Source organism: Octopus sinensis, linkage group LG17 (assembly GCF_006345805.1).
Source record: "Octopus sinensis linkage group LG17, ASM634580v1, whole genome shotgun sequence".
Classification (NCBI taxonomy): Eukaryota; Metazoa; Mollusca; class Cephalopoda; order Octopoda; family Octopodidae; genus Octopus; species Octopus sinensis.
The window spans coordinates 5,274,736-5,346,824 of record NC_043013.1 but is presented as its reverse complement, the minus strand read 5'-3'; the positions used below and the strand labels follow the sequence as shown (position 1 = coordinate 5,346,824).

The 72,089-nt window shown below is 39.2% G+C and overlaps 4 protein-coding genes and 1 pseudogene across 6 annotated transcripts in view; 3 read left to right on the top strand and 2 right to left on the bottom strand.

Moving 5' to 3' along the window:
- The window catches only part of LOC115220853, a 27,117-nt gene extending 19,338 nt beyond the window's left edge, over positions 1–7,779 (bottom strand). Inside the window, exon 1 of one of the 2 annotated variants that reach the window (XM_029791031.2) lies at positions 7,578–7,779. The gene's annotated coding sequence lies outside the window, so the exon portion shown is untranslated. Of the gene's footprint in view, positions 1–7,030; positions 7,348–7,577 lie in introns of those variants that run through there. The other variant, XM_036510276.1, reaches the window with a different exon arrangement.
- A 1,395-nt stretch (positions 7,780–9,174) lies between these two features.
- Positions 9,175–10,787, top strand: LOC115220852 (39S ribosomal protein L28, mitochondrial). The gene has a single exon (XM_029791030.2). The coding sequence runs from the start codon at positions 9,543–9,545 to the stop codon at positions 10,326–10,328; it is 786 nt and encodes a 261-aa protein (XP_029646890.1). The 5' UTR covers positions 9,175–9,542; the 3' UTR covers positions 10,329–10,787.
- Positions 10,788–26,568: 15,781 nt separating this feature from the next.
- On the top strand, positions 26,569–26,687 carry LOC115221150 (annotated as a pseudogene).
- Positions 26,688–26,848: 161 nt separating this feature from the next.
- On the top strand, positions 26,849–43,543 carry LOC115221094. Of its 2 annotated transcripts, XM_036510275.1 has the most exons (10): positions 26,849–27,976; positions 31,391–31,497; positions 32,311–32,541; positions 33,283–33,339; positions 33,370–34,095; positions 35,420–35,566; positions 36,590–36,954; positions 40,211–40,304; positions 42,284–42,363; positions 43,351–43,543. In XM_036510275.1, exons 2-10 carry the CDS (start codon positions 31,437–31,439, stop codon positions 43,375–43,377), a joined length of 1,788 nt encoding a protein of 595 aa, XP_036366168.1. In that variant the 5' UTR covers positions 26,849–27,976; positions 31,391–31,436; the 3' UTR covers positions 43,378–43,543. The 2 variants fall into 2 exon arrangements, with proteins under 2 accessions (XP_036366168.1, XP_029647169.1); XM_029791309.2 differs by having other exon boundaries at positions 26,850–27,976; positions 33,283–34,095.
- Positions 43,544–43,791: 248 nt separating this feature from the next.
- LOC115221095 (40S ribosomal protein S15) lies at positions 43,792–53,258 on the bottom strand. The gene is made up of 5 exons (XM_029791310.2): positions 53,106–53,258; positions 52,819–52,925; positions 49,463–49,595; positions 46,268–46,369; positions 43,792–43,924 (listed from the first exon to the last, which is right to left on the bottom strand). The coding sequence occupies exons 1-5, from the start codon at positions 53,106–53,108 to the stop codon at positions 43,811–43,813; spliced, it is 459 nt and encodes a 152-aa protein (XP_029647170.1). The 5' UTR covers positions 53,109–53,258; the 3' UTR covers positions 43,792–43,810.
- Between the last annotated feature and the right edge of the window lie 18,831 nt (positions 53,259–72,089).

Sequence of the window (72,089 nt, the reverse complement as noted above, 5' to 3'; positions counted from 1 at the left end):
TGGTCAAACAAACTAACTCCAGGACTTATTCTTTGCCAGCCTAGTACTTATCCTATTGGTCTCTTTTACCGAACTGCTAAGTTACGGGGACGTAAACACACCAACATCAGTTGTCAAGCAATGATGGGGGGACAAACACAGATGCACACACACACACATACATGATAGGCTTCTTTCAGTTTCCATCTACCAAATCCACTCACAAGGCTTTGGTCGGCCTGAGGCTATAGTAGAAGACACTTGCCCAAGGTGCCACACAGTGGGACTGAACCAGGAACCATGTGGTTGATAAGCAAGCTACTTACCACACAGCCATGCCTGCACCTATATATATATAACTCCTGCGCAGGTGGCAGGTAAAAAACACCATTTCGAGCGTGGCCATTTCCAGTATCGCCAGACTGGCCCTCATGCCGGTGGCACATAAAAGCACCCACTGCACTCTCGGAGTGGTTGGCGTTAGGAAGGGCATCCAGCTGTAGAAACTCTGCCAGATCAGATTGGAGCCTGGTGCAACCATCTGGTTCACCAGTCCCCAATCAAATCGTCCAACCCATGCCAGCATGGAAAGCGTACGTTAAAGGATAATGATGAATGATTTAGGTCAAAATAATAGTCTCTGTGATTTTTCAGGCAATTTCATTCACGAGAAAAATTTTGGCATGAATGGGTTAAATAGATGATGAATGATGATGCATACACACACGTGTGTATATATATATATATATATATATATATATATATATATATATAATATATATATATATATATATATACATACATTCCCATACAAACACACACAGATATATGAGTGAGTGAACAAATGAAAGTAGCACTCAATACATTTAGTTGGAGTTACTTGCATTTAATAACAATCTGACTCAGCTCCACATTACTTAAAGGTTTCAGGGGATTGTAGGACACGTCCACCTTGTCAGATATTCAAGGACACAATCACTATCATTGAACATCTGACAAAGTGGACACACCCATGAATCATCATCATCATCATTGTCATTTAATGTCTGCTTTCCATGCTGGCATGGGTTGAACGGTTTGACTGAGGACTGGTAGGCCAGAAGGCAGCACCAAGCTGATCTGGCGAAGTTTCTACAGCTGGATGCCCTTCCAAATGCCAACCACTCCGTGAGTGTAGTGGGTACTTTTTATGTGCCCTGCCACGAGAGCCAGTCAGGCGGCACTGGCATCGACCACACTTGAATGGTGCTTTTTACGTGCCACTGGCACGGGTGCCAGTCAGGCAGTCTTTGCATAATGTGGATATGATTCAAATTACACATGTATGAATGTGTTTGTGTGTGTGTGCGTGTAAGAATATATGTATAAAGGTACTGAAGCTGCAAATCCTCTAAGCTTACTCTGTGTATTCTTTTATATGTTTCAGCCCAAATGCTGTGGCCATGCTGGAGCACTGCCAGTGTAAATTGCCTTTTCAATGGCCATTCTTACACAATTGGCCTTTGGTGAAAGGAGTTTGATACTGCTGCCCTCTTGAATTGCTGTAGAAACACTGCCAGATCTGACTGGCCTGGTGCAGCCTCTGGCTTCCCAGACCCCAGTTGAATCGTCCAACCCATGCTAGCATGGAAAGTGGACGTTAAATGATGATGATGATGATGATGATATAGATCCATCTGGGATCATGGACAGCAGGGCCAAGATGTTCAAGATATCCACCACTAATCCAAGGAGATCTCTCAGATGTTTTGGCAAGTTCATTAATTAACTGTGAGCCTTTGAAAAATAAATTTTAATGAATTCCACTTAAATTGTGATTATTATATTTCTTTCTAATTCTGCATCACTGATGTTTGAAAAATATAAATCAGTAGATTTAAAAAAAAACATTGGAGGTGGTTATGATAAAATAAAAGTTAAACAGGAATAGAGCGGAGTGTAAAAAATATCCACGCTAAAACAAATATCTGCTGAAAAATGTCCGTGGAAATTTAAAAAGTATTCAATAGTGATAATAATTATATTTCTTTCCACTTTCTACATAGCAATTCTGAAGATTCACAGCCAAGTCTTCTTAAAAATCACAAACTACCAATTAAGAAAAAACAAAAAAAAATAAATAAAATAGGCGCAGGAGTGGCTGTGTGGTAAGTAGCTTGCCTGCCAACCACATGGTTCTGGGTTCAGTCCCACTGTGTGGCATCTTGGGCAAGTGTCTCTGCTATAGCCCCGGGCCGACCAATGCCTTGTGAGTGGATTTGGTAGACGGAAACTGAAAGAAGCCTGTCGTATATATGTATATATATGTATGTATGTGTATGTATATGTTTGTCCCTCTAGCATTGCTTGACAACCGATGCTGGTGTGTTTACGTCCCTGTCACTTAGCGGTTTGGCAAAAGAGACCGATAGAATAAGTACTGGGCTTACAAAGAATAAGTCCCGGGGTCGATTTGCTCAACTAAAGGCGGTGCTCCAGCATGGCTACATTCAATTGACTGAAACAAGTAAAAGAGTAAATGAAAACTTAGAAAAGTCATTGTATAAAGCTGTCCTAAAGGCGATATGGTCATGCTTGAACCATCTTTGACCCTAGGGGGTTTGCTACATGAGCTGAGCTGAGGCTAAAACAACAACACCACTACATGGATACAAATTAAGAATAGAGTCAATTTCTGTTATGTAATTCATTGCAAATAGCGTCAGATTGCTCCATGTATCATTCCACCTGTCGGCCTGAGAGTGACCCAGGGTTAAATGAAAACTATACACACATACACTTGTTTCAGTCATGTGACTGCGGCTATGCTGGAGCACCACCTTTTAGTTGAACAAATCGACCCCAGGGCTTATTTTTTAAAGCCTGGTGCTTATTCTATCGGTCTCTTTTGCAGAACCGCTAAGTTACGTAAACGTAAACACACCAACACAGGTTGTCAAGCGGTGATAGGTAGACAAACACAAACATATTTATGTGTGTGTCTTTGTGTCTGTCTCCGTGTCACTGCTTGACAACCGGTGTTGGTGCGTCTACGTCCCCATAATCTATCCGTTCGGCAAAACAGACCGATACAATAAGTACTAGGCTTACAAAGAATAAGTCCTGGGGTCGATTTGTTCGACAAAAGGCGGTGCTCTAGCATGGCTACAGTCAAATGACTGAAACAAGTAAAAGAGTGTGTGTGTGTGTGTATATATATATATAGTCCTTAAAGTGGGCCAAAAGTTACCAAAACATTTGACATTTTATGTATATTATATATACTCTTTTACCTGTTTCAGTCATTTTGACTGCGGCCATGCTGGAGCACCGCCTTTAGTCGAGCAAATCGACCCCGGAACTTATTCTTTGTAAGCCCAGTGCTTATTCTATCGGTCTCTTTTGCCGAACCGCTAAGTGACGGGGACGTAAACACACCAGCATCGGTTGTCAAGCAATGCTAGGGGGACAAACACAGACACACAAACATATACACACACACACTTATATATATATATACATATATACGACAGGCTTCTTTCAGTTTCCGTCTACCAAATCCACTCACAAGACTTTGGTCGGCCCGAGACTATAGTAGAAGACACTTGCCCAAGATGCCACGCAGTGGGACTGAACCCGGAACCATGTGGTTGGTTAGCAAGCTACTTACCACACAGCCACTCCTATATATATATAATTATTTTATTTTTATTATATATTATCATTATTAATCTTCATTTTTATTCATCGTGCACAAGAAAGTGTGTATTCATCATTATTTTATCTATTTTTTTTCAATCTTAGAAAAATTTCAGCATGTCTTTGACAATTCCGGAACGAACTTATTTTGGGCGTGACTTCTGGCCCACCCTCGACAGTCCGATGAAGGCGAAGAAGCCGAAACTTCAAAGTCACTATTAACTTCCTCTTTACAAAAGTTGGCGTTCGTTCGGTATTGGTCTAAAGAGTTTCGGTGTGAGGAGACGAATCCAGGTAAAAAAAAAAAAAAAAAAAGTCACAGGGGTTTTGTCCGGATCCCATAAATTAATTATGACTTTTTTTCCTAGCCAAAATTGCGACTTTATTACCGGTCACCTAGGAGAAGGCTTCGTTCAATCTCCTTTTCAGTTTTAGCCTTTATGTCATAAGGGAAGTTAGTGTGGCTCAATGACGTCGTACTAATATCGAAATTTTGCCCAAAAGTTTTAAAATGTTAAATTGCTTTGATATACAACTCTACACAAAAAAACATTTACATATGTACGGTATGTGTATATGAGTATATATATGGAGAATCGCTTAGTCCCAAATCATCGACTGATCGCCAAATGATGCAACCAAGGAAAGTGAAAGTGGATTTTTTATAGTTAAGAAAACCGCCCAATGTCGCAATTTTATAAATATAATTATACATATATATGTGAGAGAGACGTTATTATTATTAAAGCTACAAAAATATCACAAAAAACGTTCCTATTCGCCTGTATATATATATTATATAATATATATAAGCAAACAGGAACATCCTTTAATATATATGTATGTATCTATGTATGTATTTATTTATTACTAGTGACATAAAATCTTGAGTCAATTTGTAACTTCTGCCGATTAAATCAATATAAATTCATGTTTTTTAAAGTCTTATCTATCTATCTATCTATCCATATATCTCTCTATCTATCTACCTATCTATCTAGGATCTATCTCTCTATCTATCTATCTATCTAGGATCTATCTATCTATCTATCTATCTATCTATCTATCCTGTTTGTATTACCAAACCTCTCTCTCTCTTTCTTTCTTTCTCATAATGTGAGTTTTTAAAATAGTTTAGTCTCGTTATTCTGGGTTCTTGGATTCATATAAACTGGAAAGTGTTTGTGACTTCATAGTTTGTGAAGATCGCTTACTTTGTTATTGTTTGATCTTCTTCACAGGTAGCCTAATTAGGTTTGAACAATGCTTAGATATAATGGTGTCTAGTTTTGGGAGGTTCTGATGCAGCAAATACATACATACAGGCAGGCAAACAGACAGGTAGATATTCCTGGTATGTACCATCTACTTTTTCATTAGACAAGAGGCAGAACACAGAGAATAATTTAAACCGAAACGAACAACGCAAAACGAACCATTCATGTATTATATTGGAGTTCAATGTATTTCTTTTTTGCTATTATTCAATGCTTTGGGTTTCTTTCGCGAAAGTTTTTTTTGTTTTTATTTTTCGTATTGACGAGATGGAAGCAAAAATAAATAAACAAACAAACAAAATTCCTCGCATTGCTTTCTGGTTTCCAACCACATGGTTCCCGGCTCAGTCAGATATTCTTGGCGGCGGAGAGAGATGATGAAATTCTTTTTACTGAATCCCGAATTATAATTGAGGGACAAAGCCACACATTTTTTCATCGTGTAGGGGAGATATTTAATAAAATTGACATCTCAGTATTTAATTGGTACCCATTGGATCCAAATGAGTTGGTCTTTAATCGCTCTGAAATCACACCTCAGGTATTTCACAACATAGGTATTTCTCAATCAAATACGACTGACTGAAGTCTGTTACTGGAGCCAAAGAGGAAGAAAGCCTCTATATAGTTGCTCAAACGGTTAGAAAGAGCAGCTAAATCTCTCTGAAATCACAACTAGGCGCATTAAAAATAAGGACACGCTCTCTATGTATGTATTTATATATGTTATTAATCCAGGGGGATAGCAAAAATGAAGTTGAAAATGTACAGAATATATTATAATTAATTAGAATTTAATTACATTTTAAAATATAAGAATACACTTGACCGGTTTCACATCAAATTTCAAAAGTGTAGTTTCTGGAATTGTGTTTATTCTGGCCATTATATAATGGAATGACTTTTGGTCAGAAATGACAGAACGAACATCCGCAGAAACAATAACACAGAGGTGTGTGGGGGTGTAAGGGGCATATTTCAACTAGGGACCCCAACATGTGAGTTAAACCTAGAGCTGAGATGCTAATCAATAATAATTAACAAGAATTCTTAATTAAATTAAGATATTTCTATGTTAATTAGTGACGTGGGATATATATATATACAAATATAAACTTCTAGTGTAGTTACATAAACGTTAAAGACCATAAACAAATCTATTATATAATTTCATTCACATCACTGTTTAAATTCAAAGTTACTTGGTCTGTGTAGAAGGGATGCAGAAAGGAGGGGTTCTCAGGGGCCTCTTTAAGCCGTGCGCTTGTGCGCGCGCACAAAGAAAAAAAATGTGCGCGCACATGATTTTTCAAAATGAAATTGAAGTTTTTGAAATTGAAGATGGTTAGTTGCAATAGGTGTGCACAGAAAAACAAAATTTGCACACAAGCAAATTTCTGCGCACAAAGGGAAAAATTAGAAGGAACACTGGGGGGTGGGGTCGTATTTAATCGTAGACGATAGTTTCAAAGGCTAGGGAAAATAATATCGCTTTAGTTACACGCCACCAGTCATCAGACAGAATTATAAAAAAATAAAATTAATAATTAAAAAAATTCAAATTGCTTTTACTTTTGTTATGTGTGTATATAGGTGAGAAAGTTGGTGTTTAAAACAAGCCTTCTGTAGTTTTTTCACTTTTTACTATTTTCTATATATATATATATATATATATATATATATATATATATACACTCGGACACGCACATATATATATATTGCGTAATCATTGGAGAGTGAAGTTCCAACTCCCTTGTTTCCCTCTGATTGTGGTCTGGCGTCAGAGAACAGGACTAACCTGCTTATCTATTTATTTTATATATGACATACGTAATTTTCGTAATATCATAGTTAGAAAGTATGAAAAGATAAAATAAAATATATATTTGTTTCTTTTAATTAATGAAATAAGACGGTGCGACGTTCATGCCTTTTCCAATGACATTAGTGACGTCAGGATACCGAAGAGAAGTGAAACTAATTCAATAAAGAATCGAAACCGATTCGCCAGGAAATGATTGTTGGTTTAAAGTGAAAGGAAATGTCAAATAGATTGTTTTGAATTTTTGTATAACAATATTAAAAATGATACTGACACTTTTTGTATGTCTGTTTTCTCATTCTCATATTCGAGTCAATGTAGAAACTTTCACGTCTTTGAAATTTGTCCTTGTCATGTACCCTCGTAGCATTTTAGTTTCGTTTCTCGACGTCCCAAGTTCAACTCCTACCAAAGTCGACATTGATTGTCATCCTTCCGGGGCCGATGGAATGAGGTACCAGTCAAGTTTCGGTGCTGCTGATATAATACGACCATATGAATCCACCTCATAGAAACTCCATGGCCTTGTTCCGATGCTAGAAATCGTTATTCCAGGCTGACACGGGTGCTGGAGTTGAATGGTTTGAATATCATATAATTTCGCCTCTACGATTCTACGTGAAATCCGTCTGGGATCGATCAAATAGAAACCAGTAATATACAGCAAAATCCACTCGAAAATTTTAAAGAATCTGTTCTAACGACCAGGTTTCGTGTCTAAGCTAAATAAAGCCACAATTAATACAAAAGCCGATAATTGATTTTTAAAACATAATATAAAGTGGTTAATATAAACAGTTTAGATAAAGGAATGACCATACCTGTAATAATGGATTTTATGACAATGTCGATTTGTGTTAGCTGAATGTAGAGGGTAAGTTAAGCCGGTAGGGTACAAGGTTATGGAAATGATGGCAATTATTGTTGTTATTATTATAACAACCGAATAAATATTTTGCCAACACCGAGACACAGAAACAGCTGGATGGGGGCAGCCATGTTTAAAGAGTAAATTAAGCCGCGCGCACACACACACACACACACATACACAAATACATACACATACACACAAATACATACACACAAACAAACACACACACAAATACATACACATACACAGACACACAAATACATACACACACACACACAAATACATACACACATACAAATACACACAAATACATACACATACACACAGACACACAAACAACTACATACATAGCTACACAAATACACACACACACATACATACTCACAAATACTCAAATACAGATAAAAATATACGCATAGGCGTGTACGCGTATGTGTTTGTTATTAGGTTTATATAGCATTATATATTCGACGTGTGGATATTCCTGGATATTGACATGTAAAAGAATAAATGAGATTTAGAGAGAAAAAAATTCTGCTTTAAGAATGTCATATTTAATTCCTTAGTTGCATACATATATATATATATATATATATATACATATATATATATATATGTGTGTGTGTGTGTGTGTGTATTGTGAAATAATGGGTCTTTTAATATAGGAGAAACAAGGGATTCGAAACATTTCTTTAATGTAACAGAAGTTCCATAACACGAGTCACCCTAAAAGTAGCTACCTCGAACAAAAGAAAAATATATAAAGTATACTGTATAACCGAAGTCATGATTTATAAATTTAATACTTTATTATACAAATATTATTTAAAAATAATAATGATAATCGTATTTTTTTCTGGACATTTAATTTTATTCTGCGCAGTTGTCTTATTCATTCATTAGTATCAGAAAAAGTTACAAATAATAATAATTGTGGTTTTTAACCTAAACATTAGACCACATGCTTTTGGGTGAGTGTATTGCAGATAAACTCGACACCAGTACATGACTGGTATTTATTTTATCGACTCCCGAAGAATGAAAAATAATGTTAGTAAACCCGGCGTGATTCGAACTCGGAACATAATTAATATTAATAATAAAATTAAAGACGAAGAGGAGCTAACTCTCTTTGTTATCGAAGAGAAAACGGTAGAAAATCCCTCTGTAAATATTGCCCCGCTCTTACCGCTATAAATGGGTATTATACACACAAACACAAAAGAAATATTTAGTAGAATAAACGAAAGAACATTTATTATTTTATAGAAATAAGCCATCACATTTTCTAAAGGAAAATTTTATTTGAAAACAAAAAATATTGCTAAAAGTTTTTTTTTTCCTTTCGGTAACTTTCATCACGACTAATAATTGTATTTATATGAGACGGACTCAATTTCCTCTATTCAAGTTATTATTTTTATAATATGTCAATTATACTGTAAATTATATGTAAATTAATGAAATTTAAATATGAAAATTAGTGGAGGTTTAAATAAAATAATGATTTACACCGACGATTATATTCTCGTTCGGGAATAAGAGGTGAGAGAGGAGAGTGGATGAGTCAAGTACAGAAAGGAGAGAGGGGGGTTATTTTGACCTTCGTGAGAAAAATAAATTACTTGAACAAAAGCAAAGCGAAGCAAAATTTAAACCCTACTTCGGTTATTTCTATTATTTAAGTTTCAGGAAATTAGAGTAATACCTTTTATTTAAATAAGACAATGATTTACTAGGTTTATTCTGGAATAAGCGAATAGTTTGCTTATGTAAGTTCCGGTTTAAAGGGAAATAATTTCTATTGTATTATGATGCGGTGTAATTAAGTTCCGGAATAAGCGAATACATTCCTAAGAGAAGCAGAATATAATAATTGCTCTCTGAACCTGGAAACTCTGCTTTATGTTAAATCATGATTCGTTACCGCAAGTTTTTCCGATGGACTAAAGAAATTGACGCCCTTCTACCAGAATATTATAAACGTTGGTGTCAAGAATTTAATGCAAAAGAACCCACACCAGTCCACTGGAAGCCAGCAGAAGAATACATCAGTAACCCTAAAATTAATGGTAAAAAACTGAAGGTTGTTAATAATTTTCCTTTACCTGTGATATATCCCGAGCAAAGTGATGCTGGTTTGTGGGGCGGCGAAGGATTGGTGTATGGACTGAGGAAGAAGCGGCGGACTTCGACCAAAACCCCTTTTCTCTGGCGTCCACATCTGGAGAAGAGGGCACTGTACAGCGAAATCTTGGAGAAATGGTTCGAAATAACAGTCACCCAGAGAACTTTGATGTTGATAGATGAAGTTTATGGTTTCGATAATTACATATTGAAAACACACGCCGTTGACTTGAGTTCGAACCTGGGGCTGCGACTAAAGAGAAAGATGTTACTCGCCCTTGCCAGGAGGTCGTTTGCGAAGGACAACTTGCAGAAACAAGGGGAGATCTATGAGAGGTATAAAGAATTTGTCATCCCCGAAGAGGAAGCCGAATGGGTCGGTCTTTCAGTGAAGGAAGCTTTGAAAAAAGCGAACTTTTTACGCAAAGCTGAAAACCCCATCGTTCCCCTAAAGGAGTTATACACAAAAGAACTTATAGAGAAATTAAAAACTACCACACTCGAAGAGCCTAGCAGTAAACCGCCGGAATCATCTCTCCTCTCTAAATTGAACCCTTTTAAAACAGATACTTGAGGATTCTTTTACCATATTAATTCGTTACAAACACACACATAACATAACAAAAAACACAAGGGTGTCCTCGCTTTAATGTCCTAAATTCAACCAAAAAAGCCGACAGTTGCAATCTTGTAAATGTCTTCGAAATACAGAGAATCAGTCAACTGGACGTTGGTCACTCGGAGCTTCTACACCTTTCATATTCTTCATTCAACACCATTAACATCCTAAATTGAGAGCCACCCGCTTAATTAAAAACTATCCAAACTTCTCGGCATATAACAGCAAAGCCCAGCTGGGCCCCAGCATCTGTTTTGGTTATTTCCACACGTGGATGACCCACCACGAAACGAATTGTAGTTTAGGACAGTCGAAGCTCAATCAATGGACCAATTTGAATTAAGGACAGTAAAAGCGAGAAAACCCAAATCCAGTTTGTAAAGAAGATAAATCTGTTGTTTTTATAATAATTTCCATATGTTGTTTGTGGTTTATACTTGGTTCTCAATTCCTTCCGCAACAATTGTTGGTAGGTTTCTGCCACTTCAAGGTTCTTCGTTCTTTGAGTCTAAATTGTTTGTTGTCACCTTCTGATGTTTTTGTTAAATTAACCAACTCATGTTTTTTTTTTTTTGTTTTTTTGTATTCTTCCATTCTCTTGTTAAATCCTACATTAGTATTGTTTTTGTTTTCTTGGTTGAATTTTGGAATTGCAGTCCTCACTTCATATAAAACGAAAAGAGTATCTTTTTCTGGTACTACTTAAATACAGAGGTCCCGACGCATCTACGAAACCTTAAAACTAACCCTAACCCCCAAACGAGTGTGCGCTGTAAAAACACGGAAGTCTTTCCAAACATCGGGACCACTGTATTTAGGCAATTTCCATAATTTTCAAATTTTGGAAACTTCTTCCCTCAACTCCTACACCCTTTCCTTTCCCAGAAGGTGTGGAACTTCAAGGGACACTTATCACAAAATTCCGCCGTTTTTTTTTTTGTTGTTCCTTTGCAGAATTACACCAGTCTGTAACAAAGTGATAAAGTTCCTTTTATTTTAGTCGAGGTAGTCCCTGGAGTTTGTAGCTGTGAATTTCTCTCATACACACACACTCTATATATGGCGGAGGTAAAGAATACGCACACCCAGTTTTCGACACAATCTTAAACCTAACCCTAAACGCCGAAAACGGGTGGTGTGCGTATTCTTTACCTTCACCTATACGACTTTTGTGTGTATGTCATATGCAAATGGGATCACAAGCATGTTTTACCAAGGAAACTCAAATAGAGAATCCCTGGAATGTCTCACAAATTATCACTGTTCCACTAATCAAATGATTTTGGAGGATGTAAATCTGCTAATAATGTTCTTTTTTTTTTGTATGTGAACATCAACATTTCTAGGTTTTTATGCAAATCTGTTTTTATATAACCCAGTGCATTGTAACAACAGTTTGGCATCTCGTCCAATTTTGTTTCCTCATAACTTTCAGAAAATGCATAGTAGCTGTGTGGTAAGTAGCTTGCTTATGAACTGCATAGTTCTGGGTTCAGTCCTACTGTGTGTAACCTTGGACAAGTGTCTTCTACTATAGCCTCGGGCTGACCAAAGCCTTGCGAGTGGATTTGGTAGACAGAAACTGAAAGAAGCCTATCATATATATGTTTGTATGTCTGTGTTTGTTTCCCCAACATCGCTTGACAACCAATGCTGGTGTGTTCACGTCCCTGTAACTTAGCGGTTCGGCAGAAGACACTGATACAATAGGTACCAGGCTTACAAAGAATAAGTCCTGGGGTTGATTTGTTCGACTAAAGGCAGTGCTCCAGCATGGCTGCAGTCAAATGACTGAAACAAGTAAAAGAGAGAGTAAAATGTTAATGAAACTTTGCAGATATATCTCCAAGAGTGTACTTTATGATTATATTGGTGAATGCTGGAAGAAGAAATTTTTTTTCTCCCACATGATCATAATCTATGTCATTTAAAATGTATTTCTGGAAAATTTCTTTGAAAAATATGCATTTTTAAGAAAGGTATAGCAAACAGTGAACAAGGTGTACACTTCGATAAATGAAAGAAATTTTTTAAAAAACCCTGAAGCAGCAACAAAACTGGAAGAAAATGAATACGAAGGAAGGAAAATGTAAGTCTGACAATATGTTTATGCTCTCGCGTTTTCTCTCTTTCTATCCTGGGAAGTCATGTGTTTCCTCTTCAGCAAGATACTCTTTCCTATGGCTCTATCATATTTTAACCCCTCAACACTTGATATAAAGCCACATCCCCCAATACTACAATGCCAGTCAACCAATGGGTTTTTCTGGTTATTTGGTGACCTCACTAGTGCTGGTGCTATGCAAAATGTATCCCCTCTGTCAAGTGGTTGGTGTGAGGAAGGGCATCTAGCGGTATAAACCATTTCAAAGCCATATATTGGAGCTCTGTGCTGTCGTCTGGTTTATCAATTCAATAAGACCTTTACATCTTGATGTAAATCTGTGGTTCTCAACTTTTTTTTTTTTGCTTATGGACCTCTTTGATTCCTGTTTCTCTCAAATGGACTGTCATAACCATTTGCTGTTTAAAAAATCCTATTATATTTTTGCAATTAAATATTATTAGGGATAGTATAAAAAAAAATTCAGTTCTATATTTAAGAGATGAGGAATAATGTACATTATTTGCATTTGACGGATATTTGTCCTCGTCTTGTTTGTTGTTAACACAATGTTTCAGCTGATATACCCTCCAGCCTTCATCAGGTGTCTTGGGGAAATTTCGAACCTGGGTTCTCATTCGTAAGGTATTTTTAGATATTATTATTCAGGTCACTGCCTGGAATCAAACTTGGAATCTTGGGGTTAGTGCCTTGTGCTCTTAACCCACGGGCATATGGCATAGTGGCCAAGAGTGCGGGCTACTAACCCCAAGATTCCAAGTTCAATTCCAGGCAGTGACCTGAATAATAATATCTAAAAATACCTTACGAATGAAAACCCAGGTTCGAAATTTCCCCAAGACACCTGATGAAGGATGGAGGGTATATCAGCTGAAACATTGTGTTAACAACAAACAAGACGAGGACAAATATCCGTCAAATGCAAATAATGTACATTATTCCTCATCTCTTAAATATAGAACTGAATTTTTTTTTTATACTATCCCTAATAATATTTAATTGCAAAAATATAATAACAACAACAACATAGGAAAAATACCTTAGGAATGAGAACCCAGGTTTGAAATTTCCCCCAAGATACCTGAAGAAGGCTGTGGAGGGTATATCAGCCAACAAACAAGATGACAAATATCCGTCAAATGTAAGTAATCTAAAAAAAAAAAATTGTTTAAATATTTTGTTTATTGTAGAAGCATAACCAATTGCAGATAAATTTTAACAAATCTTATAAGGACCTCTAAGGGTCAAGTGGACCCCAGTTGAGGTGCACTGATTTCAATTAAAATATAAACTTCATTTATACCACAAATTAAATTTCCAAATATTCTCTCTGGATGAACTTCACCCTTCACGTGTTCATGGAAATGAATGGGAACAATATAAGGAAGGCTTCTTCCATGATCCAATCCCCCAAATTGTTCTGGTTGTGTTTCTGATTACTACTCGCATCTTGTAGAACCGTACACCTATCAACTACCCTATTCTTTTACCGCCATGCATTTTTAGAATCGCTCCTTGTTTTACCATCAAATATTCATTCTTCCTTACTTTCATGAATTTGATGGGATTTATTGAAACAGATTTTTTTATGGCTGGATGCCCTACCTGTCACCAACCCTTGCCTGTTTCCAAGTGAGAGTAATGTTTCCCCCCATGGTTGGACACTTTTTCATAAAACATTGGAAATGTACACCACTTGTATGACAGTGACACTCATTTACAACTATCACATGATATCAAGACAATGACATGCACACATACTGAGAGATAAAAATATTTAAACCAAATACATACTCTTTTACTTGTTTCAGTCATTTTACTGCGGCCATGCTGGAGCACCACCTTTGGTCGAGCAAATCGACCCCAGGACTTATTCTTTGTAAGCCTAGTACTTATTCTATCAGCCTCTTTTGCCGAACCGCTAAGTTATGGGGATGTAAACAAACCAGCATCGATTGTCAAGCGATGTTGGGGGGGGGACAAATACAGACTATGCACTGTAGGATGCATGTCCTGGGGCCAGCATTTGGTCATTTGTTTCCATCCATCACTAATGTCCAGCTATTATTTCCTCTGTTTCTGTCTGTCTCTCCTCTTTCTATCTGTTTGTTCATCTGTCTATCTAATATATATATCTGCTTCTATCTTTCTATCTATTTATTCCCCTCTCTATCTATCTGTCAATCGATCCTGCTTCCTGCTCTTTCTTCTCAACAAAGCAGTTTATTCACTAAATTCTCGTGTGTCTCTACGAACAGTAAACACAATACCAACCATTGTCGCAGTGATTTCTTTGTTTTCCTCATTCATGACTTTATCAAAATGTAGAACTTCCATGCTGATTTCTGTCTGCAATTCTGACTAGACAGATTTCCTAGATTTTGTCTTGACAAAAGAAAGCTGAATACATATTCACACAGGTATATCATTGCAAAAAGAATGAAGAAAGAGTCCTTGTCAAAATCTCTGAGACGTTAAATCTTCATGCATAAAACAATAAACTATTTAGTATACTTGATGTAAGCATTAGAAAGCATTTTACTTGTTTCCAACACACATGAATCATCACCTTTGTTTTAATGTCCACTTTTCCTTACTTGCATAGGCTGGAATGAATTTTTGGGGATGGATTTGTCTATGACAGGATGCCTTTCCTATCTCAACCCTCACCTATTTCCAGGTTTGTTAATTTTCCCACATGACCAGAAATACTTTCGTGGAAGATTGGAAATGAAGGACACTGCTTGTCTGACAATGTCAAGACAAGGAAATACCAACCTACCTTTACATGTGTGTATGTCATCATCATCATTGTTTAACGTCCATTTTCCATGCTAGCATGGGTTGAACGGTTCAACTGGGGTCTGGGAAGCCAGAAGGCTGCGCAAGGCCCAGTAAAATCTGGCAGTGTTTCTACAGCTGGATGCCCTTCCTAACGCCAACCACTCCCTGAGTGTAGTGGATGCTTTTTACGTGCCAGAGATAGATAGATAGATGTAGATATATGTCATCATCATCATTTAACGTCTGTTATCCATGCTGGCATGGATTGGAAGGTTTGACTTGAGCTGGGGAGCTGCACCAAGCTCAAGTCTGATTTGGTATAGTTTCTACAGCTGGATGTCCTTAATAACAAGCACTTTACAGAGTGCTAGGCACTTTTACGTGGTGCTACATGGGTGATTTTCAACATCAGAGGGACTGATCTTAACACTTCTGTTGAGTAAGCAAAGTTCCAGGCATCTCAGCCCTTTATCATCATCATCATCGTTTAATGTCCGTTCTCCATGCTAGCATGGGTTGGACGGTTCAACTGGGGTCTGGAAAGCCAGAAGGCTGCACCAGGCTCCAGTCTTATCTGGCAATGTTTCTACAGCTGGATGCCCTTCCTAACGCCAACCACTCCGTGAGTGTAGTGGGTGCTTTTTACGTGCCACCTGCACAGGTGCCAGACGAGGCTGGCAATGGCCACAATCGGATGGTGCTTTTTACGTGCCACCTCACCTAAAATGTTTGCTGTCCCATGGTTGTTCTTCACTACCTCATCCCATGTGTTCCGTCCGCTTTGAGAGATCGGTATGTCTTTATGGGGCTGTCATTGTCCCTACACATCACTTGACCGAACCAGAGCAGTCTTGTCTTTTCCTCACAGCAACTAATTCCTCTTGTGCCTAACTTCTCTCTCAAAACACTAGCATTCTGTCGAACATGTACATTTACATTACACATCCAGCAGAGATACTATATATATGTATATACAAACATACACACAATAGGCTTCCACTCGGTTTCCATCTATCAAATCGACTCACAAGCTTTTGACCAGCCCAGAACTATAGTAAAAGACACTTGCCCAAGGTGCCATGCAGAGGAACTGAACTCAGTACCAAGTGGTTGAAGAGTAAGCTAATTAACCTCACAGCCATGCCTGTGCTTGTTTTCACATCCATATTTAGTTATAGCTCAATACTCATCGATGATGAAAGCGATTCCGGCCATGCCCATCACAACTTTTTGTATATATCTAGGTGACTTTGTTAAACGTTTCCTTTGCTTTTCTTCAAAGACAAATGTGTGATATGAGGCTGACTTGGCTGCTGTTTCTAGTAGCATGATGAAACACGTATTCTCCCTCGTTGGTGTAGTTCGCTTATCTAGTAATTACTGTATGAAGAGTTAAAGAACAATTAATGAAATCTATTTTAAACTACATTTTTGTATCAAAAAGATTTCATCTCGTTACCATTAAGAAATCTGAATTACTTCCCTAGTACAGTAGTTTTTTTTTGTAGCTTCTTTTTTTTTTATCAATCTCGGTTTTAAGGATTTCTCTCCCTTGGGTGATGGATCCACGGAGGGAGATTCCTCATGATTGTTCGATCTTGTAGAAATAGCGGTTAAATATCCATCGAATCACATATCACCATCTTAAACGAGGAAAAGATACATTATTCTTATATACCACTGAAAAAGGTGTGAGGGTTACCACTTTCAACCTGCTTTTTTTTCTTTTTTGATCCGCTGTATAAATTTAAAACAGATGGTTGCCGGTAGATTGTTGACCGTTGTGAAGAAATAATAAGAATGCGCCAATGCAGTGTATTTTAAAAGGAAAACACTCCACAAAACGTGTGTTTGTGTGTCAGATATAAATGTTAGTTGGTTGATTTCTCCAATCATAGAGGGAGAGTTAGGAGGAGTACACATACTAGGCTTAGTGACAGGCAATGAGTAAAAGAATGCTACACACACAGTAAGAAAAAAAGCATTATAGAAATGGAAGAGAAGTCAAGGGACTAAATGACAGTTTTACAGATGAGAAATTAGTTTTAATTTTATTTTGAGGTAATAAATATTTTTCTTTTGAGAATTGGTATTATTTCATCATCTGTATAAGCACCAAGAAATTTGATGAAAGTTAAATTGGTAATATTGTATTTATACCATATTTCCTGATGTTACCCATGGGGACAAAAGTATATTTTCAAAGTTAATCATCATGTGATAGAAAACATTCTAGTATCGTCATCATTTTAATATCCACATTTCCATGCTTGCATAGCTCAGATGAAATCTGTTGAGGGCCATCTTCTACAGCTGGATGCTTTTCCTGTCATTGAACCTCACCTGTCTCCAAGTAAGGTAATATTCGCATCACCAGACTTGTATTCACAAAAGATTGGAATGGAAGGATGCTGCTTTCATAACAGTGACATTCGTTTACAACTATCACCTGAAGTCTGGGCAGGAGCTGGCAAGCCAGAGAGCTGCAATGGGCTCTTATTGTCTCTTTTGGCAGCAGTGTTTCTATAGCTGGACGCCCTTCCTAATGCCAACCACTTTATAGAATGTATTCATAGGAGTGGCTGTGTGGTAAGTAGCTTGCTTACGAACCTCATGATTCCAGGTTCGGTCCCACTGCATGTCACCTTGGGTGAGTGTCTTCTACTATAGCTTCAGGCCGACCAAAGCCTTGTGAGTGGATTGGGTAGATGGAAACTGAAAGAAGCCCATCGTATATATGTATGTGTATGTATATACTTGTGTGTTTGTGTTTACCTCTTAACATCGCTTGACAACCGATGCTGGTGTGTTTACATCCCCCATAACTTAGTGGTTCGGCAGAAGACACTGATACAATAAGTACCAGGCTTACAAAGAATAAGTCCTGGGGTCGATTTGTTTGACTAAAGGCAGTGCTCCAGCATGGCCATCGTCAAAATGACTGAAACAAGTAAAAGAATACGCAGACACACACATATGTACTCACACACAGACACATATGCAGTTTCTATCTCCCAAATTTATCTGCAAAGCACTGGTCAACCTGAGTGCTACAGTAGAAGACACTTACCCAGGGTGACACACAGCCAAACCAAAGATGGCAGGGTAAGTAGAACTAGATACGCTAAAAACATAGGTGTCAAGCACGTGTGGTTTAGTGGACTAGATTGAAGAAAAAACGTGAACTTGTAATGCAGATAAGGACAATTATTCCTAAAAACCCTATTTATATATTACAGAGATGTACTTGCATAGTAAGTGACCTGATCTGAGATTGTGTGCTGGAACGAAAACAATTGCAGCGTGGAAGGTGTTTATAAGCTATTTAAGAAACACACAAAAACCGTTAGATTCACTTCAACATTTAAATTTAATTTGTCGAAATATTTTTGTCGCTTTGAGTCCGCGACCTGTTCACTGACAAAATTCTGTGCTGCATCTATTTATATAATGTAAGCCAAAGTAAATGGGACCAAAAAAATTTCATATTCACATGCACAAAGCAGCCAAAACGTTGTGCTAACAACAAATAAGATGGGGGCACATATCCATCATCATTTAATGTCCATGTTCCATGGTAGCATGGATGGGACGATACCACAAGCGCTGGCCAGACCAAAGCCTGCACCAGACTTCTGTAACTGTTTTGGCAGGATTTTTACAGCTGGATGCCCTTCCTAACACCAACCACTCAGCAGAGTGGACTGGATGGTGGATAATCCTGTATCTGCATATGAAGTGTTACAAATGAGACATGCATCTTTCGGTTCATATGCAACTTGTCTACATGGTTCCAATTCCTCTCTCAATAATCTCATAGACACAGTCGGTTTATTTACCTTTCACGATGAAGTAAAATTTTGACAACATAGCTGTCAAGTTTCAGTTCTTTTAAAAGTCTAATGTAAATGTGTATGTGTATATATATATATATATACATATATATAATTAATAATAAATATTAGGGAATAAATCCAAACTTACAGGGAAAAATCAGATTTAGGATTGAATCCAATTTTATAATATAATATATATGTATATATATATATATATATATATATATATATATATATTATATATATATATATATATAGGTATAATTTAGAGGTGTTTAAAAACTCTAAGGGATGGTTAGATCCAAAGGCACTCCTGGTAATTACCTGCGTAAGTACAGTCCTTGGTAAAAGGTAAACGGTGGTAGGTAATTGAGCGGGTAAACCGTAGTTTAAATTATATATGCAAGAAGAATATGGAGGAACCCTCATTTTCTTCTTGCATATATCATCATCATCATCGTTTAACATCCGTTTTCTATGCTAGCATGGGTTGGACGGTTCGACTGGGGTCTGGGAAGCCAGAAGGCTGCGCCAGGCTCCAGTCTGATCTGGCAGTGTCTCTACAGCTGGATACCCTTCCTAACTCCAGGATGCCCTTCCTAATATATATATATATATACATACATACATATATATTTCTGTGAGAGTTAGAGGTTGGGAAGCCAACCAACCTTAAACTATTATTACTATTACTAGTGTACATTTGTGTAGCACACAGTCTTTGCATGTGTATCTATTCTTATAATACTCCCTTTTGTTTGGGATTAAACAGACATAATAGAATGTCTACTGGCTGATGTATGTCATTTTAGTATCCCGTCCATTTTCTTTTTGACGTATATATATATACACACACACACATATATATATATATATATATATATACACACACACACACATATATATATATATAGGCACATGCATACATATACACACACATTAATTGGGTTAGTATAATAATCCTACCCCTATCCCTCCTCAGTTCTTGAAAATATACTCTTCTGTCCTTAAACTGGTTTGGTTGGCAAAGATTTATAAATGCCTGCCAGCTACTACAAACTGGATAGTAAGACTAGCAGGTAAATTTACCTTTCAGACAGGTGTGTCAGAAAAAAGGTGATAAGATCAAAGTGGCAACACCCTGAATACTTCGGTCATTGGGTTAGGGTTAGGGAAAAGACATGTGAGAGATTAAAATGCCATGGAAGATAAGGAAATAGTCAATGAGGTTGGGAGAGTTTTTAGATTGATGGGATATGTGCAATGGCCCAGTGGTTAGGGCAGTGGACTCGCGGTTTCAATTCCCAGACTGGGCATTGTGTTTATTGAGCGAAAGTACCTAAAGCTCCGCATGGCTCCAGCAGGAGCTGGTGGCAAACCCTGCTGTACTCTTCTACCACAACTTTCTCTCACTCTTTCTGTTGTACCTGTATTTCAAAGGGTCAGTCTGAATGGGTACACGTGTCTGTGGAGTGCTCAGCCACTTGCACATTAATTTCCCGAGCAGGCTGTTCCGTTGATCAGATCAACTGGAACCCTCATCATCATAACCAACAGAGTGCCATTATATATACACAGACATGAAAGAAGTAAATTGACACCCTTATAATCATTAAAATTTATTTAAATCTGAATTTATCCATTCAAATTATTTGTTAGTTATTATAATGTGAACATTTGATATTTAGGCGTAGGAGTGGCTGTGTGGTAAGTAGCTTGCTTACCGACCACATGGTTCAGGGTTCAGTCCCACTGCGTAGCACCTTGGGCAAGTGTCTTCTACTATAGCCTCGGGCCGACCAAAGCCTTGTGAGTGGATTTGGTAGATGGAAACTGAAAGAAGTCCGTCGTATATATGTGTATATATATATGTGTGTGTGTGTATGTTTGTGTGTCTGTGTTTGTCCTCCCAACATCGCTTGACAACCGATGCTGGTGTGTTTATGTCCCCGTAACTTAGCGGTTCGGCAAAAGAGACCGATAGAATAAGTACTAGCCTTACAAAGAATAAGTCCTGGGGCCGATTTGCTTGACTAAAGGTGGTGCTCCAACATGGCCACAGTCAAATGACTGAAACAAGTAAAAGAGTAGACATGCCCTTTGCATTTTTCAATGCAAGGGCCCTATTAGGCATGTTACTGATCAGATGGTGAATATTCTCTTGCGGAATTTCTTGTTGACTTTCATGCAATAATCTCAAAAGATCTGGCTTTGAAGAGGCTTTCTTGTTCTGTTTACGAAATGTCCTTTCCATTATGCCCCAGAGGTGTTCTATACAGTTCATATCTGGTGACTAGATTAGCTATGGAAGCTTTCTAATGCCATTCTTTTCCAACAAATCTTGGGTCATTTTAACCGTGTGACAAGGAATCCCATCTTCCATAAATAGAGAGTCTTCTTTAATCATTTCACCACTGGAGAAGTTTGGAAGGAGTCCTTTCTGCTATATGCACACATTTTTATTTGAGTTTATTTTACCCTCACACTCCACCAGCTCTGATCAACCATGCTCCAAATTGCTTCCCAGACCTTCACAGAATAGCTGCTGTGTTTCATTTCTGGTTGCAATCTTTTCACATCAAATTCTTGATCACCCATTCTTTGGAAGAAAGCAAGCAAATGTATATGAAAACAAGGATGCAAAAAATGGAGAAATTGTATACAATTACAAATACGAACAAGACATTAACAACAGGTGTTTTTCGACTAGGGAAGAATTAAATTAAGCTGGCGTGTGTGGAAGTGAAGCCTTTACACACACACACACACACACTCACACAACAGGCTTCTATACGGTGTTTGTTTACCAAACCCACAAGGCATTGGTTAGCCCCATAGGTTTAGTAGAAAACAATTGCCCAAGTAACCATGCAGTGGGACTGAACCTAAAATACCATGGTTACAAAACAAGTTTGTTAACCACACAACCAGGTCCACACATATTTCCATACATGCTCTGTGTTCAATTATTGTCAGTTCATCTTTGACCCGTTCTCTACTCCAGAAACTTTGGACATAGGTATGTATGTAGATTTTGCTAGGCACAAAAAAAAAAAATGAGTGAAAAAGAAAGATAATGAAGTGTCCTCATAATATATATTGTAGGATCTTATCTAAGTTTATTTCTAAGGAAAAAATTTCAACAATTGCTGCTTTGAGTTTCAGATTTGTGATCTGTTATCTGATGGTGGGGAAACATATATGAGACTCAGAATAATAGTTAGTGAAATTAAGTTTTAGGTTTATAATAAATAGAATTATATATATATCTTCCTATCTATTTATATATCTATCTACCTATCTTTCCAACTATCTATCTGTCCAATCCATCTATATCTATCTGTGTGTGTGTAATATATATAATATCAAGCCATCTGTCTGTCTGTATATATAAAATCAAGTTATCTCTCTATATCAATCCATCTTAGTATTTATATATATGTATATACATCATCATCATCAGATGATGATGATATATTATAATATCAAGTCAATCTATCTATCTATCAATCAATCAATCTGCATTGACACGTTTTGTAAAATCTGCATATGTGTCTATCAATAGCTATGAGAATGTATTTGTATTCGTGATACGTATTTGTATATCACTAAACATAGATATACATGTAGATGTTGCAAAAGTATGCGTGTGTGCTTACGTACACACACAAATTAGTCATAGATGAAGACAGTAACTCCACGTCACCACCACCAAGACTAAATTTTTAAAAATACACCACGCTGTTCTTGAGCACACCTGTTTGGCTGGCAAAAGCTTTAACCAAGATATAAATGCCTTTCAGCTATTTCAAACTGGATATTAAAACTTGCAGGTAAATTTACCTATCCAACAGGTGTGTCAGAATGATGGTGATAAAATCAAAGTGAGAACACCTGAATTCTTCCCTTTCGTAATAAGGGAAGGAAGTGGGCTACAGATGCAGCTCATTAGAAAATTACCTCCTACACTTAATTGTTTTTAATTTTAACACAAAACAGGTGTGACTGCGTGGTAAGAAGCTGACTTTTCAACCACATGGCTCCAAGTTCAGTCCTGCCATGTGGCACCTCGAGCAACTGTCTTCTGTTATAACCTTGGGCTGACCAAAGCCTTCTGAGTGGATTTGGTAACTGGAAACTGAAGGAAGCCCATCATGTATATATGTGTGTGTTTATATACACAGTAGGCTTCTCTCAGTTTCCGTCTACCAAATGCACTCACATGGCTTTGGTCAGCCCAAGGCTATAATAGAAGACATTTGTCCAAGGTGCCCCAACACTGCATGACAACCAGTCTTGGTGCTTACATACCTGTAACTTAGCAGTTTGGCGAAAAAGACCAATGGAATAAGTACCAGGTTTAAAGAAATAAATATTGAGTAGATTCTTTCGACTGAAAAACTCTTTGAGGTGATGCCCCAGCCTGGCCACTGAAACGAGTAAACGACAAAAGATAAAAATAATTTTGAGGGCGGAGAAATTCGTCAATACCATTGACTGGTCTTTAATTTTCAACCTTGGAGGGATGAAAAGCGAACTTAGTCTCAGCGTGATTTGAACTCATAGCATAAAGAGCTGAGAGAAATAGCCTCAAACCTATTTCGTCTGAAGCTGTTATGATTCTGCTAATCCTTGGTGAGGAGACATTATTCTTACACATCTCGTTACACAAGCTTTTCTGCGACCTCATAGTCTTCCTTTTCTGTCTATCATTAATAAAGTTATTATGTATATTGATCCCTTTATCTATTTACGATGACCTACATTATGTAAATAGGGTTTTGTGGGGGAATATACGTCCCTATCTATCCCACGATATCTCGTTTATCCTTCAATCTCACTCACTAAGGCAGACGAGGTCAACATTTATGTTTTATTGTATCTAGTACTACTTATCCCACGCCTTCCTTTTTGTAAAAAAAAAAATAGTGCAGAGTTTAAAATGAGGGAAATATCTAAATGTTTAGCAGGTTGAACGACTTCAAGGGGGCTCCTTCATGAAAAAAGTTTATTAACAGTTATCTCCCTTGCAATAGCTCAGTAAATTCATGTAAAATCCCCTCTGGCTTTGACAGCTTTCCTCCGTCACCAAGACACAGATTAGATATGATTGAAATATTCAAATTTAAAAAAAAAGCCAGCTGCGTATCATGCTCAATGTATGTACACTGCTGATAGGCCAGTTACAGTTGATTTTCATCTAGAGATAACATCTTTTATGGATGTGCTGTGTTAAAAACAATAAATATTGAAGTGAGACGAAAACTCACCCCAGCAGCAACCAGCAAGAATACCAGATGCATTTTCGCCTTTTTAGACCTTTTCATTGACGTATATTCAAAGCCTATCCCTAGTGTGATCCATAGATGGTCATTTTAATTTAACATTGCTCCAACTGTATATACCAGAGTTTTATTCAGCTGAGAACCTATTTGCAACCTCAGTGAAAGTTTATTTCACTGATTCTTATATTAGAGCTGAAGAAATCTCATTCAAACATCCAGTTTCCTTGATTGCATATACCAGATTTAAGGTTAAACTTTTTCAATAATTGAATTTTTATCAACCCCTGTTGATCCCTAGTCCACTTTTCTATCCCTATTTGATTTCATCAGCCGAAACGTTGTGTTAGTAACAAACAAGATGAGGACAAATATCCATCGAATGTAAACAATGTATATGATTCCCCATCTCTTAAATATAGAACTGTATTGTATAAAATAATTCTTAAAACATTTTGTGTAATGTTGATGTATAACTAATTTATTGCAGATAAATTTTAACAGCAAAATCTTATATTGACCCCTAAAGGGCCGTATGGACCCCAGTTGAGAACCACTGTGTTAGTTACATGGATACTTTACAATACACTACTTTGTAATTGATTATGATGTGGACTGGTAGCGGAGTCCATAGGAGGAGCTTACTGTGATAGCCACATGATTCTCTGAATCTATATCTTATACTACTCATTTTATATATATATATATATATATCATCATCATCATCATCGTCATTTAACATCCGTGTTCCATGCTAGCATGGGTACTTCTGTGACTGTTTTTGCAGCATTTTTACAGCTGGATGCCCTTCCTAACACCAACCACTCAGCAGAGTGGACCTAGTGCTTTTTATATGACACAAGCACAAACGAGGTCAGTTTTGGCAAGGTTTTTACAGCTGGATACCCTTCTGAACACCAACCACTTTACAGTATGGACTGGGTGCTTTTAAGTAACATCTGCACTGACAGGGTCACCAAGTACTTGCAAGACGAAAACTTTTAAGAGGGGAGGAGGTGATGATGAAAAGGTTATAGTGAGATAGATATAGGTGTCTTGCTGAAGAGGGAGTACAAGGTTACCCAGCTGGCGAGAGAAAGATCAGGGATCAAGATAGAAACAGGTGCGCTAAGCGCAAAGAAAATATATGGTTGCCCATCCTAAGGGAAGTGCAGGAGAAGGAGAGAGAAAGTGTGGGAGGCTGCAGGACAGAGATGATATGCATAGCTGAATGGTTAAGAAATTTGTTATACAATTGCAAGGTCCCAGGTTCTCTTCCATTGCATGGCATCTTGGGTAAGTGTTTTTTACCATGGCCTTGGGTTGATGAAATGAGGCACTTGTTGGAGGGATTGTACCTGTAATTCAAAAGGTCCTGCTTGTCTCTCTTGCATCTCTCTGAGTTTGTCTGAGAATCATATTAACGGTACACACGTCTCTTTTACTTGTTTCAGTCATTTGACTGTGGCCATGCTGGAGCACCGCCTTTAGTCAAGCAAATCGACCACAGGACTTATTCTTTGTAAGCCTAGTACTTAGTCCATTGGTCTCTTTTGCCGAACCGCTAAGTTACGGGGACGTAAACACACCAGCATCAGTTGTCAAGCAATGCTAGGGGGACAAACATAGACACACAAACATATACACACACACATACATATATACGACGGTCTTCTTTCAGTTTCCAAATCCACTCACAAGGCTTTGGTCGGCCCGAGGCTATAGTAGAAGACACTTGCTCAAGGTGCTATGTGGTTGGTAAGCAAGCTACTTACCACACAGCCACTCCTACGCCTATGTCTGTAGAATACTCAGCCACTTACTATTTGATCAAACAGCTGAATCCTCAAAAATGATGGGGCTCCATCTGTATGTATATCTTACACCCTGGCACCTCTTCATAAACTTCTTTTCTTTTTTGACTGGGATAGACATATATCTTCTCTACTCCAAGACATCTGTTCCTGTCCTTCTGTCATACTTTAACCCTTTTGTTACCAACCTGGCTGAAATTGGCTCTGGCTCTAAGTACAAATGTCTTGTTTTCATAAGTTTTGAATTAAAATCTTCCATCAAACCTTAGTCACTATTTATGTTCCTAACACTAGCTTAATGATAACTAAGTTATTTTACTAAATTCTTTGTTATATTTAAAGTAATTGAAAGAAATACAGAGCCATATCACGTCGAAAGCACCGGTTTTTGTCTGATCACCGAAGTTAAGCAACATCGAGCCTACTTAGTACTTAGATGGGTGACCGCATGGGAAACCTAGGTGCTGTTAGCATTCCCTTTATAAATGACGGTGCCCCAGCATGGCCACAGGTCGTGAGCTGAAACTAGATAAAATAAAAATAAAATAAAATAAATCCCAAAATAAATACAGTAACGAAAGGGTTAACCATTGATCACCTAGCCTAAAGCCACCCCATTCAATACTGCAGCCACCCCTGTTGGTCAGTCTCATCTTCTGAGTTATTTGATGACCTCACTGGTGCTGGTGCCATATAAAAGGCTTCTAGTAGTCTGTGTAAAGTTGATGGCATTAGAAAGGGCATGCAGCTGTAAAAACCATGCCAAAGCAGAACTCGGAACTTGGTACTCTCCTCCAGCTTGTTGGTTTTTGTCAAGTCATCCGACCCATGCCAGCATGGGAAAATGGATGTTAAATGATGATGATGATGATGATGACAATGATATGGGCATGTGTTTTTGTGGTTGTGTGTGTGTGTGAGTCATTAGGCCTCTACAAAACAACTGAAGTTGTGGGGGAGACAAAAATAGAGGAGGAGGGGACTTGAGAGATAAAGAGAGAGGTGAAAGAGGGAGAGACTCTGGTAGAAGTGTGAAGGAGGAAAGGTGGGAGGTAGAAACTTAGAGAGAGAATTGTGAGATCAGAGGAGGAGATGGGGGGGAGAATGTATGATTGATGAGGAAATAAAAAGGAAGGAGGGAGAGAGAGAGGCAGAAGATGTACTCTATATGTAGGTGGGGGGGGGTAAAGGGTGAGGAATAGGGGTCCGTATGATTTATGAGAGATGAAGACCTGATAAAGGATGGAACTGACAAACTGGGAAAATGGAAGGAAAAGTGGAAGAAGTATTAGAGAGAAGAGATAGAGAGGCAGAGAGAATGAGAGAGAGATAGAGAGGCAGAGAGAATGAGAGAGAGATTGTGTGGGTGTTTGAAATTTTAAATCAAAGATTAAGGAAACAGGTAGAAAGACATGATGCAATGGAAATGCACAAAGAGACAGACAGACAGACAGGTAACACCTTTAACAGTATAAAAACAGACTGTTATACCGTGAAAGTTTACAATCTGTATGACACCAGTGCAGTTGCATACATTGGTATATACAATATACACACCTGTATAACTTTATATGCGTATAATAACATATACACAAATGTTTTTTATATGTTAGTGTATTGTATCGACAGTTTTAAGTACATGATATATACACACATATATAAATAAATATATATGTGTATATAAACATACATACAAGATTGTCTCAGCAGTGGATCCCAAAGGGATAATTCTAATCAGAAGTTACCAGAAAATTATAAAAAGGTGATTATAATCTTTAATTTAATTTTCATTATGTGTACAGTTTTGTTTTTGGACACAATTTTTCATACTTCTATAGCCCTGAAACTGCATACACACAAACATTTTGTATATGTGTGCGTGTGTGTGTGTGTGTATATATATATGTCTGTATATATATATATATATATATATGTATATATATATATATATATATATATGGGCGCAGGAGTGGCTGTGTGGTAAGTAGCTTGTTTACCAACCACATGGTTCAGGGTTCACTCCCACTGCGTGGCACCTTGGGCAAGTGTTTTCTACTATAGCCTCAGATTTGGAAGACGGAAACTGAAAGAAGCCCGTCGTATATATATATATGCGTGTTTGTGTGTCTGTGTTTGTCCCCCTAGCATTGCTTGACAACCGATGCTGGTGTGTTTATGTCCCCGTTACTTAGCGGTTCAGCAAAAGAGACCGATAGAATAAGTACTAGGCTTACAAAAGAATAAGTCCCGGGGTCGAGTTGCTCAATTAAAGGCAGTGCTCCAGTATGGCTGCAATCAAATGACTGAAACAAGTAAAAGAGTAAAAGAGAGTAAGAGTGTATATATATATATATATATATATATATAATATATATATATATATAACAATTTAGGAATGGCCTTAACAGGCCATTCGTCCACTAGACAGAGCAGCCCGAATGGCCTGTTAAGGCCATTCCTAAATTGTTATATATTTACATTTTAGTCTCATGACTATTTTTCTTTTCCACTGGGCCGCTGGTAGTGATAAATTTCTATCGAATTTTTTACTACCCTAAATTGATTAATATATATATATATATATATATTTGTCTGTTTTTTCAATCATCAAGATTTTACATCATCTCCATTGCGATGCTTCACATTCTAAGATCAAACTACATCACTTCTTCCTACATTCTCCATCTCCATCATCTACACAGACTCCTCCTACCAGCATCATTTGACACTCTTTCACTCAACTATCATTATTCCTACACGTCATATATGCAAATTGTTGCAGTCTTCTTTCTTGTACCCAGCAGCAAAGACAACTCTGTCGCTCAGCCAAGCCTACATTTCACATCCAGCAGAAGATACTCACGTAATATCTGTACACTTTTCATATATCCTCTGTCATCAGCCCATGTGTCTCATTACTAGCCAGCCATACTCTATTGCATGCCATACACAGGCAGCAAACAGCCCACCCTTCACTCTCAGAGAGAATCCTTTGCTGTTGGTACGGGTAATGGTTCCCTGAAACAGTTTTGCACCTTCACCATATTCTGATTACTGTGTGTTTTTATAACACCCACCTCTACAACTGATTCGGTCATCATCATCATTTAATGTCTGTTTTCCATGCTGGCATGGGTTGGACTCTTTGAAAGAGGCTGGTTTGGAAGAAGACTGCACCAGGCTTCACAGTCTGTTTTAGCAGGGGTTTTTTTAATGACTGGATGCCTTTTCTAACACCAACCACACCACAGAGTGGACTGAGTGCTTTTTATGTGACACCAGCACTGGCAGGGCCTCTTTTGGCATGGTTTTTACAGCTGGATGCCCTTCCAAACACCAACCACTTTACAATGTGGACTTAGCTTTAAAAAAAAGTGTGCACGATATTTCTAACAAGGTAAGAAGTATTATTCCTTGGATACGGTTGCTACAAACTACTTATGTACATCCATTACATATGAAATACTTTTTCTCTGACAATCCATCGAATCTTTTGTGTTGCCATTGTTGAAATTAGGTCTGCAGAACAGAAAATTCCCCACCTCTTTCAGTATGTCAACCCTGGCTACATCACAGTTGGTAATAACGTTTTGTTTTTCATTTTTCTTTTTGATAAAATTTTTATCTTTTCTAAATTGGCATTTAGCCCCCACCCACCCACCCAACCCTCAATTTTTGACCCTACCTCTATATTTGGATATATGTATGTATGTATGTATGTGAAGACACATGGCCTAGTGGTTAGAGAAGTGGACTCGCGGTCGAGGGATCGCGGCGATGTGTGTGTGTTTATGAGCGAAACACCTAAGCTCCACGCGGCTCTGGCAGAAGGCAATGGCGAAATTCTGCTGACTCTTTCGACACAACTTTCTCTCACTCTTTCCTCCTGCATCTTGCAGCTCACCTGCGACGGACTGGCATCCCATCCAGGTGGAGAATCTATACATCAAGGAAACTGGGAAACTGGCCCTTATTAGCCAGGCATGGCTCGAGAAGGAACAAACATGTATGTATGTATATACACATACAGCAATAATAATAAAAAAAGATGCACAATTCCTTTTTTATTGTAATGAATTAAATTACTCCAAACAATATTATTACAGACCGGTTTCACTTCTATTGGAAGATGATAATCATTGTACTTTACAATGTTAGCCTTTAGTTAAGATTATCATAACTGAATATATCCTTACCAGTTTGGTCTACACTTGAGGCTACAATAGAAGACACTTGCACTAGGTGCCATGCATTAAAACGGAACCCAAAACAAAATTCTTAACTACACAGCCATGCCTGTCCCTCATAATTTAATCAAAATATGTGGTGCTCATGGTAAAGACAGGGGAAGAGATTTAGTTGAGGAAGTCTTCTACACCTGAGCTGCTTCATTGGTTTGAAACATCAGAATTTGTGAAGATTGTAGTTTAATTTCTGAGACTATGAATTACCAAAGTCATACACTGACATATAACAGTACAGCTGTTGTACCACCTTAATAATAACGATTTCAAATTTTGGCACAAGGCCAGCAATTTCATGGCAGATGGGTAAGTCGATTACATCAACCCCAGTACTCAACTGGTACTTAGTTTATTGACCCCAAAAGAATGAAAGGCATAATCAACCCTGTTGGCATTTGAACTCAGAGCATAAAGGCAGATGAAATGTCACAAAGCACTTTGCCCATCATGCTAACAGTTCTGCCAGCTCTTGCTGCCTTAAAAGATAATAAAAAGGCGCAGGAGTGGCTGTGTGGTAAGTACCTTGCTAACCAACCACATGGTTCCGGGTTCAGTCCCACTGCGTGGCACCTTGGGCAAGTGTCTTCTACTATAGCCTCGGGCCGACCAAAGCCTTGTGAGTGGATTTGGTAGACGGAAACTGAAAGAAGCCCGTCGTATATATGTATGTGTGTGTGTGTGTTTGTGTATCTGTGTTTGTCCCCCTAGCATTGCTTGACAACCGATGCTGGTGTGTTTATGTCCCCGTTACTTAGCGGTTCGGCAAAAGAGACCGATAGAATAAGTCCTGGGGTCGAGTTGCTAGATTAAAGGCGGTGCTCCAGCATGGCCACAGTCAAATGACTGAAACAAGTAAAAGAGTTATGTATCTTATTGTTGATGTTGTTATTGTTGTATCTGTTTCTATGACTAAAATTTAATGTTTTCTTCAGTTCCTCATTATAGGGTCACAGAAATCTACTCAAGCCATATAACAACATGAAACCATTTCAGACAATAATTCTGCTGATGTTCTATGGTGTAACCAGTGCTTTATCAGGTGAGTGTATCTGTGTTTGTGTGCGCGCTCATGCATATATGATAATATATATAATAAAAGCCAATATGAATGTAGGTAGGTTGATCTCTTCAGTCACTCTTTATATTATATATAGAGGAGAAAGAGTAAAAGTGAGATACAGAAAGGTACAAGATGAGTGCACATACTAGGCTTGGTGACAGGAGGAAAGGGAGTATAATAACAGAGTGGTTATAGGAATTAGACAAATGGAAAATGTTTTATTTCATTCTAATTTAAGATAATAAATATTGGCAAGACTTCATTTTGTACCCACCAAAAACCCCACTTTTTTTATTTAATCTTTTTTTCTACACAAATCCCCACTTTCGGCTACAGAGAATATGAATCTGCAAAAAAATTGGCAAAAATCAGCATTTTTAAATCCCCCCCCCCCACTTTTTAAAAAAAAATATGGAGAAAAATATGGAGATTAATGATACTGAAAAAATTTCCAAAAATATTTGTAGTTAGAGTTAGGGTTGCATTTAGGGTTATGGTTAGTGAAAAATGAAGAAATAGAAGCGGGGGGGGGGGCCAAATTTCAAAATGCCGATTTTTTGGCAATTTTCCGGAATCTCCATATCTGAAAATGGGGGTTTTTGGAAAAAAAAAAGAAAAAAAAGAGAGAAAATTGGGGTGGATGGGCAGAAGTCTTTCCTAAATATTTTTCTATGACCGTCCACTGGGCCATTGCGCCTCTACATACACACATATATAGACATACATTGGCATACTAACATGTTTGATTTTTTTCTTAAAGTTTAACTTCAATATATTTTTATATATTTCCAGGAATTGACCGTTTTGCACCCCTTGTTTCCTACACACTTCCTGGCAGCGGCCAACTTGGGGCCTTTTCTCAATACACAGTAGACAGGTGTGCGGAACTCTGTCTCAAAACCAGGCCATGCATTTCCTTTGAGTTTGATTTACTTTATGAAATTTGCTATTTATCCAAGTTCAACAGAAGCAATTACAATTTGGTTACAAGTAAAACGAGGAATTACTATGAATTAAACACTGGTAAGTATAATGGATCAATAGATTAACGTCTACTGAGGGATTAAGAGCTGATTAAACTAAACTATTGTTTATGATGATAATTGTTCCAGCTGATCCAATCAGCGGAACAGATTGCTCTTGAAATTAACCTGCAAGTGGCTGAGTACTCCACAGACATACTGTTAATGCAGTTCTCAGGGAGATTCAGTGTGGCACATAATCAGTGTGACAAGGCTGGCCCTTTGGATTACAGACATAACTAGTTTTTGCCAGCTGAGTGGACTGGAGCAAGGTGAAGTAAAGTGTCTTGCTCAAGGAAGCAACATGCCACTGGAAACCACTTTCGTGACTTTATGATTGTGAGCTGAATGCCCTGACCACTAAGCCATACACACACACACCTACACGCATGCACACACACGTCATCATTTAATTGATGACTATTGTTAAAAGTTTATTACTGTGTTTTTGTGTTTATTATTATTATTATTATTATTATTGTGTTTAAGGCGGCGAGCTAGCAGGATTGTTAGCACACTGGATGAAATGCTTAGTGGTATTTTGTCTGTCTTCACATTTTAAGTTCAAATGCAGCCAGAGTCGACTTTGCCTTCTTTCAGAGTCGATAAATTAAGTACCAGTTATGCAGGATGGTGGTGGGGGTGAGTCGATGTCTCATCCCATTCCCAAAATGTCAAGTCTTGTGACTATAGTAAAAAAAAAAGGCTTATAATTATTGTGTTTATTCCATTTATTTATCAGAATCAGAAAATTTGGTGGAACCAAACATTCAAGAAGGTAAAAACAAAGAACTCCGAACTGATTCTACTGTTCAGGTGACAACCGATTTTGAAAAGGGACAAAATCTTGCAGATGCTAAAGCAAAAGTCAAAGCTGTAGATTCATCCATTAAAGAGCAAAACTTGGAAAATAGATTCCATGTCAACTCTGAACAGAGCAGTTCTAAAGCAGAGGCTTCATTGTCAGTAAACTCACCAAAACTCAATCCATCAGGAAGATTTCCAGAAAATGCCAAAATCAGCTTAAATGAACATAATGTGGCTGCATCAGGTGTATTTGAGGGTGGGAAAGCAAAAGGGTCTGTTGGCAGAAATAATGAAGATTTTCAAGATAATCTGATTAATGATTCTGTTGTTAGGTCTAATCGTGAACGATTTGGACAAGAATATAAGTTTCAGGTCAATGGACCAACTTCATTTGGTAATAGTAACCAAAACCTTCCATCTGGTGTCAATACAGGAACAAAAGAAAATGGAATGGTCCAGGAATCTCCACATTTGACTCGACAGGATTTCTTTCCAGTTGAAAGCATGGGAGTGACAACAGCAAAGAAGAACCTTTTTGAGGATGGTTTCCAAAAAGTTCACAATATTCAGGGACGTTTACCATTCCTTTCAAAGGGCCAGGGTGAAGATGAAATCATGGATGCAAGAAATGAAAGACCTTCTGCTGTTCCGAATGGGAATTCAAGAGATTTTCAAATAAGTGGTAATTTCAATGATGAGGCTCTTGGAGAACAGCAGGAACTCACGCCATCATCATATGTACCACCAGGTAAGAGAACTCTATATTCATTTTACACACACACACGTGTGGCTGTGTGGTAAGAAATGTGCTTTCAACCGTATGGTTTTGGGTTCAGTCTCACTGCATAGCTTCTTGGGCAAGTGCCTTCTACTATAACCTTAGGCTAATCAAAGTATTGTGAGTGGATTTGGTTGACAGAAACTGAAAGAAGCCCGTCATATATCATCATCATCGTTTAACGTCCGTTTCCATGCTAGCATGGGTTGGACGATTTGACTGAGGACTGGCAAACCAAATGGCTGCACCGGGCTCCAATCTTGATCTGGCAGAGTTTCTACAGCTGGATGCTCTTCCTAACGCCAACCACCCCGAGAGTGTAGTGGGTGCTTTTTACGTGCCACCAGCACGAGGGCCAGTCAGGCAGTACTGGCAATGGCCACGCCCAAATGGTGTTTTTTTTACGTGCCACTTGCACACTGGCACAAGTGCCAGTAAAGTGACGCTGGTAACGATCACGCTCTCTCTCTCTCTCTCTCTCTCTCTCTCTCTCTATATATATATATATATATACAGGTCCAACCCATGCTAGCATGGAAAGCGGACGTTAAATGATGATGATGATGATGATACACACAGTATATGTATGTATATATACAGTGTGTCATCATCATCATTGTCGTTTAATGTCCGCTTTCCATGCTAGCATGGGTTGGACGGTTTGACTGTGGGCTAGTAAACCAGATGGCTGCACCAGGCTCCAGTCTTGATCTGGCAGAGTTTCTACCGCTTGATGCTCTTCCTAACACCAACCACCCCGAGAATGTAGTGGGTGCTTTTACGTGCCACCAGCATGGGGCCCAGTCAGGCGGTACTGGCAATGACCTTGCTCGAATTTTTTTACACATGCCAATGGCACAGGTGCCAGTAAGGCGATGCTGGTAACGATCACGCTCAAATGGTGCCCTTTAAATGCCTCTGGCACGGAAGCCAGTGTATATATATATATATATATATATATATATACCCTTGTTTTAATATCATGCTGTGATTGTAAATGAGTGTCTTTGTTTCCAGTCTTCTAGGAAAAAAAACCAAAGGGAAATCTCACCTTGCTTGGAAACGAGTGAGCATTGGTGACAGGAAGAGCATCCAGCCATAGAGAATGTGCCTCAACAAATTCAGCTCGATCCATGCAAGCATGGAAAAGCACATTCAACAGAGCATGCTTGCTTCATTTCTTTCCCGTCTTCCCATGTCCATTCTAACACAACCCTCATTACTAAACTACTGTAATCCTGCTGTGACCACTAAATGCAATAAGAATTAATCGTTGTCTTGTAATATTATACAGAGTGCCACCTGAAACCATTCCACAAGGACAGACGATATTACCTGGAATTTGTCCCTGGTCATGGAATGAGACCTCGACCTTGTTCTGCAGGCACTATCTATAATCACACTAGATGTCAGTGCGTCATTGGATCTGTTGAAGTTACAGGTAAGTAGGAACATACTTAATTCTGTTTGTAAACAAGGATAAAATATGCTATGTGCATGCATATAGGTACGTGTGTGAATGTGTGTTTGTGAATGTGTATGTATATAACTTCCTTACATACATAAATCTGAGTATATATCTACCTATATATGTCTATATCTATATCTGTCCATCTACACAGACATGCAGGAAGTAAATAGACACCTTTAATTTACAAAATCTTTTATTTGATATTGATTGGTTGAAGGAGAGGTTTTCTTCTAGTTGCTCATCCATAATACCCAAGCTTATGTAGATATGTAACACACGTTCTTGGACTTACTTCTAGCTGTTTTGCAATGTCAGAAGCCTTCGAACGGGGTTTGTTTTCCACAATTCTCTTCAAACAGCAAAGCTTCCTTTCCGCGGGCCCAGGTCGGCTGGGATGAGAATCTATAGATACTTTTCCTTCGCTTTTGAATTGCACTCTAATTCTATTAACAGTAGCAAGAGGAATTTGAAGGTTTTCTGCAATTTTTCGCTGGCTAAGACCAGCCTCAGATTGCCCAACAATACAACCTCTTTGAAAATCTGACAGTTCTGCTGAATTTTTTGAGCATGGTATGGTTACTCTTTGCAAATGTTTAATTTAATGGCACCTGGAATAAAGAAGAATAATTACATTGTAAATTCTACACTTCTGAAAACCTATTAAGACATTTAGGTCAGAAATTTTGAAGATTTAAAGGTGTCTATTTACTTCCTGCATGTCTGTGTATATATTCTATATGGTTTGTACAATGATACGTTGAGCTTCTTTTATGAGTACCACCAGATTACTTGAAAGCGTATATTGTGACTTAAACATATATATATTCAACAGGCTTCTAGAGTTTCCACTCACAAGGCTTAGGTTGCCCCCCACCCCAAGGTGCCATGTAGTAAAACTGAACCTGAAGCCATGTGGTTGGGAAGCAAACTTCTTAACCACATTACCATTCCTGCAATTATGTATTAATGATAATAATATTTGTTTTACTTTAGAATGTGAACCAGAATTCTTCTTGGACTTCAGTGACCAAATTGCTGATAAATCAAGGAATGGTCTTCCTCTCACTGTGTTTGGCGTCTATCCGCAACAAGGAGCAGGTGTTTTTAATAATGACAGCCACATTAAAATTTGGCGCTTCTCTGGTGCTCGCATTGGTAACAAGCTCACAATTCACATCAAGTTTAAAGACACTGGAAGCCATAGGAACCAAATTGACTATTTAATATCTAACTGTTACCAATACAACCGTCAGAAGACCAGCTCTGTGGCTTTGGCTCTCAACTGGAAAACAAGGGATGTTTTGATGCTGATTGACACAAATAAATCTGAACCAAAAGTCCTTCGTCTAAAGTATACGGTAAAGGCTTTAAATTATAGTAGTGTTGTTATGCGGTAATTGTCCTACCATTTCTGGAAGCAGAGACCATCATCTTTCAGTGTTTGTTTTCCATGTTGGTATGGGTTGGACGGATTGACAGGAGCTTGCAAGCCAGAGAGTGGTACCTGACTCCAATAGTCTGTTTTGGCATGGCTTCTACAGCTGGATGCCCTTCCTAATGCCAACCACTATACAGAGTGTACTGGGTGCTTTATACACATCACCAGTACCAATGCTTTTGACATGATGCAGTGAATATAAGTTCATTCCCATTCAATTGCCTCAATAATATACGGAACAAAGTATCTTTAATTCTATTACAGTATTGATATTTTAATATTGTTGACACATGGCTTAGTGGTTCAGGCACTGAGCTCACAATCATGAGGTTATAGGTTCGATTCCTGCACCAAACACACTGGATGTTGTGTTAGATTAACAGTTGCAAGGTGTCTGTTTCCATGGTTACATAGGCAACTAAAACAAATGACAAAAGCTATACTACAAGTCACCCTCATTTCTGAGTGACCACTGTGTTAGTTCAGTATAACCATTTAATATTTTAGCCCTTTAGTAAATATTCTACCTGCTTTATATTCAAACTAGCCAGATGTGGCCTCTCACACCTATCGCGCACAATCTCTCTATATATAAACGGCAGTTTGTCTGTCTGTGTGTCTGTCAGGTTGTACCCTCACCCTGACCACGGCTTTCAACCGATTCTGATGAAACTTGACACACACATAGCCCAAGCCCAATGTCATAATTCAAAACTAATGCAGCGAAAATTTTGAAAAGTTCCCCCAGTTCTGAAAAAATCGATAAATTCAACATGGGGTCGAGAATCTAAGATTTTTATATGAAACACATTTTCTGGGCTGTACGTGGGCTGTTCAAGCGTTAGGAGGTGCAATGATGTTTTCATGTTTTCGCCCAAAGGGACAGCTAGGAACATCGTATACACAGAAGTATTCGAGTGAAGAGAAGACATTGCAACCTACACATGTGCCTTCGTCCCCTAGAGGGAAAGGACTAGATTGGGATTAGTCGTTGCCTACTAGGGGCTCTTACATACCCGGGCAATGCTGCTAGTATTATTCTAAAAACTAATAGTTACCTCATCAAAATCTCAATGCTATAAGCTGATGCAGGATTCGTTCAAAGCAATGTGGATAAATAAGGATTACATTTGACAGATTAATCTGAATGCTAAATGGTTAATTTAAAAACACGCAAGAAACGTTTGATTCATTTCGACATTTAAATTTAATTTGTCAAAATAGTTTCGTCGCTTTGAGACCGCGACCTGTTCACTGAGAAATAAATTTAAACATTGAAGTGAATCTAACAGTTTTTGTGTGTTTTTAAATGGCGTATTTCATGCTGCAATTGTTTTCTGTTTCAGCACACGATCTCAGATCAGGTTACTTGCTATGCAAGTACATCTCCATAATAAAGGGATAATGTTATTTTATGATATTATTGGGAAGTGGTGAGCCAGACAAAATGCTTAGTGGCATTTCACCCATCTTCACATTCTGAGTTTGGTTTTGCTTTCCATGGTTTCGGGATTGAGGAAATAAGGGCCAGATGAGCACTGGGGAAGTCAATGTAATTGACTGGCCCCTTCCTGCAAAATTTCAGGCCTTGTGCCTAAAGGATTACTATTAAAACAATGAGCTGTCAGCTTCGTTAGCATACTGGACACGATCAGCAGTATTTCGTCTGGCACTTTACACTCCGAGTTCAACTTTGTCTTTGCCTTTCATCCTTTTACGTTTCAATCATTTGACTATGGCCATGCTGGAGCACTGCCTCTAGTCGAGCAAATCAACCCTAGGACTTATTCTATCAGTCTCTTTTGCCGAACCGCTAAGTTACGGGGACGCAAACACACCAGCACCGGTTGTCAAGCGATGTTCAGGGGACAAACATAGATATATACATATATACGATGGGCTTCTTTCAGTTTCCGTCTACCAAATCCACTCACAAGGCTTTGGTCGGCCTGAGGCTATATTAGAAGACACTTGCCCAAGGTGCCACGCAATGGGGAATGAACCTGGAACCACGTGGTTGGTAAGAAGCAACTTACCACACAGCCACTCCTGCACCTGTAGTGTTGATAAAATAAAAACTAGTCAACTATACCTACCCTAAAATTGCTGGCATTGTGCCAAATATCAGAATCATAATGCTACCTGTTCCAGTGTCATGTCAGAAGCACCTAGCACACTGTTAAATGGATGGCATCCAGCTATAGAAACCATGCCACCACAAGACAGTTGGAATTTGGATAATTCCCTGCCGAACCATTCAACCCATGCCAGCATGGAGAGATGATGATGATGATGTTGCTAGTGTGTTACTATACTCTTTACTCTTTTACTTGTTTCAGTCATTTGACTGCGGCCATGCTGGAGCACCGCCTTTAGTCGAGCAAATCAACCCCGGGACTTATTCTTTGTAAGCCCAGTACTTATTCTATCGGTCTCTTTTGCCGAACCGTTAGGTGACGTAAACACACCAGCATTGGTTGTCAAGCAATGCTAGGGAGACAAACACATACATATATACGACAGGCTTCTTTCAGTTTCCGTCTTCCAAATCCACTCACAAGGTATTGGTCGACCCAGGGCTATAGCAGAAGACACTTGCCCAAGATGCCATATGGTTGCTTAGCAAGTTACTTACCACACAGCCACTCCTATTATGCTGCTATAGAGCTGTTACGTTAAGCATCATAGTAGAAGATGGTGAGCTGGCTGAATCACAACTCCAGCAGACAAAATTCCTAGCAGCATTTCAGGGTTGACTTTGCCCTTCATCTTTTCAAGTACCAGTGGAGCACTGGGGGTCAGTATAATCGACTAGACCCTAGTACAAACAATTACATCACTGTTACCAGTCTTATTTATGTGACAGCATTATTGTGTCAGTGGAGGCGTGTGACTTAGTGGTTAGGGTGTCAGCATCATGATCATAAGATTGTGGTTTCGATTCCTGGACCGGGTGACGCATTGTGTTCTTGAGCAAAACACTTCATTTCATGTTGCTCCAGTCCACTCAGCTGGCAAAAATGAGTAATGCTGCAATGGACTGGCTTCTCGTCCAGCTGTGGGGGAACACATACGCCATTGAAACTGGAAACTGGGCCCCATGAACCTGGCCAGGCTTTAAAAGTGCACATTTATTTTTTATTATTATTGTGTCACACTCTTAATTCCTTTAACAGCCCAACCAGTGGGAAAACCTTACTCTGAATTATGATGGTCAAATATTCCAAGCACAACTGGGACAAACTGTATCAGAGAGAGTCACATTGCAAGGTTAGTTGGTTCTTTTTCTTTTTATTCCACGTGCATGTGTGTACTACCATAGTTCTGTAGAATCTGAGTGGGTGGACTGCATCATGCTTAGGTATGGAGTAAAGATTATTTGCCAGCATAACATGGCAGTCCTGGTTTAGGACGAACGTTGCTGTAATTTAGCCCCAGGAGACATGGTCTCCAGCTGGCTATACGACACGATCTGTGTCCTTATATTTTCGAACAAGGAAATCTAGCACCCCCACTCAGCTCAAAACAATATCTGTGTATCGCAATTTCCAGGTTATATAAGGACACAGATCGTGTTGTATAGCCAGCTGGAGTTGATGTTTCCTGGGGCTAAATTACAGCAACATTTTCCTAAATCAGGACTGCCATGTTATGTTGGCAAATAATCTTTACTCCCCCATTGTGAGATTTACTTAGGTATGGTTTCTTAAGCTAGATGCTCTTCCTAGTGTCTTGTGTCAGGATACATATATAAAATTTACAGAAATAGGTTGGGGCAGAGTTTTCTACAGCTGGATACTGTTGCTACCACCAGTTTCCAAATGAGGTCAATAACCTTGTAATCACACTTGCATGGAGGACAGGAATGGACACCAAAACAAGTCTTTTGTTTACTACCAGTCAGTGGTACCCAACCAATTTTTGGTCATTCCCCACTACTGAATCATTTCTAGAATCCTGATGCCTCCTTGTGATATTTAATTTCTGTTATTCAAAATTTGATTAATGTTTACAATATTACTTGGAAACAAAAAATGTGTAGTAAATGAATATGAAAAGAAAAACGTGCAGAAAGCAATGGGGAAGGGGAAAAGGACTTCAGAAAATTCATGATCTGAGTTTTTCGCCCTTAATTTTTTTTTTTAAATAATATACCTTTCAAATAGCATAGATTACAATTATAAAAAATTTTGTGGGAAATCCTTCCTAAGGGAGTGGAGAGGACTTTGGAAAATTCGAGTTTTTCGCCCTTAATTTGATGAGCATGTCATGAATAGCGGGTATAAATGTAAATTTTAAATATTCCTCAGAATATTAACAAACTTTCTTTTACTTTGCACTACTCGTTTTATGCATTTTTGAATCAAACACAAAGTGATTCCAGTATAAACTTTCAGAAAATATGCTCAAAAGAAATATAAAATATTCTGTGAACTTTCTCAGCTGCAAAAGCCTTTGGATCAATGATGGAAGTTTTTCTTTACCTTTTTGCTGAATTCACAAACTGACCTGTTAATTTACATGCATGTTACCAGTGCCATAAATATCTCAATCTATCCACCCCCAATGCCATTTATTATCCCAACAGTTTTCCTGTGTACCTAGATTTTTGTCCCCAGAGATAAGAGTTAAATACACCCACACACTGTCTCCAGTTTATTTCTCCATAGGGAATTAAAATAGCATGGCTTTCAGTATTGACCAGTTCTATACTACATGCACACACATCTTAATTACCTTACATACTACTAAATTGAAGGAAATAATCTTTCCCTACTTTAGTGACATCAGATCTTCAATATGATGGAAATGATCTGTTGTCTCTAAAGTGTCAAATTTAATAAAATTGTCCACAGAAGGGATGTGAAGGATTTTTTTTTTTAACAACTCATTCTCAAATTGCCCCCTTTCTTTATTAGTATACTAAACATTGTGTACAAAAGGTATAAATTCAACATAACCCTACATATGCCTCACCAAAATATTACCACGTCTCACCTGTAGAATTGCAGCTACCAGAGATCTAAGAACACAGTTGGTTCAGAGCTATAGAAAACACTTGACCAAGGCACCAAGCAGGGGGACTGAACCTGAAGCCATGTGGTTCGAAAGCTAGCTTCATTATCACAACCATAACTAACTTTGAAAAAGTTTCTCAAAGTTACTGCCTAAACAACTTTTGTTTACATATAAACATACAAAGTGTTTGTGCTTACTAAAACTAAAGTTCTCTTTTTATGTGCTATCAGGTGAAATTGAACCTAGACCAAGTGGTTTTGTTGTTGGTAAATGTGGTCATTTCCCAAGCTTCACAGGTCTAATAAAAGAGGTAAGCCTTTTCTTTCTGTACAATTAACCTATTTGTCATAATGATTATCACCACATAACAACTTACTACTAATTCTGAGTTTCTTCAATAATCTTATACACCCTACTGGCATAAATGTTATCAAAGATATATTACTGCCAAAGGACCCCAATAATTGCTTGTACAAGCAGGGGACAATTTAAAAAGAATTACCTTTCAGCTTACTAGTAACTTCTGATTCTTTAACCATTTTTGTTATGCTGTTTCTGCTGTGTACAGTTTCAATTTTGAAAATAATGAACTTAGCATTTAACTTTGTTGTATTTAATGAACTCATTTTTAAACTGGTGTTTTGAACATAAATTTTGATAGGAAGATTTTATTGTCATAGAATCAGGGCAGTTTTGGTACCAAGCACCAACTTTCTGACAAGTTGTGGTGCACCTGAGCACTATACAATAATTTCATTATTATTATTATATAAGCAAATACCTCTGCCCCTATAAGGTACTGCTTTACAAGGGTTGGTCTCCTATGGAAGAACACAAGACTTAAGTAAGACTATGGCTTCCTTCTGTCACTGAAGTCATTAAAGAGAGCCAAACAACTTAGCGGTACATTTTATATGGCTACCTTGACATAAATATAAAAGGTCAGCAGTCCAGCAAAAGCCCCTTACCGACCAGTTCTAATCGATGAATAACATGGTCAAATCAGGCAAATTTAAGTACTGAGAGCAGACGGAAAAGTAGTGCAGTAGTTTTGTGTCTCCTAATTCTAAGTTCAAATCTAACGGTCAATGTTGTCCATTATTCTGTGAGCACCAGTACCATAAATATGTAGTCAAGGCCAAAATCAATATTGATTCTTCAATGGATTAAAGGTCAACTTTGGTCTCACCGAATCCCCTGTCAGGCAGGTTAATTTACCAATAAAGGTAGTATGTTGTTAGTCCCATCAGAATAAAACCACATCGTGTGATTAAAATTCTTTTTCTTTTATTAACAGGTTCAAATCTACCTCTGTAATCCATGAAGAGAGAAACTGATGGACAGGCAATTAGCTAGACACAGTAACAAGTGAACACAACTGACCAGCAACTTGAACTTCAGCAGCAGAGATCACTTAACTAGGCATAGGACTGTTGAATTATTTAGTATCACATGTGTATATACTTAGGAACATAAATAAAAGATTTAAACAAAAATACATAAATTTGTCTATATTACATGCAAATTCAATCAGTCTTTATTCTATCTGCTTAATCACCTGTTAGATCAGGTAAACCAGGACCTAGCAATCGAGTGTCAACACTAATTATCTGGATGGAGTGAAAGAGACTGGACAGTCTATTATGTACGATAAATAAAAAATAAAAGCCAAAATTACCAAACACCAACCATCAGTCGTTACTTTGGGCTACTATAAAGGAAAAACAAAGAAAACACAAACAGTAAATAATTTTCATTTATTTCAGAGGGATGAATCTGGAAGAATGGGTGGCTCCAATACCTGGACGACCATGCTTCACAGGTTTGTATGTGATACTGAATTCACCCAAATAATGGCCAATCATTTCAGGCTGAAAGAAGAAAAAAAAAAATGACATGTTGAATTAAAAGTAGACTCCAACTTAACTTTCTATTAAAATACACCACCACTACTCTGGTTATAATTAATTAAAAAAATTATTTTTTAGAAATAACTGTTATTAAACTGAATCAAATGTAATTTTGATAGGCTGAGCCCTTTAGCATCCAGACTTCTGTCAAACACAATGCTTATTTATGCATTAACTTCAAGATGCTGATGATGCGATCGCCTGTTTTATATGAATGTTACTAGACAGACCCTAACCAGCAACCAAAATGTCCAGATTAAGACTGGAGACTAGAATACTTCCACACTGTTATTACATCAGACCCCCCCCCCCCCCAAAAACCTAGCATTCTAAATTCTATGAAAAATAGAGGAAGACAGAGAGGTGTGTGAGCTTAAGTTTGCTGCTAAAATTCCTTAGAATACCTGGGTCAATTCAGAAATCTTGTGTCAGCACATTATTCATCGGAGTGAGCTGAGATGATTCATCATAAATGTTCCAGAATGATTTGTGTGGAATTACATAGATATTTCTAACTCTTTGCTCTGCCAAATGCAGTGCTTGTTTATTCAGACAATTTTGAATCCATCATGTATTATCTCATAGAATCCAGATTTCAATGGGTTTAAAAAAAAAAAAATTTTAGGTGAGAGAGATTGGATCTGGCTGGTTTGAACATATTTTGGCCAAATATGGCTGGTTAAATGCTCAAAGGATTGAAATGTCCCTATTTAAATGAAAAGAATCTCTACAAATTATTTTATTTAAGAACCACTTGCCATGTTATATTCTAAAACCAGCCAAACAGTTTTTTTAGGATGGAGTAGCTGCTACACACATTCAGCTTGATAAGTAAAAAACTGCAATCCTCTCTCATCTCAACCAGTTCAGGAAAGTCATAAACCAAGTAGCACCCCTCTAAATATATATGCCAACATGGAACATAATGCTGCTAAGTGAAAGTAGGAGGAAGCCACATGAGCTGGCACTAAGATTACCATGTAACCACAAATGCTTTAGTCTAGGAGAAAATACAACCAGATTTTAACTCTGGTTGTATAAGTGATAAATATGAATATTAGTAGTCTAGCATTTAACACATTTTGATCTTGATAACATCTACATCCCAATATAATAAAGATCTATATAACCTGAAAATAACAAATCTGATCGTCTGGATCAAGTCAGTAATCTTGTGTCAACACAACAATCATCGGAGTGAGCTGAGTAGGATTCATCATGAATGTTCCAGAATGATTTGTCTGATATTAACTTACTTTTGGTAGATTTTACTACAGTTAAATTCCTCCCATGTCACTAACCAATTTGTCCACAAGACAAAAACTAAGAGCCTTCTTGCCTATGTTACCCCATGCACTAATTTTTACAGAATGCACTGAGAGTGCATTGTTATTGCTGGCACAAAAAGCAGTGAGGTTGTTTCGCACCCATTTCATACATTGTCCCCCTTATGCAATAGTGTGGTGTAGCCAACAATGGGATAAAGGAGACGGTGATTGCAGAAGTAAAAGAGTCAGACGAGAGCATGAAAACAGGAAATTGGAGCATATATGAAATGATTTTAGAAAGAGAACAGAATTAAAAAAAAATTTATATTATCAAAATAATGGTTTCAAATTTTGGTGGAAGGCCACTAATTTCAGGGGGAGAGTAAGTCAATTACATCAACTCCAGAGCTCAACTGTCGCTGCCTTTATAATAACGATGGGTTTCAAATTTTGTCACAAGAGTAGCAATTTAAGAGGAGGGGATGAGTTGATTACATCAACCCCAGCAGAATTTGAAACCAGAATGTAGTGACTAGTGAAATACCACTAAGAATTTTGTCCCATGTGCTAATGATTCTGCCAGCTCACCACCTTTTTTATAATCATCATCATCGTTTAACGTCCGCTTTCCATGCTAGCATGGGTTGGACGGTTCAACTGGGGTCTGGGAAGCCCGAAGGCTGCACCAGGCCAGTCAGATGTGGCAGTGTTACTACAGCTGGATGCCCTTCCTAATGCCAACCACTCCGTGAGTGTAGTGGGTCCTTTTTATGTGCCACCAACACAGGTGCCAGACGAGGCTGGTGAACGGCCACGCTCGGATGGTGCCTTTTACGTGCCACTGACACGGAGGCCAAAATGTCGGTTAGTTAATTGCTACAGTTCTTTACATTTCCTCTAATGGCAAAAATATACATCCTAAGTCACTATTATAAGACAGGTAACACTAATTAGCGAACAATTAATTTCATATGGTAATATTTAAACCAAATTTAAATAAGATCAAAACATGGCCAATTCTAAAATTTTTACTCACCTTTATTTCAACTTGGTTAAAACTTTTGCCATTGTAGATACCAACAATGCTACCTATCATTTCGGGTACAATAATCATGTTTCTTAAATGAGTTTTGACAACCTGCAACAAACAAACAAAATCACATTTAACATCAGTTCTCAATGTTTTATCTATGTAAGCCCTTTCCTATGCCAGCATGGATTCAACAAGACTAATTCTTGAGACAGTATTTGACAAAACTGAAAGAAGCCCATCATATGTGTGCACTTTGGTCTTGACATTTTGCCATGGCAGTCAATGAGCATCACCATCATACAAGTGACATAGTTTCTTTCTAGTCATCTGTGGAAAGTGCATTTGATCAAGGGAAATATTACCTTGATTGGTAACACAAAGGGCATAAATCTGCCTCAATAAATTCTGTCTGACCAGTGCCAGAATGGAAAAGTGGACATTAAAGATACTCACAAACTCAAAACTTCACAAACACTAGATTAACAATGACAGACATTTATCCAAATTCTTTGTTAAACGAAATTGAAGTATTTTAACAGAAATACAATAACACAAGGTTTAATGTTCTCATTCATTAACCTTTAAATGGTGGACATCATTGACACCTGAGCCTCTACTTCGTAAAATGTGCCTATGAGGGTTAAGTGACCCTTGATGAGAAAAATCAAGTCGCATATGGTGAAGATGGTTTTTTGCCTTTTCTTAATCATTAGATGGGGGTAGATGATGATGTTCTAGATAGAAAAAGTGCAATAACTTATCTCCTTTTGCACATTTGTTTGACAACAATGCTGGAATGTCAAAATGAATTTATGCTTACTCTGGATATGCAAAGAAGTGAATATCTGATACTGAGATTGTAAATTTTCAGTTTTTGTACATTTTTGAGAACATATAAAAAGTATTTGCATGCTTTATAGCCTCGTGACAATGTAGAAATTATATATCTTATATTTCAAATTATACCCTAATCTTAACATATTGTTACCCCCTCATGTTAATGATTAAAACAGCAAACATCAACAAAAAGTTTTAGATTAGATTGGTTCAAAGCAATATGGAGAAGCTACATAAACTGCTCAAAACTAATTAGGCTACATGTTCAACCACAAGATAAGGACACACCATAAATCATCCAAAGTTACTCTGCGGCCTTTCAAGTGGTGATGTGATGAAAGGGGCTCCCAGTACACACTGTAAAGTGGCTGGTATTAAGAAAGGGCACCTAGTCGTAGATACCACGCAAAAACAGATGTCCAACACTGCCCAACCCAGGTCACCATCAAAGATGGATGTTAAATTCTGATGATGATGGACAGCAAAATCTGACAGAGAGAACAATGTTCTGTGGTGGTTCTCTATATATGGGTCATCCCATAAATAATGCGGCTTTCTCAAATGTATGAAATTAAAGTCAGAGGGGGCAGGATAAACTACCTGCATCAACTTGCCATAAAAGCAGGTAGGAATTTTACCATGTACTTATTCTTAGTGCAAGTCTTGAAGAGTACAGTTCAACTTAAAGTTTATTTTGTCAAAGCTATAATGGAAGTGACAACAGAGCAGACTTTGCTTTATGAGTTCAATAAAGGCAACAACAATAGAAAGTGCGTGGAATATTAATGCAGTATATGGGGATCGGACAATAAGTGTAGGGCAGTGTCAATGGTGGTTCCAGAAATTTTGAGCTGGAGACTACAGCCTGGAAGATGAGCTTTGTCCTGCAAACCCTAGTGGAACAAAATCTCGTAACTGTTGGGGAACTTGCAGAGAAGCTTGAATTTGGTCCTCTAACCATTCACTGACACCTGTGTGCCTTTGGAAAAAACCAGCAAATTGGGTTCCTCAAAAACTTTGAGTAGCCGATTGCAGAAAGCGAATGTGTGCTTTTCTTTGCCGTCATGTCTCATGAATATGAACCCTTTTTGGACTGAATAGTGACTGGTGACAAGAAATGGGTTCTCTATAAAAATGTCAAGTGCTGAAGACAGTGGGGAGGAAATGGAGAAACATGGGCATCCCAGGCTAAATAAGTACTTCACCCATGTAAAGTGTTATGTGTCTGGTGGGATATGAAAGGCTTAGTCCACTTTGAACTTTTAAACCCAAACCAAATGATAACAAAGGAGATCTACTTTAAATCAGCGCTAGAAGAAAAATGACCAGCTTTGGTTTTAAGACGAAAGGTGTTCTTTCATCAGGATAATGCTCGACCACATACAGCTAGGATAACATTCCAAAGGTCAGAGCAGTGTGAATGGGAAATGATGCCCCACCAACCATATTCGCCAGACATTGCCCCATCTGATTGTCATTTATTCCACAGTCTTCAAAATCATTTGGACAGAAAAAATATGAATTCTGTAGATGAGGTAAGAACAGTACTGAAGAGTATTTTTCGTAACGGACAAGTGAAATTCGAAAGAAGGGGTCTGCAAGCCTACCAGATAGATGGAAGAGCATCGTAGAAAATGAAGGAGAGTACATTTAAGACTAAACTTTATCTTAATTTTTTAAAATATAAGTATAACCCCCCCCTACACACACATCATTTATGGGATGATCCAGTAAATGTCTTAACCTTATTACAAACTAAAGATTTTAATAAAATGCAATTAGCCCAAGTACAAAAAAATATTTTTTGATTGAATTAGGATGAAATTTCCTGACACAGCACAGGATTCAGTGATGCACATTGTGAATATGGCTTTTGCCTGTTCTTTTACCAGCCAAAATAGGTTGAATACAGATAATTATGGGTGTTATCCACTGTTTTACAGAAAAGTGCATAGTCCCAGTTTTGGCCCCAAAACAACATTTTCTGAAATGCCATTCAGACGGCAACAAATGCAGATCTTTGCAGCATAGGATTGAAACACTAAGTAGTTTCACATAGGAAAGTTGTAGAAATCCTAATTACAAAGAAAAAAAAAATAATCAGAGAAACGAGATAATTGACATCCTAATTACTAAAAGGAAAAAATGAGATAGTATTTTTTAGGGGCATCCATGTTCTTTAGGATCACCTAGTCTGCTTGTAGTTGTTTCATTGACAAAGGCAGCTTCCCAAACTTCCCTGCACAACCAATTAATTTCCTCTAATTCCAGTGATGTTGCACAGACTCTGAACTCCTGACAATGTGAACTCTAAACCCAGACACATATCAGCTGTTATTAGATAAAAGAAAAATTACTCACTTCTGGTTTCTCGAGGGGTCCGGCCTTTTTCTTTGCCTTACGAAGACGCTTGATAAGGGCCATGGGCTTTCTCTTGAGTCCCCGAGTAAACCGACGTCGGGCTCGACAATGAAACAACTCCATCAACTGTTCACTGAAGAAAAAAAAAAGTGTCAACATTTACAACAAAATTTACTGAAGAACAGGCAAAAATTGCCTATTTCCCTAAGATAAAGATTTGATTGTAATTTCTTACTCTAAAGAAATGCTTCACAGTAACTAAATGTATTAGGCAATTTTATAATAGTTGTCCCATCCTGAGGGGAAAGGGAAAATACTACAGAATTGGAATAAAAGAATCTTAAAAAAAATTCAGTATTCAATAATTCAACAAGCTGGCCTCCGAGCCAATGGCATGCTAAAAACACCATTCGAGCATGATGATTATCACGTCGCCTTACTGGCACCTGTGCAGGTGGCACATAAAAAACACCATTTGGGCGTGGCCATTGCCAGTACCACCAAACTGGCCCTCGTGCCAGCAGCACGTAAAAGCACCCACTACACTATCGGAGTGGTTGGCGTTAGGAAGGGCATCCAGCTGTAGAAACTGCCAGATCAGATTGGAGTCTGGTTCGCCAGACCCCAGTCAAATCGTTCAACCCATGGTAGCATGGAAAGCAGACGTTAAATGATGATGATTGATTGTTTCCCATCCTAGCATGGCTTGGACAGTTTGACTGGGAACTAGTAAGCCAGGAGGCCACACCAGGCTCCAATCTGATCTGGCAAAGTTTCTACAGCTGGATGCCCTTCCTAACACCAACCACTCCGAGAGTGTAGTGGGTGCTATTTATGTGCCACAGGAACAGGAGTCAGTTGGGACGGGGGACTGGCATCAACTACGTTTGGATGGTGCCTTTTACATGCCACCGGCAGAGGGAGCCAGCCAGGCGGCTCTGGCAGCGACCCATGCTTGAATGGTGCTTATTGCATGCTACCATTCTGCCAGTAATATAAAATATATCACTATATGGAAATATTTGATCAATAGATTGAAATATCAAATTTAAAGGAACATAAAAGAAAAACCAGTAGCATATTTACAAAAATAACCAGAGATCATCCACACTGCAGCAGTACACATTAAAGTAAATGGAAGTACAGGTCTTTGTCGACTTATGACAGACCAACTTTACGATTGATGTGCCAGCTCCCAGCAGCAATAATATTCCAGTTGAAATCTAATGGGTTTAATTTCTTAGAAATTAACCCATCTACAGATGATGTTAGCTAATATACGCTTCTCCTATGTTTGGTTATCGATACCCACTGTGGTTACCCCAAGTGTTGGGTGAATATCCTATTGCGGAGATATTGAGGTAACCTTACATTTGTTTATAAGACGACTGCTTGGGACTCTGAAATACTTGACCAACACCAGTATAATACAGAATGCTGTGTGAGGCCTATAGGCTGAGGACAACCTGTAATAATGAAATTAATGGCTTTTAGCAATTAAGAGAAAATGCTATCAAGCCTGGATAAAATTTATTGAGGCCGTGTGGTGATAAGTTTGCCTCCCAACCAAAGCCTTGTTGAGTGGTTTTGCCAGACAGAAACCAGTTATATACACATACATGTGTGTGTGTGTGAATGAGTGTCACTGTTATACAAGAGGTATCTGCTTTGAGTTTTCTGTGAAAAGACATCTAACCACAGAAAATATTACCTTCCAGGGAAACAGGTGATAGTAAAGGCTTCCAGCAGCAAATTCTGTTCACCTCAGGTGAGCAAATATTTTTGGAAGGACCTAATATGCCAAGATGATGTTTACAATTTTGTGAATCACTTCCAAAGGAAAAACTCAAAATATATAGAGAAAATAAGGTTTGTTGAAGATATCATGTTGTAATGAATAGCTGTTAAACCTCATTTACCAGTAAATCTCATTAAAGGGGAAAACCTGAATGCAGGCATAATTATCAAAATTGCAATTTCACCTCAAATCACTGATAGTAAAAATTAATTTAGGTGCTAATTGGTTACTCTATCCCTAGTAGACTCATGTCATTTAAATCGTGGACCCTGTGCAAAATATGATGAATGTAGAAGACTGCATCCCATACACTTTGTTTACGTAGTCACTGGTATATGAAATAACATTGCTTCATCTCTAGTTATTGTAATAACCTATGTTTATTTTGAATGGAAATACCCCAATATAAACAAGGGACAACAAATACTCTTGAAGACAATAGTTATTCAGTTAAAGAGAAACAACCACAACTCCCCGCATATATATACATGCACACATAATTAGAGCATGTGGTCGCACGACATACTAAAGATAGCATCCAAACTACCCTCTCAAGAGAAATTCTTGATTTCTGAAGACGATGGAATAATTTTGGCCACAAACAAGGCTAACAGAGTAAAACAATTTGGCAAAAGTACCCGGGTGAGTGGGTAAAGAATACGTACCCGGGTGGTGTACGTATTCTTTACATCCGGCAACAGCTTTAATTAATATTTAAACATTCATTAATGTTTCGTAATTAACTGAACCAAGGAAAAGGAGGGTTTTTTTTTTATCTATTTTTAGTCAACTCGGAATACATTATGACAACAAAATGGTTCGCAGGAAGGCTTTTTTCCCAAACCTTTCCCAGGAAAAGGACAATGTGGAGGAATATCTTCTCTTAAAGGGTGCACACAAGTATATTTTATCTTTCACTCGTTTCAGTCATAGCAGTAGGGCCATGCTGGGGCACCAGCCCGAACCAACTGCAGTACTTTTAACACCGATTGTCAAGCAGCGGTGGAGTTCGAACACAGATATATATACATATATACGACGGGCTTCTTTCAGTTTCCGTCTACCAAATCCACTCACAAGGCTTTGGTAGGATCGGGTTACAAGATACTTGCTCAAGGTGTCACACAGTGGGACTGAACCTGGAACCATGTAGTTGGGAAGCAACCACAATAGCCACAGAAAATACAATTATGTCGACAAGAGTTTCATTGTTTATAACATGAGACCAAAATTAGGCTCTATGGGGTCGCTGGATTTGCTAGTTATAGCAACTAAATCTCTCAAATAACAATCTTACCATCTTCAAATAAGACACATTGGATATTATAGACCCAGAAAATACGAAGACCGGACGTGCATGGCTGGAATGTCTTCGATTAATAGGCCTTAGGGACTGACTCGGGGCTAAATAAGGAACACAAGTATAAAGAATGAATGCGATCCGTTATGACGGTCACATGTGGCTTGGCTGGTGGATTTCTGTCTCTTTAAATGAAGCCTTAATGTAGTAAGCAGAATAATAATCAGTATTAATTATATAGAAAGTAAAATAATTTACCTGGACATGTCGAGAAGTTGATCGAGATCCACACCTCGGTAAGTGTACTTACGGAAAGTACGCTTCTTCTTCTTTTCGATAAGGTCGGCGATATCAGTTTGTTCAGACTGAAACATGCAACAACAACAGGTTTAACACGATTGCACACACATTTTAGCACTTCATATGCATAAAGTATTCAAAAGCACAAATCCATTTAAATATTTAATGGAAAATTAAATGAAGATGGTTTAAAGATGATGAAGATTAATAAAGATTTTTAAGCCGAGAAAATATTTAAGACTCACCATGATGGCTGATTCTGACAGGAAAGGCAGAACTTCTGACGCATGCGTAAAACTATATTCGAAGTCGGAAGTTTAAAATCGTCATATCCGGTGTAGTATAAATAAACCGTTTCCATCCCAACTGTCTTTTTATTTGGTTCAGTCATTGAACTGCGGCCATTCTGGGGCACCACTTGGTATGCTTCTAGTTGAATGAATCGACGCCAGTACTTATCTTTCTCCCTACTTCTTGTACTTATTCTACTGAACTGCTAAGTTAGGGGGGACATAAACAAACTAGCACCGGTTAAGTGATAGTGAACACACACACACACACATATATATATATACACAGAAGCAGGCGTGAATGTGCGGCAAGAAATTTGCTTCCCAACAACAAAGTACCGGGTGCAGTCCCCTGGGGTGACACCTTGGGTAACTGTCTTCTGCAATGTGAATGGATTTGGTAAACGGAAACTGGAAGAAGCACGTCGTATATATGTGTAGGCGGAGGTAACGAATACGCACACCACCCGTTTTCGGCGTAACTCTTAACTCTGTGTTTGTCCGCTTGACAAGCGATGTTGGTGTGTTTACGTCCTCGTAACGTAGCAGTTCGGCAAAAGATACCGATAGAATAAATACCGGGCTTTAAAGAAAGTACTGGTGTCGGTTCATTGGACAGAAATACTTCAAAGTGGTGCGTCAGCATGGCTGTAGTCTAATGATTGAAACAAGAAAAAATTAAAGAATATATATATATATATATATATATATAAGCTTCCATTCACAAAGCTCCAGCTGGCCTGGGGCTATAGTAAAAGACAGTTGCCCAAAGTGCCATGGTGTGTGATTAAAAACGGAACCGTGTGATTGGAAAGCAACCTTCTTACCATAGTACCAGACGAAGAATTTTCACTTTTTTTTCTTTGTAAGATATCTGAGTTATCTCAAGTGGTCTCTCATTTTATGCGGTGTCCCTCCCGATCGATTGTTGCTCTTGGCTGTTAATCGGAAGACATGGAGCTCCGTGTGTGATGCTTGAGTGACATGTTTGAGTATGTCTGTCTTGAAACATACTAAGTGCTTTATGAGCAATCAAGGGTAAGTTAAAACGTTAGGAATTATCCCAGTAGTCTACGTGGTTAGTATAATATTCACTGCGTACTTAGCTTATGACAGCCCATTAAAAGTGATGACAGCATTGATCCAAGACATTCATCCTCTCCGCCTCCAGCACATTGCTTCTCATGGTAATAGCGGTGGCTGGTGGAGGCCCAGTGGTTAGGGCAGCGGACTCGCGGTCATAGGAACGCGATTTCGATTCCCAGACCGGGCGTTGGAAGTGTTTATTGAGCGAAAACACCTAAAGCTCCACGAGGCTCCGGCAGGGGATGGTGGTGATCCCTGCTGCGCTCTTTCACCACAACTTTCTCTAACTCTTACTTCCTGTTTCTCATGTACCTGTATTTCAAAGGGCCGGCCTTGTCACTCTCTATGTCACGCTGAATATCCCCCGAGAACGACGTTAAGGGTACACGTGTCTGTGGAGTGCTCGGCCACTTACACGTTAATTTCATGAGCAGGCTGTTCCGTTGATTCGGATCAACCGGAAACCTCGTCGTCGTAACCGACGGAGTGCTTCCATCCCAGCTGTGGCTGACATAACCGATGCGAGATAGGCAAATCCCGTGGCACTGAGGCCACTGAAAGTGACTCTGAAAGAACAGTCGCAGGGGGTTGACGATGATATCTCCTCTCTTCGGGTAATCACCTGTATTCATTTTCAACAAAAATCACGATTAAATTTCAAAATGATGGAATTTTCTTGTCGTACTGGTTGGTGTAGTTACCAATAGTAGGCCTCTGGTTATCAGAATTCTCATCTGACATATTAGGTTTGAGGTCTGATAATTCTGTAAGTCAGTACCACCTGTATATAGTCAGGTTGTTGGCGACCGACATTGACACACACCAGCAGACGTCTTGTGTTCTACCATCTCAACAAGATCCACGAGCAGGGACCTAATATTGGTTTCAAATTTAGGCACAAAGCCAGCAACTTGGGATGAAGGATTAAGTTGATTATTTCGACCCGGAAAAGATCGGCGTAATTTGAACTCAGAACATAAAGACAGATTAAACGTCGCCAAGCATTTTGACCAATGTGCTAACGATTTTGCCAACTTGTTACCCTTTAGGGACCTAATATTAAAATTAGACCAATAGCGTCTTGTAGTGAAGAACTTTTCACAGAATCTCCTGGCTCCTCTCCGGGATCCTAAGAGTCTTGCTATGAGCCTAATACGTTAAGCAGAGCACATCCATTTGATAACAAACCTAGCTGTGATGATGTCGTATTTGATCGAAAATCGCTTGTCAACTGGCCTCTCACACTTACCTCCCTTGACACGAAAGCTATTGAAAGCTCGTTAAAAACGTGTTAAAACCAAAACCTGAACAAAAATAGGTGTGGGTTGAGAGGGGAGGGAGGGAAAGTCCTTCATTAGAAAAATAAAATGTGCCATAGGCAGGGTGTGTGGTTAAAAAAATTCACTTCCTAACCACATGGCTTCAGGTTCAATCCTACTGTATGACACCTTGGGAAAGTTTTTCTGCTGTAGCCCGGGGGTCAACCAAAACCTTTAAGAAATTTTTGTAGGTGGAAACTGAAGGAAGCCTGTCATATATGTGTTTGTTTCTGTGTCATCCACCCCCATCTGCTTCACAACAGGTGTCGGTTGTTTCTGTCCTTGTAACTTGGCACTTCATTGACAACAGCCATAGAAAAAGGACCAGACTTAGAAAAACAAAACAAAAACAAATTAGAATTAGGGTCAGTTTGCTTCATTGAATCCCTCAGGATGGTGCCCCAGCATGGCCACAGTCAAATGAAAGAAACAAGTGTTTATAAAGATATAAAAAAAAAATAGCTATAGATATACCTTAATATATAATGATAGAAATTAAGATGATGAGTTGGCCAAATTGTTAGTACAGTGAGCAAAACGTATAATGACATTTTATCTGTCTTATGTTCTGAGTTCAAGATTTCACTAAAGTCCACTTTGCCTTTCATCCTCCTGGGGTCGATGAAATAAGTACCACTTGAGGACTGATATTGATGCCAATGACTTATCCACTGAACTCTGCCCCAACCCCAAGCTTACTGGCCATGTGCTAAAATTTGAAACCAATTTATAAAGTTAAAAGGTAAATAAATAGTTATTTACAAAAACCACTACCAAGACAGTTGATGCAACTTTTGTCAATGATACGCTCCAGTTTTAAAACTGGGGTTGGTCAGGTTTTAAAATATGTCTAAAAGAAAATTAAACTCTGATAGGTGCCGGCTGTGTGGTAAGAAGTTTGCTTGCCAACCATGTGGTTCTGGGTTCTGTTGAGGTAGATTTTCTACAGCTGGATGGCCTTCCTGTCACTCTGTCACAAGACATGTTTTCATGGAAGATTGGAAACAGGGGACACTATTTTAACGATGGTGACAAACAGTCACAACTGTCATGTTCTGTGAAGGCGGAGAGACAGTAAAACACACACATATACCTATATATAGGTATATATTAGGAGTTGGTTACTGATTTATTTACCGATACTGTTGTACATAGGGTAAATGTGTTTGAATGTTGTGGTTTCTCTCGTATGTTTGTTTCCCAACAAAACATTTTAGTGCTGTTGACACTGCTGGATTGAGCGGTACTGCCCAGGTGTCAAAACCATAATGATATCCGTGGGGCAGCTGATGATGGAGGTATGTTGGAGTATGCCTGTTTTTGTATATGTGTAATAGTGTTACAGCATATCCTTTTGATATAATATCTATATGTGTGTGTGTGTGTGTATACCAAAGTAAGCACATAAATGTGAAACAAGGTGGAAAAAATAGTGCTCAAATACCAGAGGTAGAGTAATATGCTTTATTAATAAAGCTGCAACAATATCACAAAAATTGTTGCTTAGAGTTTCATGTTCCTGTTAGTCAGATAGTTTTGGTTTAAATCAAAATTGTTTGATGAATGGGAACGTGAAACTCTATGTAACAGTTTTTGTGATGTCTTTGTAGCTTTATTAATAAAGTATATATATGTAGATACCTCACTTGGCCCTACCTGAGGTTTGAAACTGAATTGGTACATTTCCCCCTAGATATACAGCCTTATTGTTCTGTTGAGGAACAACATTGCTTCATACCTTTGATTGACATGTTTTCCTCTTGACCAATAACACTTAGGGGCTACAAAGAGCTTAAATAAATTAAATAAATCACCCCACAAGTGACTAGTCACTAATCAGACCAGACAGAGGCAGACAGAGGAAGAGAAGAAGCAATCCTGCATGGCAACCAGCAGCTATGGTGCTTCACCATACAACTTCCCTCTCCTGTCTCTCACTTGTTCACTAGTGCCATTCTAACTAACATCACTCTGTCTATCTCTTTCCTGCTGCTAGAATGACAAGAATATGTCAACTTAAGATCATACACTCTCATACAGGAAAATACAGTTCTCTTTTACCTGGTATGTTTTTCGACTGATTTATTTTATACACACCTACCCGTTGTGGTTAGGAAATGATTATATGTAATGGAGAAATAAATATGTTATCTACAACTTCAGCTAATGTCTTTCCTGAAGTCAACCTCATCATCTTCACTTACAACATAGATAACAGCTGTTACATTCTGGTAACCACTCTGTTATATATATATATATTGTTACGAACCTGCCGTCGCTCAACTCGAACCTGGGACCCTACTAAGTTGAGCGACGACGATGACCAGGCTCAGTCAAACGGAATCCGCCACAGAAAACGGTGGTGGGAGTGGCAGCGAACTCAAACCGGCAACCGGAGATAACAACAACAACAGGAGGAGGAAGAGAGACACGGCGGAAGGCAATTTGCTTACATTTAACAACAGTTTATAACAATTATTACAACATCAAATAAAATGTGATACATAGCAGATACATTAAAGAAAATAACATGCAACAGAATTAAAAAGAAAAACAACAATCAAAGGCATGCACGATACAACACAGTCCGAAGACAATCAAAACATCAATGTTCAACGCAATACAGAGTTCGAAACAGTTCAACATTAAAGTCTTTCTCTTTCTTTCTTTAACACAATTCACAATGTTCTTTTCCCTTCTTTTCTTCCTCTTTTCCTTCTCTTTTTTTGACACAATTCTTTTTCTTCTTTTTACAACAGATTACAGTTTACGTCATCATCTCGTTTCTTTTACATTTCACATCAAAAGTCAACAACAAAAACAAACAAACATTTTCTAGTTACAATCTCCTACTACAGCAATCCAACCTTCTCGCCGTAATCTCCCTTTCGCTTTACATGTCCTCAATACTATCTGCCTGTCCCTCTCGCCTCTTGCCAACTGTCATCTCTGCATCAACCCTCATGCCAACTGACTAACAAACCCCCAGCTCCCGCATTTTCATTTTTTTCCTTAAACTTTGCTTGACCGGATAAGGTCAGATGTCTCTTCCAACTCATTAATTTCCCTACAAAAATGACAGAACAAAGCCAAAATATCCTGTCGCCCTAGTCCAGCTGGCACCAAACCACAAAACTAGGTCATAGCACTTTTTTTTTCAACTGACCTCCATATCAATATATATATCTGTAAATGTATAATATGTGACAATTATTCGATAGCCAAGATAAAACTCCAAGTTTCGGATGCCGAGGTGGAAATTCATGCAGCCATCTCTTCAGTTATCCAGCCATCGGAAAAACGCTATGAAAAATCACTTGGACGGATAACTGAAGAGATGGCGGTGTGAATTTCCACCTCGGCATCCGAAACTCGGAGTTTTATTTTGGCTACCGAATAATTGTCACATATTACATTTACAGATAATTTCCTCTATTTACATAATATCGAGGTCTCTTTCTTTCTTTTGTTATCTTACCATTTTTATAAATATATATATATATATATATAAAACTAAGTTATTTTATTCCACACAGGTAGAAATATAGAAAAAATAGAAGTTGAAAATGCACTGAGAATAGTTAAAATTTAAAAAATATATATTTAAAGATTTAAGGCAGTGAGCTGGCAGAATTGTTAGCATACTAGATGAAATGCTTAGTGGTATTTTGCCAGTCACTATGTTCCGAGTTCAAATTCTGCCGAGGTTGACTTTGCCTTTCATCCTTTTGAGGTCAATAAATTAATTACCAGTCAAGTACTGGGGTTGACGTGACTGACCCATCCCCATCCCTTCAAATTTCAGGCCTTTTGTCTATAATAGAAAGAATTATATTTAAAGATTTAAGAGCCAAAAAGCACACTTTTTATTTACTGATAGGGGAGACAACCTCCCCACACAACTGAAAGGCATTAGACTGGCATGCCAGCTTCACATAAAATTTAATGCTCATCAGTAATGCTTAATTCAAAGCAGATGGTGAAGTTAAATTCTACCCCGTCAGTAGAAACAGATTTTATCCTCTCGGGTCCATACCTTCCACTCTTTCAGGGTGGGCACCCTCAACGTTGGGACACTGAAAGGTAGATCTGGCGAGATAGTTGAGATGCTTGAATGGAGATGGGTTGATGTATGTTGCATGCAAGAAATAAGGTGGAGAGGAGGATCTGCTAGGTTCCTCACAGGCAAGGAACACAGGTACAAGATTTTCTGGGCAGGGAACACTGACGGGGTCGGTGGCGTGGGTATACTTATCGCTGAGAATGGGTAGATAGAGTAATTGAGGTAATCAGAGTAAGTGACAGAATACTTAAGATTAGAATAGTGCTTCATAATAGATTAGCAACCATTATATCGGCCTATGCCCCTCAGCCAGGGCTACCCGATGGACAGAAAGACAGTTTCTATGACACCCTACTGCAGACCACCTCATTGACGAACGACAGGGACCTTCTCTTTGTGCTGGTGATTTCAATGGGCATGTTGGACGACATGCTGGGGGCTTCCATGGCGTACATGGAGGCTACGGTTATGGTTCCCGCAACGAGAAGGGAACCAGGCTGCTGGAGTTCTGCGATGCAAATGACCTTATGGTCTGCAATACCAACTTCAGGAAACCCACCTCTCACCTAGTCACCTACCGTTCTGGCAGACACACCAGCCAGATTGACTACATCCTTGCCAGAAAAAGGGAAAGATGGCTGCTTATAAATGCCAAAACCTTCCCAGGCGAAGAATGCACCCCACAACATAGACTGGTAGTTAGTGACTTTAGGATCAGGACTAAGAGGGCGACTAGAAGACGACCAACATGGAGAAGAAGGGTCTGGAAGCTAAAAGACCCTGCGAATGGACAGAGATTTAGAGATATGTTACTTGAAGCCTTTGACGAAGTGGAAGGGGGTATAGCTATGCATGGGGTAGAAGACAACTGGACGTTTCTGAGGGACAACCTGCTGAAAGCCGCTGACCAGATCTGTGGCTGGTGCAAAGTCCCCTTAAGACCCAAAATAACGTGGTGGTGGAACAATATTGTTGACAGGGCTATTAGACAAAAGAACAGGCTTGGAAGGCCTGGAAGAACGGTGGTAGCAGGGAAGTGTATCAGACTGCCAGAAGGGAAGCTAGGAGACAGGTCTATCTAGCCAGAGGGAGGCAGATAAAGAAAAATTTGCCAATGTCCTGCGCCGTGAGGATGAAAGACTTGAGGTATTTCGTGTTGCAAGACAGTGTGTGAGAGAGAATCGTGACGTGGTAGGAGAGAAATGTGTTCGCAAGGATGACGGTTCACTTGCGCTAAATGAGGATGCAAAGAGAGAGGCTTGGAGACGCCACTATGAAAGGTTGCTGAATGAGGAAAATGAATGGGATAAAGAGAGTCTCCCGAATGTCGACCCAACAGAGGGACCAGCAATCCGAGTTAACAGTTCCTTAGTAGATAAGGCAATTAGAAGCATGAAAACAAGGAAAGCCCCAGGCCCATCAGGAATTACTGCAGAGATGCTCAAAATATCTGGTAGTGTCGGCTATAGCTTAGTCACCCGTATAGTAAACCAGGTGATACACGAAGGAGTCATACCCAATGACTGGTGTAGCAGCATAATAGTCAACTGCTACAAAGGTAAAGGCGACGCCCTAGATACAAATAACTACAGGGGCATCAAGCTGCTGGATCAGGTAATGAAGGTTACGGAGAGGGTTATAGCCCAATTAATTAGAGAGAGAGTTAGCTTAGATGATATGCAGTTTGGGTTCGTGCCAGGGAAAAGTACTACTGATGCTATATTCCTGGTAAGACAGCTGCAGGAGAAATACCTAGCCAAAGATAAGCCCTTGTATCTGGCTTTTGTTGACTTGGAGAAAGCCTTTGACAGGGTCCCCCGATCCCTTATCTGGTAGTCAATGAGGAAACTAGGGATAGATGAATGGTTAGTGAGAGCTGTGCGAGCCATGTACAGAGACGCTGCTAGTAAGGTGAGGGTTGGCAACGAGTACAGTGAAGAATTCCGGGTAGAGGTTGGGGTCCACCAAGGTTCAGTCCTCAGTCCCCTCCTATTTATCATAGTCCTCCAGGCAATAACGGAGGAATTCAAGACAGGATGCCCCTGGGAGCTCCTCTATGCTGATGACCTTGCTCTAATTGCTGAGTCACTATCAGAACTGGAGGAGAAGTTTCAGGTGTGGAAACAAGGATTAGAATCGAAGGGCCTTAGAATCAACCTAGCCAAAACCAAAGTCCTAATAAGTAAGAAGGTGGACCAATCACAAACGACTTCAGGTAGATGGCCCTGCTCGATCTGTAAAAAAGGTGTAGGTAGAAACTCTATAAGGTGCACCAAGTGTAAGCTATGGACACATAAGAGGTGCAGCAATGTCAAAGGAAGGCTAACTAAGAAAATAGTTTTTGTCTGTGGCAGATGCTCAGGAGCAATAAACACTGGAAATGTGCAGAGACCAACTTCTACCACGTTCCAGGGAGACAAACTAGAAGTAGTTGATAGCTTCCGCTACCTAGGAGACCAAGTCAGTAGCGGGGGTGGTGTGCTGAAAGTGTAACTGCTAGAGTAAGAATAGCCTGGGCAAAGTTTAGGAGAGCTCTTACCCCTGCTGGTGACAAAAGGCCTCTCGCTCAGAGTAAAAGGCAGACTATATGATGCATGTGTACGTACAGCCATGCTACATGGTAGTGAAACATGGGCCGTGACTGCTGAGGATATGCGTAAGCTCGCAAGAAATGAAGCCAGTATGCTCCGATGGATGTGTAATGTCAGTGTTCATAATCGTCAGAGTGTAAGTACTTTGAGAGAAAAGTTGAACCTAAGAAGTGTCAGTTGTGGTGTGCAAGAGAGACGGCTGCGCTGGTATGGTCATGTAACGAGAATGGCTGAAGATAGTTGCGTGCAAAAGTGCTACACCCTAGCAGTTGAGGGAACCTGTGGAAGAGGTAGACCCAGGAAAACCTGGGACGAGGTGGTGAAGCACGACCTTCGAACTTTAGGTCTCACCAAGGAAATGACTGAAGACCGAGTCCTATGGAAGTGTGCTGTGCATGAGAGGACCCGGCAGGACTAGTCAGGCCATATCCCGTGGCCCCTACCTGGGATGTAGTCGATCCACCTGTGCATACCTTCCTTCTTGTGACACTTGTGAAGACCTGCTGAGGCAAGTGAAATCAATCAAAACAAATCAAAATAGATGAACATCAATGGAATTTGTATCTTTGTGGTACCAGTGCCTGTGGCACACAAGAAAACCATCCGAACGTGGCCGTAGCCAGTACCGCATCGACTGGCCTCCGTGCTGTGGGAACATGGTGGCACATAAAAACACCATCCGAAGACCCGGCAAGACTAGTCAGGTCATAACCTGTGGCCCCTACCTGGGACGTAGTCAGTCCACCTGTACATACCTTCCTTCTTGTGACACTTGTGAAGACCTGTTGAGGCAAGTGAAAATCAAAACAAATCAAAATAGATGAACATCAATGGAATTTGTATCTTTGTGGTACCAGTGCCGGTGGCACACAAGAATCCATCCGAACGTGGCCGTAGTCAGTACCGCATCACTGGCCATCGTGCTGTGGGCACATAACAACACCATCCGATCGTGGCCGTTCGCCAGCCTCATCTAGCACCTGTGTCGGTGGCACATAAAAACACCATCCGAAGACCCGGCAAGACTAGTCAGGCCATAACCCATGGCCCCTACCTGGGACGTAGTCAGTCCACCTGTGCATACCTTCCTCCTTGTGATACTTGTGAAGGCCTGTTGAGGCAAGTGAAAATCAAAATCAAATCAAAACAAATCAAAATAGATGAACATCAATGGAATTTGTATCTTTGTGGTACCAGTGCCGGTGGCACACAAGAGAAAACCATCCGAAAGTGGCCGTAGCCAGTACCGCATCGACTGGCCTCCGTGCTGTGGGCACATGACAAACACCATCCGATCGTGGCCGTTCGCCAGCCTCATCTAGCACCTGTGTCGGTGGCACATAAAACACCATCCGAAGACCCGGCAAGACTAGTCAGGCCATAACCCATGGCACCTACCTGGGACGTAGTCAGTCCACCTGTGCATACCTTCCTTCTTGTGACACTTGTGAAGACCTGTTGAGGCAAGTGAAAATCAAAACAAATCAAAATAGATGAACATCAATGGAATCTGTATCTTTGTGGTACCAGTGCCGGTGGCACACACTTTGTGGTACCAGTGCCGGTGGCACACACTTTGTGGTACCAGTGCCGGTGGCACACAAGAAAACCATCCGAACGTGGCAGTAGCCAGTTCCGCATCGACCGGCCTCCGTGCTGTGGGCACGTAACAAACACCATCCGATCATGGCCGTTCGCCAGCCTCATCTGGCACCTGTGTCGGTGGCACATAAAAACACCTTCCGAAGACCCGGCAAGACTAGTCATTCCACCTGTGCATACCTTCCTTCTTGTGACACTTGTGAAGACCTGTTGAGGCAAGTGAAAATCAAATCAAATCAAAATAGATGAACATCAATGGAATTTGTATCTTTGTGGTACCAGTGCCTGTGGCACACAAGAAATCCATCCGAACGTGGCCGTAGTCAGTACTGCATCGACTGGCCATCGTGCTGTGGGCACATAACAAACACCATCCGATCGTGGCCATTCGCCAGCCTCATCTAGCACCTGTGTCGGTGGCACATAAAAACACCATCCGAAGACCCCCGATCGTGGCCATTCGCCAGCCTCATCTAGCACCTGTGTCGGTGGCACATAAAAACACCATCCGAAGACCCGGCAAGACTAGTCAGGCCATATCCCATGGCCCCTACCTGGGACGTAGTCAGTCCACCTGTGCATACCTTCCTCCTTGTGATACTTGTGAAGGCCTGTTGAGGCAAGTGAAAATCAAAATGAAATCAAAACAAATCAAATCAAATCAAATCAAAACAAATCAAAATAGATGAACATTAATGGAATTGTATCTTTGTGGTACCAGTGCCGGTGGCACACAAGAAAACCATCCGAACGTCGCCGTAGCCAGTACCGCACCGACTGGCCTCCGTGCTGTGGGCACGTAACAAACACCATCCGATCGTGGCCGTTCGCCAGCCTCATCTGGCATCCGAAGACCCGGCAAGACTAGTCAGGCCATAACCTGTGGCCCCTACCTGGGACGTAGTCAGTCCACCTGTGCATACCTTCCTTCTTGTGACACTTGTGAAGACCTGTTGAGGCAAGTGAAAATCAAAACAAATCAAAATAGATGAACATCAATGGAATTTGTATCTTTGTGGTACCAGTGCCGGTGGCACGTGGCACACAAGAAAACCATACGAACGTGGCCGTAGCCAGTACCGCATCGACTGGCCTCCGTGCTGTGGGCACGTAACAAACACCATCCGATCGTGGCCGTTTGCCAGCCTCGTCTGGCACCTGTGTCGGTGGCACATAAAAAACACCATCCGAGCGTGGCCGTTTGTCAGCCTCGTCTGGCACCTGTGTCGGTGGCACATAAAATCACCCACTACAACACCATCCGAGCGTGGCCGTCTGCCAGCCTCATCTGGCACCTGTGTCGGTGGCACATAAAAAACACCATCCGAGCGTGGCCGTTTGCCAGCCTCGTCTGGCACCTGTGTCGGTGGCACATAAAAGCACCCACTACACTCTCGGAGTGGTTGGCGTTGGGAAGGGCATCCAGCTGTAGAAGCACTGCCAGATCTGACTGGCCTGGTGCAGCCTTCGGGCTCCCCAGACCCCAGTTGAACCGTCCAACCCATGCTAGCATGGAAAGCGGACGTTAAATGATGATGATGATGATGATGATGATGAATCAGTGGTTCATTCTGCAAAATGGTAAACGTAAAAATTATTAAATAATTAAAATGGCTAGACACACACACACACACACACACACACACACACGCACGCACACACACACACACCACACACACACACACACATAATGGTCTTCTTCATAGTTTCCGTCAACTAAATCCACTCACAGAGCTTTGGTTGGTTTGGGGCTATAGTAGAAGAGACTCGCCCAAAGTGCCACGCCGTGGGACTGAACCCAGAACCATGTGGTTGGGAAGTAAGCTACTTTTGACCACATGGCCATACCTACATCTAAAATTATACATTTTACTCTGAAATTTTCAATTTTGGTTCACCTAACATCCAGTACCACTTCCATGGACCCCTGAGATAAATATGGTGAGGGTGGAGGTCTGCAGACTACAGACTGGGAACCACTGGTTCAAGATATTCTTTCCTGTTTTGTAGATGGTTGTGTATGATTTGAGAGGGATTTGGCTACTGTTTCTAGCAGGTCAAATAATCCCAAATCCTGTTTGGACTTTCCTTGTGGTGATCTATGTAGAGAATGAAACCCAAAGTGACAGCAATAAATGAACCAGTTTAACTAGCTTTAAACTAAATATTGTTATAGAGTGACACACATTTAAACTAAACATTGTTATAGAGCCGCACACTGTGATTTCTTGGTATTAATGGTAGTTAGAGCATGAGAAATACAAACCATGCATGAAATTGTGGTTGTTAAAGAGAAAAACTATGACAAAATTTCATTTCATTGCAACAATATATGTATTTTTAATGTACAGCAAGGCACGTTCTTTTTTTCTTTTTTGTCAATAGGTGTTTGCAAAGAAACGAGTTCTTTTAAATTGAATAATGACGTTGATAAAATTCTGGTCAATCAAATTACAAGAAAATACATCCTGGATTTTCAAGTGATGATGTCAGTACAGGATCTGTAGTCAGATTTATTGTGAAGTACAGCAAAAGAGACCGGATTTGAAGAAAAAGACAGAGAATTTGACTGGCAGACTGTATGTTAGGAACTTAGCAATGTGAACCACAAAATGTGGGAGCTGGGAAATTTCTTGCATTTGACAGATTTTGCACCATTGTAATTATCAAAATACTGTGTTGTAACAAGAACATCAAAAATAACACTAGCAGGCTTACCACCTTCACAGACATAGTCCTTGCTTTTCTCTGGACACATATTCTTGTGTTATGAATAGTATACTTCAGGTTACTTGGTCTTCTTTCCTTGGAACAGTCGTGTTCCTTGCAAATTTTGAACAATAAAACAGACGATGAATTAAAGATTACTTTCTTCATTAGTCCAGGGTCTCACTTTATATTGTTAAAAATATCTGAATTGTTTACTGGGTTTCTTTTCTCTTTGTTTTAGTTACTTTTACATGTTTTTATTGGCGGTCACCCCCAGCAAGATGGAAAAGTCACCAGAAATAAAATAGGCCTCAAGCAACAACTTTGTTTGGAGTATCAAAAGCACAGTCAACAAGATTTAACCCTTTTGGTATCAATACACCGAAGACCACTGGTTTAAATCTGCCTGTCTTAAACAGGTAGATTTAAAACAGGGATTTCAATTAAAACCTCCCATCAAGATTTTATGTTGACTTATGTTTCAAACTTTAGATTATTGAAGATAAAGTTAATTCACAAGATTTTCCATTACTTTCTTCTAAATTAATTAAAACAAATACAGTGTAGTAAAGATTGTTTGCCAACATAACATGGCAGTCCTGGCTTAGGATGAATGTTGCTGTAATTTAGCCCCAGGAGACATCGTTTCCAGCTGGCTATACGACACGACCTCTCTCCTTATATTTTTGAACAAGGGAATCTAGCACCCCCACTCAACTCAAAACAATATCTGTGTATCGCAATTTCTGAGTTATTTCTCTTCCTCAGCACAGAATAATTGTTGGGGAGCTAAATTCCCTTGTTCAAAACTATAAGGACACGGATCATGTCATATAGCCAGCTGGAGATGATAATAATAATAATAATAAAAAAAACATTGTGTACAGTGCTCAGGTGCACTACCACTCATCTAAAGTGTATGTATAATCAGGTGTAGTTTCGGCAGATTTCGGAAAGCATGAGGGCCTTAAAGGATGCAGTGTCATGGCAGTCAACAACTGACACAGGCAGTTTGTTCCATGCTTCAGCAACTCTGAGCGTGAAAAAATGTTTCCGAAAGTCATGGGAGCTGTGTTGTTTTCTGACTTTGTAGGCATGTCCACGTGTGTTAGACACATGGAGATCAAAAAGGTTTTCAGTGTTGTTGTTGGTGAGGTGGTTGATAACTTTGTGGGTGTTTACCAAGTCCGTCGCCAGACGCCGGAGCTTCAGTGAATCCATGCCCAGGGAAACAAGGCACTCAGAGTATGGTAGGTGTCTGATGGAGGGTATCTGATATCTCCTGGGACTAAATTACAGCAACACTAGTCCTAAACCAGAACTGCCATGTTATGTTGGCAAACATTCTTTACTACAAAGTACTGTTACTGAATATCTCACATTGTGAGATTTAAAAATAGTAATTTTCTAAAATACAGTGTATTTACAGTAACAAAAAGGTTAAAATAGTTAAGGTTATATTTATGAAGAAAACAAGAAGGGAGAAAGTTCCTTTTTCTACTCTAAGCACAAGGCCCAAAATTTTTAGGGAGGGGGCCAGCCAATTAAATCGACTGCAGTATGCAGCTGGTACTTAATTTATCGACCCCGAAAGAATGAAAGGGGAAGTTGACCTCGGCGGAATTTGAACTCAGAATGTAAAGACAGACGAAATACCTATTTCTTTACTACCCACAAGGGGCTAAACACAGAGGAGACAAACAAGGACAGACAAACTGATTAAGTTGATTATATCGACTCCAGTGCGTAACTGGTACTTATTTAATCGACCCCCAAAAGGATGAAAGGCAAAGTCGACCTCGGCGGAATTTGAACTCAGAACGTAACGGCAGACAAAATACCGTTAAGCATTTCACCCGGTGTGCTAACGTTTCTGCCAGCTTGCCATCTTAGAAGGGAGAAAGTTCCATCAGACCAATGTTTAAGGAAAAACACTTCTTACAAGAGGGAACAACATTGCTGAAAGGATAAGAATTAGCAGAGAGACAAGTCACTTGATTTATAACTTTAACCCTTTTGCATTTAAACAGGTCGTATTCAGCCAACATATTCTGCTTCTTTTATATTGACAAGCCAGATCTGGCCTCTCACACCTACCCTGTCATGTCATCCTAAAAATAAACAATCACATCATTGAAATGTCAAAGGTATGAGATAATGCATGTTTAATTCAAACCAATGTGAATTTGACAGAATAATTTGTATGCCAAAGGGTTAAAAGAGCGAATACAAGAAGGAAGATTGGCTGAATAAAAACCATTGGAGTATTTATTGAACAGATATAAGAATAATAATTTTAAAAAAAAGACTTTTGGAAGCAGCTTTTCTCACTCAGAATTATCAAATCATGGAATAAATTACCCGTCTCAGTTGTTAGCTGTTTATGACATTGAATCTTTCAAAAAATTCCAGGCTTCCTGAAATTCACCAACATCACTTCTGGCGTACCTATGCATCCTTTGCTCGTTATGGCTCTATTGCTCATCCCATTTTCTGTTTCATTCTGTATCCTGGGCATGTACTTTTGGCTATCATCACATTGCTGTTTTTATCCTTTGACCTATTGTTGCTTTCTGTCCCCTTCTTCAACTCTTTTCTCATGACTTATGGAGCACTTGAACACTGTGTACAAGAAGCTGATTATTATTAACCCTTTCATGACCAACCCGGCTGAAACCGGCTCTGGCTCTGAGTACGAAAGTCTTGTTTTCATAAGTTTTGAATTAAAATCTTCCACCAAACCTTAGTCACAATTTATGTCCCTAACACTAGCTTAAAGATAACTAAGTTATCTTACTAAATTCTTTGTTGTATTTAAAGTAATTGAAAGAAACACAGAGCATCTCAAAATAAATACAGTAACGAAAGGGTTAAGCAGCTGATCCCAAAACAGGACAAAAACTGCTAAAACTCACTTTTGAACTAAATGAGAGAAAGGGCCCTAGCAGAAGCCATCAACTTAGATATGACAATAGTGTTCTATGCGATGGGAATAGGAATATTATAAAGAAGAAGAATACAGAAAATTATTATTTTTAAACCTCACAATGAGAGATATTCACCAATAGTACTTTGTAATAAAGATTGTTCGCCAACATAACATGGTTTAGGACTGATGTTGCTGTAATTTAGCCCCAGGAGACATCATCTCCAGCTGGCTATACGTCACGATCTGTGTCCTTATATTTTTCGAACAGGGGAATCTAGCACCCCAACTCAGCTCAAAATAATATCTGGGTTATTTCTCTTCATCAGCACAAAATAATATAAGGACACAGATTGTGTCATATAGCCAACTGCAGACGATGTCACCTGGGGCTAAATTACAGCAACATTAGTCCTAAACCAGGACTGCCATGTTATGTTGGCAAATAATCTTTAGTACAAGAGAACGAAACTTCATGGTGGTTGATTTAGTAATAACTTATATACAAGCATTCCAAAGAAGATAATTAGAAATCGTTAAACATGAGAAAAAGAAGACCAGAAGAATCGGGACATAGAAATAGGAATGTCTTCAGAATTCTTGTAACAGTTAACAGAAATAAGTTGTGATTTCGATTTGGGGAAACACAGACTATGAGTAGAAGTGATGGGTTTTGGTATTCTATTTTAGGTGAGGATTCTTGATAAATAGGCATAGGAGTGGCTGTGTGGTAAGTAGCTTGCTTACGAACTACATGGTTCTGGGTTCAGTCCCTGTGTGGCACCTTGGGTAAGTGTCTTTTACTATAGCCTCGGGCCGACCAAAGGCTTGTGAGTGGATTTGGGAGACAGAAACTGAAAGAAGCCCATCGTATATATGTATATATATATATACATACATATGTGTGACTACTAAACAACATCATTGTTTAACATCCGCTTTCCATGCTGGCATGGGTTGGACGATTTGACTGAGGGCTGGCGAACCAGATGGCTGCACCAGGCTCCAATCTGATCTGGTAGAGTTTCTACAGCTGGATGTCCTTCCTAACGCCAACCACTCTGAGAGTGTAGTGGGTGCTTTTACGTGCCACTGGCATGGGGTCAGTCAGGCGGAACTGGCAACGACCTTGCTCGAATCTTGTTAAATATTGTTATTGTTTTTGTTGAATAAAATTTGTTGAAAAAAAACTGCAATAATTATGTACCAATCCAATATAAGAACCATAGATCTAGAACAACTGATACAATCATCTCCTGGTGTAGGAAACACTAGTTTTCTTGTAGAATATTTAGTTTTCCGCCATGGTGAGAAACTAGTAAGGGACATAACTCTGTAACTCAGAAACATTTCTGACATTCTGTTGTTTGAAACATTATTTAAAAATATTATAAAATAATTAAAATTTAAAAGATGTATTGTAACTTCTAGACAAGGCACTAATAATATAGCAAAGTGATAGCAGATTCTGGTTTTGTCTCAAACTTGTCCTTATGAATGGTCACAAGTGTTAGGACTAGTTACTTTATTAGAAATTTCCTTCATGGTATTATCATTTTTGTTAATAAACACTATTATAGACATTTTATATATACCATTTTCATTCCTGTATAAGTAGCACCATTTCATACTTGATTGAAGGTGGCAAGCCAGCAGAATTGTTACTGTGTGGATAATATGTCTAACAACATTTTATCCACATCTTTCTGTTCAGAGTTCAAGTGCCACTGAAGCTGAATTTGCCTCTCATCTCTCTGGAATCATCATCGTCGTCGTCGTTTAACGTCCGTTTTCCAAACTGGCATGGGTTGGACGGTTTGACTGAGATCTGGAGAGCCAGCAACTGCACCAGGCACCAATCTGATCTGGCAATGTTTCTACAGCTGGTGGCCCTTCCTAATGCCAACCAATCCGAGAGTGTAGTGGGTGCTTTTTACGTGCCACCAGCACAGGAGGCAGTCAGGGGGTACTGGTATCGGCCATGTTTAGTTGGTGCTTTTTATGTGCCACCGGCACGGGAGCCAGTCACACAGACCTGGCATTGACGATGTTCGGGTGGTGCTTTTTATGTGCCACCAGCACAGAGGCCAGTCAGGGGCTACTGGTATCAGCCATGTTCGGATAGTGCTTTTTACGTGCCACCAGCACGGGGGCCACTCAAGGGGTACTAGTATCATCCATATTTGATTGGTGTTTTTTATGTGCCACTGGCATGGGAGCCAGTCAGGCGGACCTGGCATCAACCATATTCGGATGGTAGTTTTTACATGCCTGGAGTCAATAAATTAATGAGCACCAGTTGAGCAGTGGGGTGGGGGGGGGGGTTGTCGATGTAATTGATTACACCCCAACAGTGAGTGATAACTATAGCTATGGCGTGTGTGCTACAGCCTTGACTGCAGCTAACTTGATGTGATCAGCATTTGTGAAGGATGTGGTGAACTAGTTGGTCAGAGCTGGCTCAACCTACTGTGGTGTTATGAGCCAGGCTCTCCTTCCCATCACACCTACCTTGAGTGAATGTCACTGCAGGTACAAAGTAAGTACTAAAACAGCTGGCTTTATACCAAAATTTGGAATCACTATTTGCTATTTGATTCTGAACCAAAAAACTAGTGTGATTTATAAATGGGGCAAAACTAA

Bases quoted from the DNA above. Each gene is read 5' to 3' on its own strand.
- LOC115220852 (XM_029791030.2), top strand. From the start codon at position 9,543: ATGATTCGTTACCGCAAGTTTTTCCGATGGACTAAAGAAATTGACGCC.
- LOC115221094 (XM_029791309.2), top strand. From the start codon at position 31,437: ATGAAACCATTTCAGACAATAATTCTGCTGATGTTCTATGGTGTAACC. The intron at 35,567-36,589 runs GTAAGTAGGAAC...GTTTTACTTTAG, and splicing joins TGGATCTGTTGAAGTTACAG to AATGTGAACCAGAATTCTTC. The intron at 42,364-43,350 runs GTAAGCCTTTTC...TTTTATTAACAG, and splicing joins TCACAGGTCTAATAAAAGAG to GTTCAAATCTACCTCTGTAA.
- LOC115221095 (XM_029791310.2), bottom strand. The intron at 49,596-52,818 runs GTAAATTATTTT...TTTTTTCTTCAG, and splicing joins CAACTTCTCGACATGTCCAG to TGAACAGTTGATGGAGTTGT. The intron at 46,370-49,462 runs GTGAGTAATTTT...TGTTTGTTGCAG, and splicing joins GACCCCTCGAGAAACCAGAA to GTTGTCAAAACTCATTTAAG.